A 72,089-nucleotide genomic window follows, 5' to 3' on the forward strand; every position below is an offset into this window, starting at 1 on the left:
TGTCTTGAATCTGAATGTGTGTGCTGAATATCTGTTGTAGATTATTGTTTATGACTTAATGAGTATCTGGAGCTGGATTATTGGTTATTGACCAGTATGTTGTCTTGAATGGATATTATGGTTTGAGAGAACTGAGTAATGCCTTGTGGTTATTGGATTATGCTCTGTGAACTGTCGAGCTACTATAACTGTTATGTTATGATATTATGTTTTCTTCCTGGGCTTCGGCTCACGGGTGCTACATGGTGCAGGTAAAGCAAGTTGGCCATGGGTTGGAGAGCTCTGGGGGCAAGATGTACATTGTCAGCTGCTCGGCCACCACGGTCAAGGATTTGTACAAGAACGGGAACCTAAAATGTATATTTTTCCATTAGAGTGGCTTGGTCAATTATTTGTAATTAAGAATTTTGTATTTACGTTATTTAAACCCTGATTTGGGATCCCATATAATAAACGTCTGTTTTCAATAAAGTTTAACCGTTTATAATCAAATTCTATTTAACCTAATCCCTTGTGCCAATAGATACACGATTCAAACTAAATGACTTGATTAGCAAGTCTTGCACTATTTCAAACACACAGTGTAACGGTCTTGGTTATCCAGGGCGTTACATTAACCTACTATCTACGACTCCCATGGGCCAAGCCCAGTGTTTAACCCACTGACTCTGGCTCGCCTAGGCCAAGCTTAGTGATTATTTAATTAACCTCAGCCACCAGTGGCCGAGCCGCGTCCTTGTGCGCCAATATTAATTCTGACACTCTTAGGCCATTTATTTTATACTCACATGGCATAATACCATCATATAACATTGCATACAAGTATGGGGAACTCTTAGTCCCAACTTATCCACATAAAAAGGTGCAGTTTTCTTACCTTTGATTCTAAGTAGAGAAGGTGAATTGGTTCCGAGCATGATCCTTAGCCTCGAGCCTTGGGGATAAACCTAGTCACATGGGCCATTGGTATCCATCAACTTCCAATCAGAAATAAAATACTTAGGGAACAAAACTAGCCTCCAGGATCTCAACTTCTATTAAACCTGGTTGTAGAAATTGTCCCGAGCACCTAGGTTCGAACCCTTCCCAGCCAAGAACACCAAGAACTAACCAGCATTTTCCTTCAAAAACCTCCCCTAATTCAATCACCAATAAGCTATGAACTCAAGAGTTAATCACCTATTTTAGACGCCAAAACTCATAAATTATACATCCATGTTTATCCCAATACATCAGTTACAACTACTTAAATCAGAACTAATTAATCCTCCATAATTCTTCTTATATCTAACTAGAAACTCAAAGACAAAGATTCATAATTTTACCTTAATTAGGCCTAAATCCCCCACCATCTTTTAATCTAACAATCTTGAGCTTAAATCCTCCAACACCTACACTGAATTTTCTAGTTAAATAGCTTCAATTACTCAAGCTCAAGCTCCATCAATTCCTTCAAGTCTTCAAGCTTCTAAACCCCCTCAACAGCCCCAAAAATCAAAACCAAGGGAGAGAGAGAGTGAGGAGAAATCGTGAGGGATGAGAGAGAGAGAGTTGAGAACCTTTTCCCTCTTTCTTTCCTTGGACTATTCTGTACTCTTCTATTTTGTTCTAACCAAAATGTTGAGACTATCACTATTATGAAAAGTCCATTTTGACCTCCCTTATAATACTAACCACTTAATTGCTTTTAGTGTAAAATGCTCATTTTGCCCCCGGTTCCCGCTAATTCCTCCAGTGTTCCTAATATTTAACATTTAATCTCATCATCAAATTAATTACCAAGTATTTACCCACTATCTAATAATCCCTGATATATTTTCTAAATCCCCAGAAATACCCCTAGGCTCCCCCAAGTCGAGTATAAATCCTCGCTGTGACTATTTCGCCAATCCGCCCACTAGGACCATCTCGAGCCATATACTGCGAGTATATCCACATAATAATGTGGTCTCAGCAATTAACACATATAATCACATTCATGCCCTCAACGGGCCAAAATTAAAGACATGCCCTTAAAAGCTGCACAAGGCCCACATGCATATTTAATACTCATAAACATGCATTTAACCATTTTCTCATAATCATAAAATCTGGCATGCCACATAATCATGCATTTTATCATTAATTAACATAAGTAGCAATAATGCCTCCCGACACACTAATCAAGGCCCTTAAGCCTTATTAGCAAATTTTGGGTCGTTACATATGTAATGAAGTCAATGTCCATCTATAGAGCACTCAACATGCCTCATCAACAATCATTAGCATAATTATAATCTTGCACATTCAAACATCTAGATATAAGACAGTCAACATGCTTAACTAATAATCATATGCATAATCATAATCATGCACAATTACACAGACTCAAGCTCTGATCAATTCCATATTCAACATTTATGCCTTTCATAACCACATCTATCATATGCATCACATACTGGATGCAATTTTCTTACCTTAGACTTGAGCGTAAAATAAATGAAGAATGACCCCTTGAGAACGATCTTGTCCTTAGGCTCTGAAAGCTTATGTATTATACGTTCTTTTAAGAAATAAATAAATAAATTGAATTTGTTATGCATATATTTTATGGACTATATTATTCTATGATAATATTAAGTAAATATCAGAAAAATTCCTAAGTTCATACATGTGATCTCAACCACGTATTGTTACGGGAGGATTGTGTTTGAGATAAATGAACTTGAATAGTTTGTAGTAAAATAAAGTTATGGAATCTTTAGATTAATTACTACAAGTACGGTCCACTAGTATTATGAATACATGTGATCTAGATCCGGATCACTAGTGTAGTAGGACACTTTAGTGGATGTACTTTATATATTAGAGAATATATAGTACTGAACCAGATATATTTATTAATACTTAGTTAAATATTGTTTCAAAGTATTAATTAAATATATCAACTGATGATCATATACAAATAGATCTTAATCCTGAAGTTACTATGAACTCATGTTTATGTTATACGAGTTATTTGATTCACTCGTTAGGGTCTGTCAGAATGATCAGGCTAGAAACTTTTGTTTTGGGATCTCATTAATGTAAATTGCTGGGGACATAACATATAGATATAGAATCTATACCTTCTCGTAAGAGATTGAATAATGGTTCTCTTAAGGGTTGACTTTTGGGACTAAAAGGTTATTGAGCTCAAATTCATAATTTAGTTATGAATTAACCTTCACTAGTAAAATCAATGCTACTTAAGAAAATAAGATATAATTAAAAAGGTAAAACGGTAATTTTATTCCCTGTTAATTATGAACCATTATTAGAAGGTTAATTCGTATGTAATGATTATATCAATGGACGCTTTATTATTTTAAAGTACTCAGTAAATGAAATGTCTATAATTAGAAGAGTGCAGTTGTAATATCCTAAATTCCCTAATTTGGCTTAGTGCGTTGATTGGGGGGCCGGGAGGCAATAATTGTTTTAAATTTCTCATTTTAGTGAACGTTTGTTATATTACTGGATTTTCTAAAAACCTAATTTCTGTTTCTTTGTTGCATGAACAAGGTTTTAAAATTTCTTTTAATAATTATTTGATTGTTATTTCGAGATATGGTTTTAAGATATGTTCTCCAAAATCCATTTATGGGCTTTATAAACTGCAAGCTAAAGAGAAATTTGCTTATAATTCAAAATTATTTAAAACATCTAATCTTAGATCTATTAAACGACAAAAGACTGATTCCGATAGTGAAACATATATGTGACACTTCAGATTGGGAGACAGAATTAATAGGCTTGTAAAGGATGGTCCTATAAGAGAACTATCTATTGGATCTCTTCCTATTTGTGAATCTTGTCTAGAATGCAAGATGACCAAGAGACCTTTCTCTGCTAAAGGTTCAAGAGCTACAAAACAACTTCAGCTAGTACATACGAATGTTTGCGGTCCACTTAATGTACAAGAAAGAGGAGGTTATGAATACTTTGTCACTTTTGTTGACGATTATTCACGATATGGTTACCTATACTTAATGCAAAGAAAATCTGAAACACTTGGAAAGTTCAAAGAATTTCAAGCAGAGGCTGAAAAACAATTAAGTAAATCACTAAAAGTTCTTCGATCTGATCGAGGAGGAGAGTACTTGGATTTTCAATTCGAGGATCATCTGCGTGAGCATGGTATTCAATCCCAACTCACAGCACTTGGAACACCACATCAAAATGGTGTTTCAGAAAGACGGAATAGAACGTTACTAGATATGGTTAGATCAATGATGAGTTTCTTATCATTACCACTGTCATTCTGGGGCTATGAAATTCAATGTGCTCTATACATATTGAATGTTGTTCAATCTAAGTCTATCCAAAAAACACCCATTGAATTATTGAATGGTTGTAAACCGAGTTTACACCATTTTCGAATTTGGGGGTGTCCTATACACGTGCTAAAAGGAAAGACCGGGAAGTTGGAATCATGCTAAGAAGTGTGCATGTTTGTGGGATATTCCAAAGAGACAAGAGGTGGAATTTTCTATAGTCCAAAAGAAAACAAAACATTTGTATCGACAAATGAAACTTTTCTTGAACATGACTATGTTAATAACCACAAACCTCGCAGTAAGGTTGTACTGGAGGAGATGGTCTCAAATGAAGTTGCAAAGTCACCAGCAACAACCAATGAAAAATGGCAAGAGGAAACTTCTAGTTCTAGTCAGAATAGTAGAGAACCTCATCATAATGGGAGGGTTAGGAGTGTAATGCCCCAAATTTCCTAATAAGGTTCAGGACCTTGATTAGGAGGCCAGGAGGGCCATAATTAATTTATTATGGTATTTAATGATTATATGCATGTTTATGTGAATTATATTATTATATGATGGTGAATGCATGCATATGGGTTCATATTTTAATTGCAAGGGCATTTTGGTAATTTGGCCGTTAGGGGCGTGATTGTGTAATTTCATGCATATGGGTGAATTATAATTTTACCACATTATATGTGGATTAGTTCGAGCCATTCGACATGAGACGATCATGGGAATGCAAGTTTTCGGTCTAGTCATAACGGGATTAAGTTCGGGGCTTGGGGTGAGTCTCGAGGTAATTTGATGATTAGAACATTACCGGGAATTAAAGGGTAATGGGATATGATTTATTGGCATTTGAGAATATTGAGAATAGCGGGAATTGGAGAGCGTTAATTATAATTAACGGTACAGGTTGGAAAGGATAATTTTGCCCTTGGGGTGGCTTTAGAAACCTTAAGTGACCTAGGGGCATTTAGGTCATTTGGAAAAGGATATGTATCATTTAGATGGCTGTAGAAAACAGAAGAAACAGAGCATCATCACCCTCATCCTTCTCTCTCTGTCGTACACCATTTCCCTTCTTTCTCCCATTAGAATTTTGAGAGCCAATTTGAGGTAACAAGCTAGGAAATCAAGGTTTGGGCTTAGGGACTTGATTCAGCTATTGAAGGGGATTGAAAACCAAGCTTAAGGTAAGGAAACTCAGCCATGAAAGTCTGGTTATACTCTGTTTTCTTTTATGTTTCAGCTTGTGATTTCTTGGTGGTTAGTTAGAATTAATGGAAGTATAATTGATGTTTAACTTTGGTTTTGATGAGGGTGAGTTGTAGATAATGTTTAGTGGTTGAATTGGGTGTTGGGTTGAGGTTTGGGACTTGTTTGAAGGTTTGGTTTTGAGGGAAATGCAGGGGAAGAAAATCTGACTGTTGCTGGTTTGCGTAATGTGCCGCAGCCTGAATGTGCTTCTGGGCAAGTTTTTGCCTCTGTCTGAGGGTGAGCCGCGGGATGGCTATGGTGAGCTGCGGCCCATCAGGGCAGATTTGGCCAAAACTAGCTTTTTGACTTGGGGATGCTAGCTTAAGGCCTCGGGGTCGGTCCTACTACCCAGTTAAGTGTGGATTGATGTCTCGGAGGCTAGATATTGGTTTGGAAACCTTTGTTTTCATTTTCATTGATGGTATCCTATATTTTTGGTTATGACTAGGTGACCGTTCAAGGACCAAAGGACTGATCGTTTTCAAAGGTCGTTTCTTTTGTTAATTCTTGCTCGAACCCAAGGTAGGAAAACTGCACCCCATATGTGACATGCATGGCTGTGATTGATGCATGTTGGATGTTGAATGTGAACATTGATAGCATAGTGTATGCTTGGCAAATTTTCCCATTCGCATATGGTTATTATTGAGGCATGCTGGATGACTAAGTGTGATGCATGTGATGCACGAGAAACATGTGATTAGGGCATGCCATGAACGATGAATGTGAGATTGGTCAGAGCTTGAGTCTCTGTGTTTGTGCATGATCGTAATTATGCTAGCAACTATTTAGTAAGCATGCTGAATGCCCTATTCTTGGATAATTGGCATATGATACACATTGATCGCATTTCTTACTTGTGCATGGTTCTGACTAACTAGTCAGAATTTGCAAAGGTGTCAGTATCAACTGTGAAGCTGTGACTCACTAGTCAGGTTCGGCAGTGGTACTGGGCACTGGTCACATTGTGCTGACTCACTAGTCAGGACAGCCTTAGCGTGTATCACGCAAGCCATGTCGATTAGACCTAATCGACCTTCTGCATTGAATGACTCAAAGAGCATTAATGCAGGACCGACCTCAAGTTCGATGAATACAAACAAGCGCTTATCTAGCCAAAGTCTAGTCATTTAGAGCCAGGGCCAGCGAGCCCCGTGACTGTTAGGTCACATGGCTATGGGCACTGGCCCTTAGTGACATGCTTGTCAGTCACTCATTTGATAAGAGCCATTGCAGGAAAGCCTAGGTAACGATGTCGTTACACGACTATGGGCACTGGGCCCCTAGTGACTTGTTTGCTGGTCACTCAGTATGGTTTAACAGGACCCCAAAGTGATATTCACTCATTTGATCAGAGCTATGAGCTCTGTATGATCATTTTGATCATCATATGCATGGCTTTGGGCACTGAGGCCCTAGTGACTTGCTTGTTGGTCACTCAGTATGGTTTACCAGAACCTCTTGAACGCTAGAGGCTTACCCAACAGCCACCCTTCCATTTGAATTAGTGACTTGCTTGTCGGTCACTCAGCATGGTTTATCGGAACCTCAAGTGTTGCGACACTCATCTGATTAGGATTGACTTGATAGTCCTCCAATCAGAAGGCCAGGATTTCTTATTCTAGATACCCCAACATTTATTGAAATTCATTTGAATAGAGCTATGATTGCTAAGCAAGACAGATATGATTTGATATCATGATATGACTGTTTATGAGCATATGAGTTTTCTTGCTGAGCTTTGGCTCACGGGTGCTTTGTGGTGCAGGTAAAGGCAAAAGGAAGCTGGACCATCCTTGAGTTGGAGAGCTTAGGTGATGACGTGTACATATGCAGCTGCTCGACCAATACTTGGGCGAGGTTTGAAAGTGGAACTAGGGTTGAACCCCATTTTCCCGCTTAGAACGGCCTGTTGTAAACATTTTCTTGTAACAGACTCTGAAATTATATTTTTGGGATCCCAATGTATACAGTAAACGTTCTAGTGAAACGTTATATCTTAACCAAAGTTTTAACCCCTAAACCGCTAATCATATTTAGTTACACGTTTATGGCCAAACGACTCGATTAGCGAGTTTAGCATTGTTTGCAATGTGCACTGTAGTGGTCCCTGGAGTTGGGGCGTTACAGTAAGCAACCCATACACTATGAACACGAAGTTTAAATGCTTGTGTTTGACACAAACAAGGATGATCCATTGACATTTAAAGATGCAATGAATGATTCTGACAAGGACAAATGGCAAGACGCCATGCACCAAGAAAGGGAATCGATGTATTCCAATTCTGTCTGGGTCCTTGAAGATCCACCTGAGAATATCAAACCCATTGGTTGCAAGTGGATATTCAAGAAGAAAAGAGGAGCAGATGGGAAAGTAGAGACTTTCAAAGCAAGGCTTGTAGCCAAATGTTACATACATAAAGAAGGGGTTGATTATGAAGAACATTTTTCTCTTGTAGCCATGCTAAAATCCATTCCTATACTCTTATCCATTGTTGTGTGCATGGATTATGAAAATTTGGCAAATGGATGTCAAAACAAATTTTCTGAATGGCTACCTTGATGAAACAATTTACATGTCTCAACCAGAAGGGTTTGAAGTAAAAGGTCAAGAGCAAAAAGTTTGCAAGCTTCTTAGGTCCATCTATGGACTCAAACAAGCTTCTAGATCTTGGAAGCTTAGATTTGATGACACTATTTAAACATTTGGTTTTGAACAAAACGTTAACGAACCATGTATCTATAAACAAATCAAAGATGGTGTAGTAGTATTCCTCGTTCTTTACGTTGATGATATATTACTGATTGGCAATGACATAACATCATTATCAAAGGTAAGGAATAGGTTAGTTGAAAAATTCCAAATGAAAGATTTGGAAGAAGCAAAGTATGTTCTAGGCATTAAATTATAAGAGATAGAAAGAACAAGACTTTGACACTGTCTCAAGCAACTTATATTGATAAGGTGGTAGAACGCTTTAATATGCAAAACTCCAAAAAGGGTGATATGCCTACCCGTTCTGGAGTAGTCTTTTCCAAGGAGCAGTGTCCCAAAACACCTTAGGAAGAGGAAGATATGAGACAGTATCCCTATGCCTCGGTAGTAGGCAGTCTTTTGTATGCCATGTTGTGTACAAGACCTAACATTTGTTATGCAGTAGGGATAGTTAGCCGTTATCAATCCAATCCTGGATTGAGTCATTGCATTGTAGTGAAGAATATTCTCAAGTATCTAAGAAATACTAGATATTATAGGCTTGTATATTCAGATGGAGACCTGAACCCCACTGGTTACACTGATTCTGATTTTCAATCAGACACAGACAGTCAAAAATCGACTTCTGGATCAGTGTTTACTCTTGGAGATAGAGCAGTGGTCCGGCGAAATATTAAATAAACCATCATTGTAGACTCCACCATGGAAGTCGAGTATATAGAAGCTTGTGAAGCAACTAAGGAGGCTGTCTTGCTCAAGAAGTTCTATTCCAATCTGGAAGTAGTGCCATATGTAAATAAGCCACTAGTCCTATACTGTGATAATAGTGGGGAAGTAGCTAACTCAAAGGAACCACGGAGTCACAAGAAGGGAAAGCACATCGAAAGGAAGTATCACTTGGTAAGAGAGATAGTTCATCGAGGAGATGTTGCAGTTATGCAGATAGCTTCAGAGCATAAATTTCCAGATCCATTCACAAAGACTTTATCCATAAAATATGTAAGGAGCATGTGAGAAACATGGGAATGAGAGAGATGCCTCATTTGCTTTAGGGCAAGTGGGAGATTGTTGGGAATTGTGCCCTGAAAGCATATGTATTTGAGATTTATTTAAGAAATAAATAAATATATTTTAAGTAAATATCCAAAAAATTCCTAAGTTCATATATGTGATCTCAACCACGAATTGGTACGGGAGGATTGTGTTTGAGATAAATGAACTTGAATAGTTCGTAGTAAAATAAAGTTATGGAATCTTTAAATTAATTACTGCAAGTACGGTCCACTAGTATTATTAATACATGTGATCTAGATTCGGATCACTAGTGTAGTAGGACACTTTAGTGGATGTACTTTATATATTAGAGAATATATAGAACTAGACCAGATATATTTATTAATACTTAGTTAAATATTGTTTCGAAGTATTAATTAAATATATCAACTGATGATCGTATACAAATAAATCTTAATCCTGAAGTTACTATGAACTCATGTTTATGTTATATGAATTCTTTGATTCACTCATTACGGTTTGTCAGAATGATCAGGCTAGAAACTTTTGTTTCAGGAACTCATTAATGTAAATGGTTGGTGACATAGTAAAAAAATATTGAATCTATACCTTCTCGTAAGAGATTGAATAATGGTTCTCTTAAGGGTTGACTTTTGGGACTGAAAGGTTATTGAGCTCAAATTCATAATTTAGTTATGAATTAACCTTCACTAGTATAGTCAATGGTACTTAAGGAAATAAGATACAATTAAAAGGATAAAATGGTAATTTTATTCCCTGTTAATTATGAACCATTATTAGTATGTAATGATTATATCAATGGACACTTTATTATTATAATGTACTCTGTAAATGAAATGTCTATAATTACAAGAGTGCAGTCTCATATTTATAGTGGAGTAATCATGAGATTAATAAATTAAGATTATTTAATTAAAAAGTTTTATTAATAATCTCAAATTTATTGGAGCGTGGAATTATACGTTCATAGGTTCCCATAGCGGCTCTATCAACACTATTCAAGGAAAGAGTTGATATAAATGGAAAAATGGTTAAAATACATATTTAAGAAGAAATTTGGTCTTCAGGCCAAATGTGCAATTATATGATAATAGTGATTAATTAATTATTTACAAATTAGTATTAATTAAAATTAATTTTAATTAATTGGTAGAATTAATTAAATATCTTTATTTGAGTGGGAGATAATAATCTGATAAGTTCAAATTGAATTTGAGTTGAAAAGATTCATATTTATTCAAATAATTAATTATATTTGATAATTAGTTAAAAATTTAATTAATTAAAATTTGAATTAATTATCAAGTTATTGGCTTTTATCTGATAAGGTAGTTTGAATAAATAATTAAATAATTGTGGAAAAATCAAATATCCCTAAATTATAGGGTGCTACACGACACACACAGTCCCTGGATTGTGTGTGGCATGAGCAATATAAAAAATCAAGGATAGATTTTTAACTTTTATTTATTTAATTAATTAATTAATAGAAAACTCAAAAGTTAGTTTTTGATATTTTCATTAATAAGATAATTAATTAATTAAAAGATAAATTTTAAATTGGTTACATATTTATTTCTAAAATTTGAATATTTTCTATTTAAGTTAGACTTATCAGAAAATAAAAATATTCAAAAGAATATAGAATTTTATTCGCTCTAAAGAAAAGAACGATACTTTTCTATCTCTCCCTGAAAAAGATACAGAATCAATCTCAAGCTTATTCTCTTGATCTTATGTGTTGAGTACATCAAGTAGAATTAGAAATAAACCATCCATTATTCTCTAAGTGCCCACACACTTCTTGAGGTGTAGAGAACGTTGTAGAAGATCTTAGTGTGAGTACCTGGGAGTAGCTTGGATAGGAAGTTCGTTTATATTACGAAAAGATAGCAATGATACTTGATAGGCATGAAGAGGTATGTTCTTTAATATTTTCTTATTTATGATTAATCTATGTATATTAATGGATCCGCATATTTAAAGGTAGTTTAAATATGTTACAAATTTTTTGTTGTACACTGGGCCAACCCATCACTATTCCGCTGCGTATTAGGAAACCCGTTCCTAACATCAACGTCAGTGGTGAATGGTATAAAGATGAATTGTTCATACTAGCTACCCAAGCGAAACATGTATTCTACATCTATGATCCTGTCAGAGGACGAGATTGGAAAGTTTTCCAAGAAGTGAATCGTCGGTAAGTTTGGGACTTTCGAGACACTTCAGATATGATTACTCATGTTGATGTTGTACATGACACCAACTCATCAAATTTTGTTTTGAGTATGGAACTCGGAGAGTTGGTTGTTCAGCAATCTGATGCACCAGCGACCCAAGTCAACACTCGCCATCAACCTTTTTCAGTTGTTCAGAATGATGATGGATTTATTAACGACGATGAAAATGATATTGCAAACAACGTAGAAGAAGGAGAAGATGAGGATGAATTCCTTGTCGACCTTAGTTATTATAATACTGATGATGTGTGCCTGATAAATGCTGATGTAATTAGTGATGATAGTGACTATTCTACTTCGTTTGTATCTCTATAAAAGTATTATACATATTGTGAAAGAAATGGTTTGTTTCAAAATAGCATGTTTCAAAGTACCTAATCAATTAAAATAATACTCACTAAAATTAATTATAAATAAGAATTAAATAATCAAATAGATAGGTTAAATTACTGTCATGTTAGCAGATGTCAGCAGATGTGGCTAGAGCCCACGATGGAGATGCTAGCGGCGATCCTCCACCGGATCCCGACTTAGTGCGAGTTAGGTAACTTTTTTTCTTTTATTCACTCAAATATGTTTATCCTCTATATACTAATTTTCTTTGTATTGTTAATAAAATAATACAGGAACCCCAACTAAGAGAAATGGTGGTGGCATAGCTATTGGAAAAAGATCTAGATGAGAGGCAGCATAAAAATGGAAAACCACTAGAAGTAACATTTTTCCTGCAAACGTACAAGGTTGTTGGGGGCGAGCACGCTTTTTTTGTTTGCCTCATGGGCACCTAAATTAAAACGAAAGTTCCCGGATATTTTGATTCTTAGGAATTAGTGCCTAAATAAACACAAGGACCAAGTCCTTGGCATGATCCAGGAAACAAATTAATAAATAATTTTTTAAAATGTGGCTTTAATATGGAATATATATTATTAATATGTTTATTTTTAAATTTAGTGGTATTATCAAATAGAGGGTCGCGAGGATTTCTTAAAGTATATAGATGATATCGATCGAGAGATGAAAGACCGATACCATCATAGGAAAACAGTATGACACGAAAACTTTGAGAAATATTACAAAGGACCAGAGGATTGGGACAAGGTTCTAGACAACTCAACCAAGGATGTTAACAAGGAGGAGTGGAAGTAGATCTGTCAATTATTTACAAGTGTTAAATTTATTGCGCACTTCCTAATGAACAAGGAAAAGTGGATGAAATAGAAGTATTCTACAATGTAGGGTACAAAATCGATGGTGACCATCCGTCACGAAAGAGTAAGTAAAAGTTAAAATGTTATCAAAATTATGTTCTTTTAAATTATATGTTCTCTAACATTTGAGTTACAGTTTTTTAGGCAACCCCAATCCTTATTAAGTTATGGAAGGAATACAACTGGAAGAAAACAACAAATGATTTTGTGAACGATGATGCTTGCCAAGATTATGTAAGTTTGAATTATGTTTTTTAATATTCAGGGAGTTATATTTATTGTTAGTGTCTAAAGTTTTATGAATACAGGTGCCGCTTCCAAACTCAGCAAACATTCAGTGCTGCTTCCAATGATGATGGTTCGACAACAATTGATCAGGTGGAGGCGCTACAAAAAGTACTAGGCCAAAGGCATGGATACTAGCGAGGAGTGGGCCGCAAATTGAAGGGGTTGAGGTCATCATCTACCCAGCGATCTCACTTCAGCTAGTCTCAAGCTCCTCCTCAACATTCATCAGAACAGATACAAAATTTGGGGAATAAGCTAAAGAATTCGACTGACCAAGTCAATTCTTGTATCAATTTCATCCACCTTCGTTTCCACTACCAAACATTCAGATGTCACCTATGCCTGATAGTAACAATATTTATGGAGCTTTGTCTTCTCAACCTCCAGCTCTAGCCTATCCTTCTATGTATGGGATAGCGCCGTCTCAACCTATGGCACCTCCATACATGTACGGAGCAACACCATCACCTTATATGTTGTCGATTCCACTGTCGTCGCAGCTGTCATATCCCTTCATGTATGGAGCACGATCTTCTACATTACTTCCCCAATATTCATGGCCGATGCTGCTACCACAGCCACCACAACCGCAACAAGAAGACAATATGGAGGACGAGGCAGCTGATTTAGAAGACTAGGTTTATATTATTGTTAGTTATTGTTATATTATATTAACAATATTGATATTTTTTTATCTTAATGAACTAATTTGAATATTTAATATAATATTTTTGTTTTTAATATATCTGTTTTCAATGATTTAAAATTTAATTAATAATTGAAATTTTCATCAATGATTTAAATTTTAATTAATAATTTAAATTTTAATTATTTTTTATAAATAAAAAGGTATTATGGGCGAATAATCAAGTATCAAGGGCGACTTGTGAGGTATCAGGGGTGACACATCGACCAAAAGTTATGCCACATGTGAAAAAATTTAGGGCGACATCTCAACTTTTAGGGGTGATGTAGTCGCCCCTCACATTGCAATATTAGGGGCGACCCATTTGTAACGCTCTGGTTACCCCAGAACAGTTATGGTGAACGGTGAACTGGATATTTGACCAGCTACTCGAGTCCTTTGGTTAAAAACGTGCTCTAAGTGTGATTAACAGGCTAAGGTGGAAAACAACAAAAAGGACAAAATCCAAAACCATCAAAACCCGAGGCTCAATCTAACAAAAAACTAAACGATTGACAAAATCCAATTCAAAGCTTAGAAACTCTAAAAACTCAAAACTTTAAACTTAGATTACCTTCGATTGAGTTATTTTCCGTCAAATCCTTCGGTTAAGAAGCTTCTAATCTTTTTTAGGATTGCTATGCCTCGATCCTCTCTTGATTCTGAATCCTAGAACTCGAGATTTCTTCGAAAAGGCTTCGAACGGTAAAATAAGTTAACTAAGGAGAGAACGAGAGGTTTTTCTAACGTACGTTCTATCTGATAAGCTACTTCAAGCTTAAGTAACGTCAAATAAAACCTAGTGCTCGGGGTCCCGAAAACACTCCCGGGGACATTATAGTCAAAAGTTCTAGAATTCCATCCTGATCTCAATAACTCTCAATTTAACATCAAATAAACATTCTTACTACCCAATAATTGATCCCGTTATGACAAACCGCTAATCCATGATGTAAGACAATCTCATGTCGAATAGCTCGAATATATCTCCATAATAATGGAATCTCTTTAACAAATCCCAATATGCACCCAAATTCACAAATACACCTTTAACGGGCCAAATTATCAAAATATCATAATACTCAAATGTGGACTCACATGTATGCAAATAACATCATATCATAATATAATTCACATATACATGCATACACTACACCAAACACCCATTACCATAACACATCATTATAATAGTATTTAAAAAGAGTTATTATATATGAGAAAAGTTTCAGGCGGCAAGGTAAAATAAAATAGTGCATGTTTTTTCTACAGTAACTCCCATTTCCCCTATACCCATCTCTTCAATCTTTCTCCATCGGCAGTTTGACCCATTTCCCCCTCTCCCGATAATGTGCGAGGACTCTCTTCATCTTCGGTGACGACCTTCCACTTTATTCCATCGACATCTTTCATCTCGACAGTCGTTCACCCTGTTCCAGCCCTCCATCGACAACTTTCTTCTCAACCCCACTTTCTAACTCAAGGACACGGGATGAGTCTCACAGTTCACTGAAACCGTAAGGTAAATGTCTTAAATTGTTTAGTTTATATTTTGAAATAATTTTGATTGTCAAATTATATGCATTTCTGGTTTTTATTTCGTAAAGAATCTGTATAATATCATGTTATTAGCTTGTTGAGGTTTTTATTTCAATCTTAGTATAACGTTTGTGGTGTTGTTAATAGCTTCAGTGTCGTTGCTTTCGACAGGTGTTTTAGCTGCCCAACCGAACAATACCCATCATCAAAAGAAGCTCAGATTTGGGTCCAATGGTGAGTTTAAGATACAACAAGTGGACTTTCTGTGGTGGAAATTTACATTGAACAATACCCATCAACCGACTTATTTACAGTGAAAAGCACAGGTGGAAATTTAGAAGACTCTGACTTGGGGATAAGCAAAAGGGGTCTAAAACAGCTGCATGAGATGTTTAATTCAGAAGGAGCAATGCAGTGCCTAAGTTGAGATGTTTAGTCCAACAACTTGAAATCAAAGAGCATGGATATCCTAGGATCGTCTCCTTTTGATAAGCCATCCACATATTCTGAAAGTTTAGGTCGACTTTCAAAGCTTGACTCCCATAGCAATTCATATGCATTTGAATCTTCAATGAGTTCAGTTTCTGATAGTATCGTGAGTGACCTGCCAAAACCATCTGTATATGAAAATGGCATGGAGAGGAAACATGATTTTTACTTACCTAAGCATAATGAAGACTTTACAGCTCTGGAACAGGTACCCCTGCTTTGTTATTTCTAAATAATTTAGTGTTCATTGGTTCTCCACCTGGGAGAACTAGTGGCTAGGTGTTTGTTGTTTTCTGTCCTCGGTTGTTGTTTAATTCTTGGTATTGAAAAAGTATAGTTACAGTCAGTTTTTTCTTCCCCATAAGAAGCTCTGGTTTAAGTTCTTAGTGCTTTTCTTTTTTGGTTGTCTTTTTTGCTCATATCTTGTTTTGATTTACACAGCATATTGAGGATTTGACACAAGAAAAATTCTCCTTGCAACGTGCACTTGAGGCCTCTCGCGCTTTAGCAGAGTCATTGGCTTCTGAAAATTCTTCTCTTACAGACACATATAACCAACAGGTCAGCTTGCAAATCATGATTCTGCAACATTGCAGTTATAATCTTTTGCATCAAATTGTTCGGGGTTGAAAGGATTTATGACGCAGTTGCTTTATAATGTTACTTGTTTGTGTAAATTTATCATTTTTAAAGTCATGTATAAATACTCCAATTTAATTGTCCTGTTTTTCATTTTTATAATAATTGTAAAATCTGATTTTCTGGAAAATTCAACTACTTTTAAAGTTGTTCCTTGAGTTTAACGGAAAGCTCTGTGATCAAATTTTAGAAACAAGTATTTTGTGGCAGACGAATTGTTGTGCACTCTTTCAAATTATAAATTATAATACTGCATTCTATCTAAATACTATCATGTCTTTTTTCTCTCCAGCGGGGTGTTGTTGATCAACTAAAATCTGACATGGAAAAGTTACAGGAGGAAATCAAGGCCCAATTGGTTTGTACTAATTCTCTCCTTAATGCCTCTGAGGCTTAGTATTTAGTAATTGTTTCTTAACATTTTCATGTTAGAATTCCTGATGACTATGGAAGGATGAAATCTTTATGAAATTTTTGTGCGGTTGCAATATTTGGATTATTTCATTAGAGTGATGAGGAGAATTTTTTAGGATAGTTGGAGATTTTTTTTTAATATTTTATTTTTTTAAATGTAATAGATTTAAAGATTGGTGATTCCTATGAATTTCTTCTATTCAGGATTTTGGGGTTTTTTTTATAGGAGTAGGGATGTTATTTGACTTGTGGATCTATGTTCTGCCTTTTCTTTTTTGCCAACAGAGTACTGTTGATATTAGGGGGCATCTTGTCATGTTACCTTGAAATCTTTTATATTTTATTTTTAATAATGTCTCTTGTGTCATTTACTCAAAATATATGATTAAGTAAACAACGAACTTGGGGAAGATTTTGGAATTCACGTTTTAATGGGTATACTGAAGAGGTAGCTTCAAATGGCTATTGTTGTTTTGTCGAAATGGCTATTGTTGTTTTGTCAAAAACTTTGTGAATTCAACAAATGTTAAATCTTTCCCATAATTGTAAGGGAAGGAATCATTGTGTACCACAACTGTGAAATAAGTTAAACAAATAAGTGATTGACTTCAGATTTCTGTAGAGCACATAACAATGAGGTTAATAGATAAGGGTTGGTGGCTCAGACAAATTTTAGGTGTATGCTGTACATATCATATTTGATGATCATGATTCCCTAGATATGTGTCAAAGCCTGTTGTGAAAATAGGATTTCTCATTCCACATGGCTTTCCCACCTTCTTTGAGTAATGCAAGTGCCATTATATACTTTCAATTACTTAACCTCCTATTTTGACTATGCTCTATTACTTGTTCTATCATTGGGTCGTATGCATTTTGACTTTATTTTCACATATAGATGGAACTTGAGGCTGTTAAAAATTAATATGCAAATGCACATCTAGAATGTAATGCCACTGACGAACGCTCTAAGTTATTGGCTTCAGAAGTAATCAGTTTAGAGGAGAAGGTATGGTGCTCCACTTTTCTCTTTTTTTTTCTTAGAAAAGTGAATTTTATCCGGTATGGATTGCTGTGAAGGAATTTGTTTTGTACCTGATGAAATGTAGTTGGTTGGAAATTTGTGGCAATTATATTATTATTTATAAACACATTGTGTTTTGATTTCTATTTCTCTGCATAGTTTATGCTCTGTACTTTTCGATATTTTAATTACATTTTATAACTATGAGGCTATGACTATGTGTGAGTGGTTGTTGAAGTATATCTATGACGCTGAAAGTTTTCATGCTTAATGTTTTTTAACATGATTTTGTTCTCAATTGTTTGTGTAGGCACTTAGACTGAGATCTAGTGAGCTAAAGCTTGAGAGGCAATTGGAGAACTCACAAGCTGAAATCTCTTCATATGAGTGTGCTATAAATATTTTTTTTTAGTTGTGGATGAGATTTTGTGATTTGTGACTTGCTTGTTTATGTTTTTTATTTTGTCAGTTCTTTGGCAAGATACATACATCTTTGTGCTGAATAACCTTTCTAATGTTACTTATTTTTATATAATACAATTCTTTCATGAAGTAACTGTTGAATATAAATTGTTACAGAAAGAAATTGTCTAGCATAGAGAGGGATCGTATGGACTTGCGGTCAACTATTGATGCTCTTCAAGAAGGTTAGTGTTATAATATCATGAATTAAGGTATCACTTTTGTCACTTTATATGTTAGGTTGTGCTACTAATTTATGCCAGAATGAGAGTAGAAAAAGTAGGGGTTGATGGCTGCAGTGTGAACCAAATTAAAGTTTATTGAAACTGCTTTACAAATTCGTATTTGTGTTAAGGACAGTCAAATCTGGTGTAAAGATGGCAAAAGGGAACAAATTATCTGGAATTAGGAAAGTGTTTATTTAATTACTTGAAATTTAACCAAAACTTAGTCTGAAAATATTCTGATTGTTCTTCTATTATGTGAATTTACACCGACACTGTTCATGTTATTAATACTTATTCCTCTTTTGTTGTTATTTGGGCAGAGAAAAAGCTGTTGCAGTCCAAGTTACGCAAAGCTTCCACTGGTGGAAAATCCGTTGATGTTACCCAGAGTAGTACACATAAGAAAGATGAATCTACTTCTACCGAAGATTTAGGTAATAATTCTTACTTGGGACTCTTATTTTTACTCTGAGAAGTCTCTCTGGGATATTTCTTGTGATTAAAACTTGATTAATATGCAAAAATCAGTTTTGCTAATTCGTGCCTGTGGTATTTATGCTAGTCAAGAACTGGTCTTGATTGTTAAGGCTAAACAGCAGTTCGTTGTCCACTTGATTTGTACATCTAACCTTTTATTGTAGGGTCAGGTGGGAAGTCTAGTTAATTTTTTTTTTTTATCTATCATACTATGCTATATTGTCATTAAGAATAATTGTATATTACTGGTTCATATTTATCTTTTACCTTTCCCTCATTCGGGTTTAAGCTTACTAGTTTGAATCTATTTGAATCCACACAGAAAATGAAGATACCATTACCAATACCTCGAATCAGGAAGTGCAGGATACATCTTTTATTGGAATTGATGCCTCCAATTTTTCAATGTTGCCTGACAATGGCTATTCAAATATACCTCCTGATCAGATGAGAATGATTCAAAACATTAATGCATTAATTGTAGAGGTACCATCTATCTAAACATTTCTTGCATGATTTGTTATTTTTCTGCTCAAAAGATTTACTATTTCGAGCAAAACTAGTACATCAGATGATGTTTGTTTATATCATTATTTTGCTAATGAAACAACTACTGTACATTTTTTTCTTGCAGTTGGCTATGGAGAAGGAAGAGTTGGTTCAAACTTTGGCGTCTGAGTCATCTCATTGTTCTCAGTTGAAGGTAATGCAGATGTGATTTTTATTGTTTCTTTGTTAAATTGCAGTAAGCTAATTTTCTTTTACGTTGTTGGTATTCAATTCATGTTGTATCTGGAGACATGGTTAAGCAAGCACACGCTTGGACTAACATATCTGCTTATGCTTGTTCAATGAATGAAGGAGTTGAACTATGAGTTGACCCGAAAACTTGAAGCTCAGACTCAGAGATTAGAGTTTTTGACTGCTCGAAGTATGGCTAATGAGAATATCTCTGCAAGACAACCTGAGGATGTCCGTGAGAGCATTCAATATGCTGATGAAGGTGACGAGGTACGTATCTTTTTCATCTTTCTTAATAACTATGGTAAACAAATAGAAGGAAAACTTAAATGGGCATTGTGGAAAAACTGTTTTGATTTTGATATTTTCACTTTAATTGTAAACGTGTTTAATTTATTAAGTATGTTTGACAGTGGTTATTGTAAAATAAGTTGCATCAAACTGGTGGATTGTGTAAATGTGCATCTTTCGGTTCGAAAATGGTTTTATGGTGCCCTTCAAACCATAATTTTGTTGGTTTGTTATGTTAATATTTGTCTTAACAAAGATTTAGTTAACTTGTTATTGTGTTAATAACAGCACTAAAATCTAATAGATTTAAAAAAAGTATTATGTTTGGTAAGTATTAGAATGCTTTAGGGAGTTTAGTTGATACAAGAGGAATTATCACTTTAAGCATATTTCTTTTGGCACAATAGGTCCTGTTTCGATCTTGAACTAACTCACTCTACTTAATAGGCCGAAGTCTATTTGGTAATGTTTTTTAATAGCCAGTAGCATCTTAAGTTTACATGGACAAATAATAGTCTATAATAGGACTTAATTGCTAGGATCTTAAGTTTACCTTTTTCAGAGTTGTAGGTGTATATTGGATTGGAGTACTAGGAATTTTTAAAACCGTTATGACATAGGTAAGGCAAGTTTAGCTTTTGAAAATTGACTCAATGATAAGAGTGGCCAGTGTAATTTCCTCTTAATTATGATTCATTTTCTTCTGAATGTAATAAACTTGGGATAAGTTTCTATAATAAGTTACTTTATGTGTGTCTTTTTCTTAGAATGAACCTAATTGTGAGAGAGTACATGGAGCTCTTTGTGTTTGTTTATATTGTTTACTTTGACATAATTTACATTAGTTTGAAGGGCCTATGCAAATTCTTTTATGTCTCAAGACATGTTACATGTTATTAGTTTTGTACTCCAGATTAGATTTGTATTCAAAATAATTTAGCCTTGTAATAATTTCTTTCTTGGATACAGTATGGAAGAGGCAAAAAGAAAATTTATGCTTGTAGCACAACAACTTGCACAGGCTTTCAAGCTGTAATGACCGAAGAAGAGTCAGAGAAGTTTAATGGTAGTTTAATGTGACACAAAAGTTTAATGAAACATCAATTGATCTTATTAATTTAAGTATTACTAGTAAATAGTTGTTTAAATTTGATTTCAATTTGGCTGGTGCCTTGTTACTTAATGAAATTCTTTGATGATATTTCTTATGAAGAGTCTAAACATGTGCTCTAACTATCTTTGATAGACAATGCTCTATTGAGGTTAGGTTTCTTCATTCATGTTTTGTCTAGTGCAACTTAAGCGGTTTATTCATTTTAGGCTTGTTGTTCAGAAACTTTAACCCAAGGATCCTGCACTAGCAATTAAAATCATTGAAGAGAAACCATTCGTTTAAGCAGCTTTTATTTACACTTTAATTGTAAACATGTTTAATTTATTAAGTATGTTTGACAGTGGTTATTGTAATCCTAGTGATGACTAAGTGATTATAATGCATTTATATAGTAAATACAAGAGGTGCACAAGAAAGCAAGGTAATTCTAGTGATGACTAAGCTTCGACTCTGTTGTATGAACTTACTTATGTCAATATGATCTTCTGCTTTAGTGGCAGCTATGATTATGGTAGTGAAAACATTTGATAACTACTGAATTTAAATTGGATTTTTTTTTTTGTCGATAATAGATACTTGTGACAGATTTTGAATTCTTTAGTTTGGACTATTAGGAACTGATGTAGTGCTATGAATGTATGGCCTGGTTGAGACAAGCAATGCTTTCAGGGCTTTATACAAGGCATTCTAACATCATCTGAACAGGTGGGCTTTTTATTTCCCTTGTGCACACTATAAATGATTAATGGAAAGATTGTAGTACTTTTATTACTACAAATTTTATCTGTTAAGTGGTAGCTGCTAGATCTGTTATGATTTTCTATGAATCTGTTAGTCTTACTCTAATTTTTAGCTCATTATAAGTGATGTATTCTCTTTTTCTATTTAACATTTCAATAAAGTTCAGTTCATTCATTCTCTATCCTCTCTAATTTTCTCATTCACTTTCATTTCTGAATTTAACTGTTTGTTTTGTGGGAAATTCATATGCTTAGATTTTTCTTTCTTAATAAGCTCATATGACCATGTTAGAAGACGAACTACCAACAAAAAGATGACTTTCATCAACCCTTGTCAAGGTATAAAGAAGAAAGTCTTCTGTTGTGCTTTAGAATTATGCACGAACTACCAACAAAAAGATGACTTTCATCAGCCCTTGTCAAGGTATAAAGAAGAAAGTCTTCTGTTGTGCTTTAGAATTATGTTGCTGAATGTTTCTTTCATTTTCATTAAGTTTTAGGTATTGATAGAGTACTCTGTTTGGCAGTGGAATTTTTTCTTCGTTCATCTCTTAGCTTATTGTTTTAAGTTGCATGTTTTGTTGCTTCAGTCGTTTTGCATGGTAGTACATCTTGCTATACCCTGTTGTTTCGTCAAGTTTTGGAGTTATTACAAATTTAATTTAAACTTTATATGCTTAGAGGTGGAAACTAGCTTAAGTCTTATGTTCTTAATAATAAAAGGACTTTTTTTTTTTACAATGTGCAGGTATATTGAGATGATTTCTTTGAAGCAATTCTTGACAACATTTGTAGTTGAGGTCTTTAGAATGGAAAAATGTATTTCACTAATTTTTGTATACATTTCTTGTTTTGTATTTAGTGATAAAGGAATTTGAATTGGGCATAAATTATGTTGTAATATGATTTCTTAAGCGTAGACTAGTAGACTAAATATTGTAATTACATTTGAGTAATTAATAAAAATCTATTTATGTTACCTTATTTGACTTCAACTTTCATATTTGTTTTCCTAGTTTTGTATAAGTAAAAAAAGATTATGTTTCTCTAAGCTAATATAACACGTGTTATACTAAAGTGTAGTGTAACACAAAAAAAGTGTTATACTAAAGTGTAGTGTAACACAAAAAAGTGTTATATAATCGACTATAAATAACATAATTCAACACTTATCTATATATTAAAATAACACAAAAATTGTGTTATCGTTGACAGTACAATAATACATCTGTATAACACTGATAAAGTGTTAAGTAAAGTACCCTGACCTATGATAACATAGTCGGTCTTAACACATCAGAAAGTGTTATCGTATGTTTTGATAACACATTTTCGGTGTTATTAAAAACATTTTTTCTTGTAGTGATATTATCAATTAGTGGCATAATTAAGCAAGTATGGCCCTCCCAGCCTTCTAATCCCGCCATTAAACCACATCGGAGAATTTGGAACATTACACCATTAGTCGTCCCTAATGTACACCATTAGGCACATTTTATTAGGGACGACACATCAGAGGCGACATGTCGCCTCTGATTTTTATCAGGGGAACTTTTATGGTTATTAGGGGCGACATTTGTTGCCCCTAAAAGAGAATTTTGTTGTACTGAATACCGCAAAACGAGTCTGACTGAGTATCAACCCTTAGACATCTTTAGTAAGAAGAATATTTAGCACAATGAAGTCGTTCATTTCCTTTGATCAAGGTAATAACTTACTTATATTGCATGTCCTAAAACATATCTCGAGTTTCACATATTTATGGCACGTTTATTAAAATGTAATTGAAAACAACATAAATCAATGGTTGAAATGAATGGATATAATATATAGAAGATTTGGAAACATTATTATTCTATTAATTTATTCATTAAAATTGACTAGAAGGGGAATGAGAATCATTTTATATTGTTTGCATAATCAAGAAAGGGAATTGGAATGCTTAAATTGACTAAATTGTCTTGTAAAAAGAACATATATTTTTTATTTATTAAATTTTTTTTTAAAAAAATGAATAAAAAATATTTATAAATTTCTATAGAATGGGTAGTATGTATATATTTATATTTAAAAATGCTATAATTACAATATGTTGCACATAAATAAAATATATTTAACCTAATCAATATCAAATTTTAGACTTACAAAGTTTGACTCTTTAGAAGATAATGGAAAACATTTCCCATTCTTTTCTTTTAATTAATATATGTGGATTCCACTATTCTCTTATTTTTAAAATTTAGTGTATAAGTAAATATGAATCATTAACATGAAAGTCATTTAGGATAGTATTGGAGAGACCTCTAAAACAAGAATGGATGTACTGTTACTTCTCTTTTCAAAGAGAGTATTGGAGAGACCTCTAAAATTTTATAAATAGTTCCTTCAAGTAAAATCATAAATATTTATAACAATATTAATCTCTTTTCCATTATATTTACCAATAAAAAATCTAGCTATAGTGATATTTTTTTTATAAATGTCGTTATCTTCCAAACCCTTTTGTTTTCTTGTCACGTTATCGTTTTCTTTCATCTGTCCCACATTAGTCAGCAAGTTGACAAAAATCTCATTATATATATAGTCTTTTCCAAAGTAGCTGGACTTCTTTTTCTTTATGAAAATATAGCCACATATTTATAATCCATTTTATATTTGCATGGTGTTTTATTTAAGATATACTGTCTGTTAATTAACTTTTAAATAGAAAATAACAAGGGAATTTTTTAGTAACTCATTAGATTGGTTCTTTTTCAATTTGCAGTTTAACCTAATCTGTTATTGTCTTCAATCATTTTAAGGCAACTAAAAACAAATCTATTTTTTATTTTATCAATATTATGCCACCCAAAGTCATATTTTAAAATGTAACTACTAAATATCTTAGAGTTATAAAATAACTGAAAGGTAACTTCCATATATTTTATTTAATTATTTTTACAAATGTAGGTATTTGTATAATTATTTTAATTTTGACCGTATTTTTTTTTCGTGATTATTGTTTCTTACATGGTAGCTAGAAGCAAAAACATTACCACTACTAACTGATCAATCCCTCTATTCTTAAGTAATCATCCCACTTTTACTTACATTAATGGATATAAATTAAACACACAATAGTAACATGCGATATCATCCGTAGTACTAGATAGCTAGTACGTACAGCAGAACGTTGGTTCATAGTTTAAATGGCAGCGGGGTACGAACAGGCAATGGCAGCATTGGGTACTTCGAATAACAAGATCTTTTATAGGCCTTAGTCCAACTCTACCATTCTCTGCATGCACCAAATTAATTCAAGAAAACACATGTTTATTCAAACACTACAAGAAAATAGGGGTTTTATGACTTTATTTGCGAGACATTGAAAGTCTACAATGTCACCCAATTGGGAAGACGTTGTAGGCGGAATCATGGTAGGTATAGGTCTACATCTCCCATTAGGAGAAGTAGGAGACTTCCCACGTCTCTCAGTGGGAGAGGTTGAAAGTCAAACGTTGACTTCCACCATTCCGTGGCCTCTCCCAAATAGAGGCGCCAGCCACAAGCTCCTGCACCCAATGCCCCGACATTGCCTCCCAAGCGTTGTGGCATTGCCTCCCAGCAGCCAAAAACCCCTGTTTTCTCCCATCGAAACCTCGTTTTCCCCCCTTTCAATCCTTCCAAAAACTTACTCAAACATCTCCAAATCCAAAACCAAGTATTACCACAACACAATCAACATACCACCAACAAAACCCAAACAAATTTTCTCAAAATCCTCCATGAATTCCCAACTAACCACATCAAAATCTCTTGACTAACAACCTTAAGAAAAATAGAGTATAGCTTAAATTCATGGGTGAATTCTTACCTCAAGCTGGGTTTGTGTCCTCTTCAATGGATGAACTAAGTTTATAAACTCCAATCCTTGATTTCCTAGCTTGTTCTTCAAATTGAGGTCAAGAATTCCAAAGAAAAATGAAAGAGAAGGGATGTACGGGATAAGGGAAGAACTTGCTCTGTTTTGGTAAGCTTCTACAATCTATAAAGCTGATATATATCTTAGGGGTGAAATGACTATTTTGCCCCTAGGTCATTTAAAGGTTTCTAAGGACTCCCAAGGGTAAAACCGTCCTTTTCTACCTATTTCATTAATCATAATTAACACCCTTCAATTCCCGCTATTTTCGATATTCTCAAATGCCAATAATTCATATCTCATTACCCTTTAATTCTCGGTAACGCTCTAATCACCAAAACACCTCAAGACTCACCCCGAGTCCCGAGCTTAAGCCTGTTATGACCAAGCCGATAGTTTATAATCCAAGATCGTCTCATGCCAAATAGCTCTAACAAATCCACATTATAATATGGCCTCAACAATTAATCACAAGCATGCACCAAAACATACAGATATACCCTCAACGGGCTAAATTACCAAAATGCCCTTACAATCAAATGTAGACCCACATGCATGCATTTAACATCATATTATAATATATTTCACATAGACATGCATATAATCATTTAATGGCACAATAAAACAATTATGGCCCTCCTGGACTACTAATCCAGCCATTAAACCATATTAGGGATTTTGGGGCATTACAACTATCCCTTCCTTACAGAGATTTCATCATCCAAATTTACCTGAACAACTCTGGATACTGACTCTGCATATCTGACTCCAGCTCCCAGGTCGCTTCCTTGACCTTGTTGTTCCTCCACAATACCTTAACCAAAGGTATCGTCTTATTCCTGAGGATCTTGTCCTTTCTGTCAAGTATCTGGACTGGTTGTTCCTCAAAGGAGAGATCTGCCCCAAGCTCCAGATCTTTATAGCTCAAAATATGATTCACTTCAGATACATACCTCCGAAGAGCTGAAACATGAAACACATTATGCACGACTGACAACACCGGTGGCAAGGCCAACTTGTAAGCCACCTGACCAATCCTTTCCAGGATCTCAAATGGACCTACAAACCTAGGGCTCAGCTTGCCCTTCTTCCCAAATCTCCTCACCCCTTTCCATGGTGAGACTCTAAGGAAGACATTGTCTCCCACTTGGAACTCCATGTTCCTACGCTTGGGATCTGCATAGCTCTTCTGTCTACTCTGAGAAGCGAGCATCCGAGCTCTAATCTTGTCAATGGCCTCACTGGTCCTCTGAACTGCCTCAGGACCTGAGTATCTCCTTTCACCTATCTCATCCCAATGAATGGGAGATTTGCACTTCCTACCATACAACATCTCATAAGGTACAACTTCAATGGTAGACATATAACTGTTATTGTAGGAAAATTCTATCAAAGGCAGATACTTAATCCAAGATCCACCAAAGTCCAGCACACATGCTCATAACATGTCTTCCAATATCTGGATCGTCCTCTCAATTGCCCATCTGTCTGTGGATGGTAATCAGTATTGAACTTTAACTGCGTTCCCATGGCCTTCTGTAAACTTCCCCAGAACTTGGAAGTAAAAGTGGGGTCTCGATCTGACACGATCGACCTCGGCGCTCCATGGAGGCGCATGATCTCTCTCACATTGAGATATGCGTACTGGTCAACTATATATGTAGTCTTCACTGGCAAGAAGTGAACTGACTTGGTTTAGCGATCCACTATAACCCAAATAGAGTCATGCTAAACAACAGTCCTGGGTAATCCCACCACGAAATCCATCGTGATGTCCTCCTATTTCCACTTTGGGATATCTAGAGGCTGCAATAACCCTGCCGGTCTCTGATGCGCAGCCTTGACCTATTGACATGTCAAGCACTTAGCCACATACTCTACTACATCCCTCTTCATCCCCGGCCACCAATACAACGATCTCACATCCTGATACATCTTCATGGTGCCTGGATGCAAAGAGTAAGGTGTAGAGTGAGATTCATCCAGAATCTCCCGCCTCATAGCAGTGTCTAACGGAACACATATCTACCCCATTATACCGCAGCAAGCCTAAATCAGACATTGTATAATCTCTGGATGCTCCAGCCAAAACATCCTCTCTGATCTTGATCAGCTGTGGATCACCCAACTGACCCTCCTTGATTCTCTCCAACAGCGTAGACTGTAGCGTAATATTGGTCAATTGGCCCACCAGCAACTCTATACCAGCTCTGGTCATATCATCTTCTAACTCTCTGGCTATCAGCCTTGCACCATAAATCTGCCCCGGACCCTTCCGGCTTAAAGCATCAGCTACCACGTTGGCTTTTCCTGGATGATACAAAATCTCACAATCATAATCTTTTACTAACTCCAGCCAACGCCTTTGTCTCATATTCAAATCTTTCTGCGTAAAGAAGTATTTCAGGCTCTTATGGTCTGTATAGATCTCACAATTCCCCCCATAAAGATAATGCCTCCATATCTTTAAAGCAAAGACTACAACCGCCAATTCCAAATCATGAGTAGGATATCTCTTTTCATACTCCTTCAACTGACGTGAAGCATAAGCAATTACCTTCTTTGACTGCATCATAACACAACCCAAACCCTGATGAGAAGCATCGTAGTAAATCACAAACTTCTCCTGATCTGTCGGAAGACTCAGAATCGGAGCTATAACCAATCTCTGCTTCAGTTCCTAGAAGTTGTTCTCACATTTTTCTGACCACACAAACTTCTGATTCTTGCGGGTCAGCTCAGTCAATGCAATAACAATCTTTCAGAACCCTTCCACGAAACGCCTATAGTAACCTGCCAATCCAAGAAAACTTCTAACCTCAGAAGTATTCTTTGGCCTTGGACAATCTCTGACTGCCTCATTCTTCGCTGGATCTACCTTAATCCCCTCCATACTGTCAATATGCCAAAGAAAAGATACATGAGATAACCATAATTCACATTTCTTGAATTTTTCAAACAGTCTATGTTCCCTCAGTCATTGTAGAACCAACCTCAGATGTTGCTCATACTCTAACTCAGACTGAGAATATACTAGAATATCATCAATGTAGATGATCACAAACTGGTCCAGATAATCCTTGAACACTCTGGTCATCAAATCCATAAAAGCACCAGGGGCATTAGTCAATCCAAAAGACATAACTAAGAACTCATAATGCTCATACCTAGTTAGAAAAGCAGTCTTCGGTATATCTCCCTCCTTGTCCCTCAACTGATGATAACCAGAACGAAGGTCAAATCTTTGAGAAAACCTTCTTACCTTGCTACTGATCGAACAGATCATCTATCCTTGGCAAAGGATACTTGTTCTTGATTGTTAACTTATTTAGTTCTCTGTAATCAATACACATCCTCAGAGAACCATCTTTCTTTTTCACAAACAGAACTGGCGCTCCTCAAGGTGAGAAACTAGGTCTGATAAAACCTAAATCCAACAGTTCTTGCAACTGTACCTTTAATTCTTTCAACTCAGCCGGGGCCATTTTGTAAGGTGCTCTAGACACTGGCTCCATCCCTGGTGCCAGTTCTATCCCGAACTCAATCTCTCTGTGTGGTGGCAACCTTGGAAAATCTTCTGGAAACACATCCAGGAATTCACAAACTAATCTGGTCTCTTCTGGTCTCACTAGCACGACTTGAGTGGTGTCAACCACACTGGCCAAGAATCCAATACAACCTCCTTCCAATAGATCCCTAGCCCTCAAAAAAAAAATCATAGGTATGCGAGGTCCATTCACAGTACCAACAAACACAAAAGGATCCTCACCTTCAGGGTCAAAGGTGACCATCTTCCTCCTGCAATCAATGGTTGCCCCATATTTCACCAACCAGTCCATACCCAATATCATATCAAAGTCAATCATAACCAACTCTATTAAATCCACTGATAACTCTCTGCCCTCCACTGTCACTGGCAAAGATCTGACCCATCTCCTGGATACCACTATTTCCACAGTGGGTAATAAGGTTCCAAACCCCACAGCATAAAAATCACAAGGTCTACACGGTCTATCAATAATACTACTAGCAACAAAAGAATGTGTAGCACCAGAATCAATCAAAACATTATAAAGGGTTCTAACACTAAGAATCTGACCTGTAACAACTGAGGGAGAAGCCTCAGCTTCTGCTTGTGTCAATGCGAACACTCGAGCTAGGGCCGAGCTGTCCGCTTTCCTGGGTTCTTCTTTTCCTTCCTTAGGGCAATCCTTCTTAAAATGACCTACTGCTCCACACAAGTAGCAGGCCTTTGCACTACACTCTCCCAAATGACGCCTCTTACATCTAGGGAATTCAGGACAAGTCTTCCAGGCTTCACTACCACCTTGACGACCCATTGAAATACCACGAGGCCGCCTATCAGGACCTGGAACTGGGAAGGTATCAGGAGCCTTCCTCTTCTGATCACTGAGCCTCCACCCCTACTTGAACCCACAAAAGGAGAACTTGTTCTCCTAAATTCCTTTCTGGCTGCACTGTCTCGCCAGATCTTGTTCTCTGCACTCTTAGCTGTAGTAACCCCTGCCACAGTGGTAATATGAACATCACAGGCTAATCTAGGCTGTAGCCCCTGGAGAAACCTCTCCCTTCTGGTCCCATCAGTGGGCACCAGCTCCATGGAAAACTTTTCCAATCAATCAAACTTCAGGGCATACTCAGTCACTGACAAACTCCCCTGAAGTAACCTAATAAACTCCTCAGATTTTGTAGCCCTGATGGCATCGTTGTAGTACTTCTCATTGAATAGAATCTGAAACTCGTCCCAACTTAGGGCATTGATGTTTCTGGTTTGGGATATAACTTCCTACCAAATTCGGGCATCCTCCTGAAACATATATGTGGCACAGGCCACCCTTTCATTACCAATCACCCTCATGAAGTCCAGGATGGTGGTAATCATGCTCATCCATTGCTCAGCTTTAGCATGGTCTGCACTACCTTAAAAAACTGGAGGTTGCTGCTTCCTGAACCTTTCATAGAGAGGCTCTCATTTATTACCAACCTCAGGCAGCTGCTGGCACCACTACATGAGGTGCCTCAAATACACTGGCCACTGTAGGAGCTTGTTGTTGTCTCAGGAGGCAGAGTTCTTCTCCCTACCTCAACACTGTAGCCTGCAGAACGTTAAATAACTACTGCCAGTTTGCAGGAGCTGGCTATGGAATCTATCCCTGGGCATTCTCTTGACCCTGCTTATTATTATTCTGGCCAGTTGATGTATCTGTCTGTCCTGGATTCATTCTTATCAACTTATACCTTGCTGAAACAATAGTCAGTATGGCTAGTCAGGTAGTGATAACTAAACCTCTTGCCGCCTTACGGTCCAAGAACAAACAGACAATTATCATATTCCACAGTCATACAAATATACAAACAGATACATGATAATAACATTTAGCACTTAACATGTATCAAATAATAGTTCAATATCAACAATACTAATAAGTATGTTCCAACAATTTCAGTACTATTTAGCACACGGTTGCTGAAGATGCAGTATTCAGGGCACAGTCTTAGCATGGTGACTCATGTAAACAGGTAAAACATTTATACTATATTTAAGTAGTTATACATATAACTACATAAATAGTTACCAAACCATGAGTCGAGCTTGTCTTCAGTGGTGAGTGTACATGCCCACCCAGTTTACAAGAACCTTAACTTTGGCACGCTCTGATACCAAGTTGTAACGCCCTGATTACCCCAAGACCATTACGGTGAACTTTGAACCGTGAATTTAACTCGCTAATCGAGTTCTTTGGTTAAAAACATGCTTCTAGGTGCTATTAATAGGTTAAGATGGAGAACCAACCAAAAAGAGAGGATATATTTTATTTATAACATAAAACTGTTCATGGGCCCATAAAAACATTTACAAGTTATTTACAATGCAAAATGGTCATTACAGTTTGAAATTTACAACTTGCCGATCTAAGCGGCAAAATAGGGTAAACCCCTAGTTCCTCTGAGAAATCCTTTGCCGTGGTGGTCAAGCGGCCGCATATGTACACAACACCACCTAAGCTTTCGACTCACGGTTGGGTGAGCTTTTCTTTCCCTTTACCTGCACCACATAGCACCCATGAGCCAAAGCCCAGCAAGAAAACACAATAATGCAAGTATATAATATCAAATGATGATCATGACAATCATACAGAGCTTATAGCTCTAAATAGATGAGTGATTTAACACTTGAGGTTCTGGTAAACCATAATGAGTGACTTACGAAAAAGTCATTAGCTTCAATAGACGAGTGACTGATGGGTAAGTCACTAGCTTAAACAGATGAGTGACTGATGAGTAAGTCACTAGCTTAAATAAATGAGTGACTGATAGGTAAGTCACTAGCTTAAACAGATGAGTGACTGATGGGTAAGTCACACGGGGCTCGACATCCACAGCCATGTGACTAAATAGTCACTGTGGCTCTAAGTAACTAGCCTTTGGCTAGACAAGCGCTTATAGTATTCATCGAACATGAGGTCGGTCCGGCATTAACGCTCTTCTGAGTCATTTAATTCAGATGTCGATTAGATCTAATCTTTATTGGCTTGCTTTGAACACGTTGAGGCCGTTCCTAACTTATGAGTCAGCACTGTGTGACCAGTGCCCAGTACCACTGCCGAACTTGACTAATGAGTCACAGCTTCACAGTTGATACTGACACCTTTGCCAATTCTGACTATTCAGTCAGCGCCATACACAAGTGAGGCCATGAAAAAAAACACATTTTTGGCCAAAAAAGCACTTAAGGGCCGCGACCCTACTTCCACCATGCCACGACCCGCCTCCCAAACAGAGGCGACAGCCTCAAGCTCCTGCACCCAATGCCATGGCATTGCCTCCCAAGCGCCGCGACATTGCCTCCCAGCAGCCAAAAATCCTTGTTTTCTCCCATCAAAACCTCATTTTCCCCCTTTTAATCCTTCCAAAAACTTACTCAAACATCTCCAAATCCAAAACCAAGTTTTACCACAACACAATCAACATACCAACAACAAAACCCAAGCAAATTTTCTCAAAAACCTCCATGAATTCCCAACTAACCACATCAAAATCTCTTGACTAAAAACCATAAGAAAAGCAGAGTATTGCTTAAATTCATGGGTGAATTCTTACCTAAAGCTGGGTTTGTGTCCTCTTCAATGGATGAACTAAGTTTATAAACTCCAATCCTTGATTTCCTAGCTTGTTCTTCAAATTGAGGTCAAGAATTCCAAAGGAAAATGAAAGAGAAGGGATGTATAGGAGAAGGGAAGAACTTGCTCTGTTTTTGTAAGCTTCTACAATCTATAAAGCTGAGATATATCTAAGGGGTGAAATGATTATTTTGCCCCTAGGTCATTTAAAGGTTTCTAAGGACTCCCAAGGGTAAAACCGTCATTTACCACCTATTTCATTATTCATAATTAACACCGTCCAATTCCCGCTATTCTCGATATTCTCAAATACCAATAATTCATATCCTGTTACCCTTTAATTCCCGGTAATGCTCTAATCACCAAAACACCCCGAGACTCACCCCGATCCCTGAGTTTAAGCCTGTTATGACCAAACCGATAGTTTATAATCAAAGATCGTCTCTTGCCAAATAGCTCGAACAAATCCACACTATAATGTGACCTCAACAATTAATCACAAGCATGCACCAAAACATACATATATACCCTCAACGAGCCAAATTACAAAAATGCCCTTACAATAAAATGTGGACCCATATGCATGCATTTAACATCATATTATAATATATTTCACATAGACATGCATATAATCATTTAATGGCACAATAAAACAATTATAGCCCTCCCGGCCTACTAATCCAGCCATTAAACCACATTAGGGAGTTTGGAGCATTACAATAATGCATAGAAATTCTAGCTAACTTCCTTAGTCTAAGTAAAATAAAGTGTGGGGAACTTCTCAACGAGCCTAGAATCACAATTAAACATTCGTCTTAAAATCATGTAATATTTCACATGCCCAAAATACATACCCCACGTGTGCATGGGTCATGCACACGTGACACCAGTTGCACCACAACTCTATTCATGCAACAATGTCACATAGAATCATCAAAGAATAATGTCAATTCTACTAAGAAATTCTCAATGATTTTAAATTAGAAAACATGTATTTAATTAAATAACATATATTTCAGCATAAAAGTGAACTTGCATGTAACATGCATACGTGGAACGGTACTTAAAACTAGCGTTGAAGTTTGAATTATTTGTTCATTTATTTTCTTGTCAATTTCACAAAAATTCAGGAACATAAAATAATAGCCAATTGTTTATCACCACTTTATTCATTTAAATATACATTTGATATCCATAAATTTTATTACAAAAATTTAATTTATGAAGAAAAAAATTCGTTAGTCCTAATTGTATAAAATAATAATCTCATTTACTATTTTTAATAATAAATAGTAAAGTGACAAAATTTTGTAATTAATTGTAAAATAATTAATTTGACATGGTTAATTTATTTCACAAAAGTCCTTTTGTTCTTGGCAATTAAAATAAATATTAAAATGTGACATATCAATTTCTAAAAAAAAATAACATTTCTAGAATCACAAAATTGTACATTTAATTCATCAATATATAAAAGTTGAAAAATTCAACTATATTCCCATTTATTAAATATATCCGTTGGTCACCCTTTAAAAATAATGTTACTTAATTGTTTTGTAAATAAAAAAAATTGCATAAAAATATATGAGAAAACACCCATTAAAGTATGAAAAAAATCACATTTTTCATGTACATAGGCTAAGGTTTAATTTACTTGAGCATATGCTTTACTTATTTTATTTAAAAGACATTTTCTTTTAATAAACCGAAAATTCCAGCAACCATTTTTATTACATTAATTTCCTCTTTAACAATAAAAATGTCTAGGTTCCATCAGAACTTAAAAAAAAACCGCATGCACTTGATTAATGAAAATACTTAATTAACATATGAAAACCACTCTTTTGTTGTCTTGGTTTTAAAATATGCATTTTAAGTTATAGCTTGCTTTCATACCAATTCACTCACAAATTACATATTTAGAGTTGACAAAATTCAGCAAACATAAGTCCACCTACAATACTAGCAAATACTTAACATTCTATACAACAATTTAACAAATTAACTTAGCATGGTTTTACACTTTATGCATATTAATATTACAATTTAGAATGCAAATTAATCAATACAAAAATCAAACCACTCTAAACCCTACCATACTCATAAGGCTGAAACCCACATAGTCTTATCTTTAAAAATGTTACAAATAGACATATCATAGTAAATGGCTTTTAAAATAACATCAAGGAGGAACCAAAATTTTATTTATTCATTTTAAAACACTAAGGCTGAAACTCTATATCACAAACAATTGATAGAACAAATCAATTAAAATAAACATTAAGAATCAAGCACAACTTGTGACCCTAAATAAACATCGTATAACCTTCCCAAACCATAAACAAACATACTTACCATGTTTCTAAAAAGAAAGCATCAAACTACAGATACAATTTTCGTTATTCAAAATAAAATCTCTAATCTACAACAAAGCAACGACCCATCCAAAACTAAGATCCATCATGCATATATCTTGTCAAAACACCAACCAATATAACAAAACCACATAAAAGGAATCAAACCATTAAAGAAAATCATAGATAAGAGGAAACCCATTACCTTCCTTTACTGTTGTTCAAGAACACAAGAGTAAAAGAACACTAGAGCACAAACCACATTGGATACGCTAGTGAGATTTCATAACACACCACAACAAAGAGAAAAGAAAACGATCTTAGGATTGAGGAGAAGAAACTTAGACTTTTGGGATCAAACAAAACCAAAGATCAAAATCAAGAACCATACCTAGTACAATTTTGAACCCCTTCACTTTCTTCTCCTCCATCTTCCCTTTTCTTTCTCTCTGTACCTCACACACTCTCCTTCTCCCTTCTCTCAATACACGGCAGCTAGCCCCTTACAAATAGCCTCTTCAACATTCTCTTTTTCTTGTAAAAATCCTAAGAACTATTACCAATAATAGGAAAGGAAGAAATGGTAATTACTCCCCATTTTAACTCCTCAATCATTTGCATTGATAACCAAAGATAGACTTGACAACCAAGACAACCTAAAATGGAAACTACAAGCTCTCCCTCTCTCCCTTTCACATCCACACACCTCTCACCATCTCTCTTTCTTTGGTCGACACACACACACACTCTCACATCTTTCCCAAATTGACTTAACCAAAATATCTAGAATACAACTAATGTCTATAATTCACATAATACTGCATTAAATAAAATAATGAAAGAAATCCGTTCCCATTTCCCTATCACTCCTCACGCCTATTCACTCTCAATTCTTTTCATTTTCCTTTTTTTTTTCTAAATTAATAATAAGAATAAATAAATAATAGAAAAATATACACTATGCATGGAAACTAATGCATGCTCACCATGCATACCATGCACAAACATACACACAAGCACTAGGGTGCATTTCTATTAATCATGCATCTTGGTGCACACAACCAAATCTCATGAGTTCACAATTTAAAACAATTAACAATTTTAATTTTACATAATTTCTACCAAACAATTGAAACAATTAAAAGTAAATTTCTAACACTTAACAATTAATAATAAAATAAAGCACAAAATAAAATAAATAAATAAATAAATAAATTGGTGCACTACACAAGCCTCGAGCCCCTAGTGCCCCAACTGTACTTTTTTTCTTTTCTTAATTCATATCAGTAATATTTATTGATTTATTATATATATTTATAAGAAACAAATTTTAAGTTATAGGAAAAATTGATTATTGTGATTTTTTTTTAAAATTAGATTTTCAATTTAATGTTTTATCTTTGGTATTAATTTTTTATGTTTAAAATGTGTATATTTGTGATTAATATGTTGTTGATGTTGTATTTTCTGATTTAAATATTTTGTTTGGATAATTTAATTTTTTTGGGTATTCTAATTTTTAAATGTTATGCCACCCACATTTTTATAAAATTAATGTTTATTTTCTTAGTATCAAAAATATTGTTTCTTATTATTGAGAGGAAAAGTAGTTATTTTAAAAAAAAGTATAAGCATAATTCAGATTTAGTAATATGTAATATGGCATAAAAAAATTAAATAACAATTAAAAAATAAAGTTAATCAAACTTCCCTTTAATAATGAAATACAAATAAAAAACAAAAGTTAAATTGGACTTAAAATTTAAAGTTAAGAAAATGTCCTGAATTGCAAAAAAATAATTAATTTGAACATTAATAAATTTTAATTGAAAATAATAATTATTAATTAAATAAATAAATATGTAAAATTTTAATTAGAATTAAAAAATAGTAAAAATGATAAAATAATTAATTAAGTAAATAAAGATAATTAATATTTCAATTATAATTATAAAATAAAATTAATAAATAATAAAATAAAATTAAATTAAAAATATATTTTAATTAATTAACAATTAATTAAATAATTAATATATTGAATCAAGAAATAAGTAAACTATATTGTTATACCCAGATTTCGAGCCATGTTAAATGTGAACTCGAAAGCTGGATTCGCAGCGAATGAACTCGTAAAGTCTGAAGTATATTTCAAGACTAGATATCGAGCCTGCAAAGCTGAGACGACTTCGAATATGATGGCCCTGAAATTCACACGATCTCGAGGGGTAGCACCCGAGATGGATCTATCCTCAGGGATGACCTCGGTTAGGGGTTCCGAGCCTGACGCGCATATGATCTTGAAAGCCATGTGACCTCGGGAGATGTCATTAGCTCGAAAATTGATGAGAGACCTGGGAGAATAAGGCCTTGTAGATATTTGATAATAACCTTGAACATCTACAAGTGTTGTCCACAAGAGACGTGGTCTACATTTATTACTGTAAATCCCCTAAAATCATGGGATATTATTTGATTAGTTATACGCCCCCTGGTCTTCAGGGGACGTTTCCTTTTATATCGGATTACAAGTATTTAAAGCCATTTCATTTATTTGCACAGAAAGGGTAACTGCCCAAAATATGTGGGATAGTATTCTGTATTCTTCTCTATAAATAGAGAGGTCATGCACCATTGTAAAGGACCGAATTCCTGATTCTGGAGAGAAAACTTTGAAGAATTCATACTTGAAGAATTTTCAGAGATCATCTTGAGCTTAATAAAAAAGTCTCGTGGACTAGGCAGGTTTAACTGTTGAACCACGTAAAAATCGTGTTTTGAATTATCATATTTTTATTAGCCATTACTAGTTATTGTTTACGTGCTCTTCTTTCACTGTTGACGAAAAACGGCGTCAACAGTTTGGTGCTTTCATTGAGAGCCTTAAGCATTTATTCCTGAAAAAGTCATGGCTACTAATAATCAGAACACACCTGAAGAAAATTACCCAAGACGTCCTGGAAAATAGCCAATGGAAAACCCGGATGTTGAAGAAAGAAGTGGATCTTCCGATTCCCGGGGACCACCTGCCCCACCAAGGGATGAGGATATGTATTACAATCCTGAGCGGTATGTCCCCATTGTGGAACTTGAAAAACGGCAATTGAAGAAGCAATTGGCAGAGGCCAACAAACAGAATGAGGAGTTGGCAAGGATAGCCGCAGAGGCGCAGGTGGCTCAGCCCCCGCCTCCGCGCGAAAACCAAGTCCCTTCTCCAAGGGACGTACATGTTCCTCCCCGTAGGCCTCGTGGGCGTCCACGAAAAGATGCTGCCACAAGGAGGCCGGCTCAACCTCCGGCACCAGCAGAGCCATCCGCTCCACCTAGGCCCCAGAGGAGTACTCGGGCTCGGGCTCGGGCCCCGGCTAACCCGCCTGTGGAAGTGCCTGCAGGAACTGAGAACAACCGAACCCCTGCAGAGGCTCGGCCTCAGATACCTGGGAGCGCACCAAATGCGACTGACCCAGAAGACAAGGAAACGGGGAGGCTTTCCAGGAGCGGAGAGGCGCCCCATTTGAAAAAAGTCAAACATCTCGGTCTTGCACAACGGAGACGAGGCGACATGGAAAGAATCCATCACGAAATAACCAGGCGACGAGTTTTACCAGTGATGAATCTGGAGATACCAGGTCGGTCAGCAAGCATGACCGAGGTCGTAAGAATATTGGAAACCGCAGAAATCGTCTCGACCTGCGAGAGCATCTAAACCAAAGTCGAGGTAATGATGACCCAATAAATCCGGACCTGAGGGATCGCTTGAATAGGCGTAGAGATCCCTTGCGGAGATGCGAGCCTGGGATTATGATTGATGATAGCCGATTCCAGACAGTGCCTCTTGTGGACCCAGTCCAAGAAAGAATCGACCAGCTTGGAAAGGCTTTTAGGCTTTTGAAAACCGAGCGAAGGAATGATCGATATGAAGACTCTGACGAGGAGCTCGAACGTTTTCTCCCCATATTTCCAATACTCCATTTCCTCAAGGGTTTCGAATCCCTCACGTCCCGTCGTTTGAAGGAAAGACCGACCCGTGTAGTCATCTGAGCACGTTCAACACCATAATGAGAGACAGTAACGTGGGTTACGAGCTCAGATGCATGTTGTTTCCAGCATCATTGACAGGACCTGCCAAAAGTTGGTTCGAAAAATATAAGAGACACTTAATAACTTCTTGGGAGCAGTTGTCTAAAGACTTTAAGAAGCAGTTCAGAGCAATGATGGGAGTCAGACCAGAGGCATCAACCATAACTAACGTTCGACAACAGCCGGGCGAAACACTAAAAAGTTACTTAACAAGGTTTAATCTGGAAGTCGCCCGAGCTCGGGACGTGGATGACAGTGGGCACCTAATGGCTGTCCGAGCTGGTGTAATGCCGGGAAGTGCCCTTTGGGACGACATGCAAAGAAAACCAGTAAGGTCCATAACCGAGTTTAACAGACGAGCACAGAGGTTGGTCAATGTAGAGGAAGCGAGGTCAACGCTCAATGCGACTTCCCAGCCCGAAACTACAACAATAAATGTCAACTCTGCCTCAACCTCAGTGGACCCAGCAGCTCCAAAGCCTGTCACGGAAAACCCCTCCAAGAGGAAAAAGAACGAAGGAAGTAACCCCGAAGTCGAAGGAGGAAAGAAAAAGAAAGGGGAGTTATATTTCTCCGTATACAGAGTATACACCGAGCTCAACAAGTCTTGGGAGAACATATACCTGGCTAATGAAAACTAGGTCCCCTTTAGGCGTCCGGACCCGATGAGGAATCAAAAATCTAAGAGGGACTCCAGTAAGTATTGCCGATTTCACAGAGACACCGGGCATACGACCGACGAATGTCGACAACTGAAGGATGAGATTGAAGGATTGATCTCGAGAGGTTACTTCCGGCAATATGTCAAAAACCAGAGTACTAGTCAGGCGGCCGCGAGCCAGAGAGTAGCCGCGCCTCCAACGACACAAAACAATAGTTCCTGAGCTCGGGAAGAAGACAAGCCCCCGCCGATAGATGGAGAGGATGTAATAACCATCTCAGGAGGGCCTCATCTCGCGGGAGTGGGCAGGAATGCCTAAAAGAGATATGTTAACGAGCTGAAGACTGGGGACGGGCCTCCTTATGAACCCGAACCTAGGGCTCCAAAAAGCCAGAAGATTGAAACACAACCAATAACCTTCACTGAGGAAGACGCGTCCCATGTCTAGTTTCCTCACCACGATCCGCTGGTCATTACTCTTCAGCTGGCCAATAAAAGGGTCCACCGAGTTCTCATAGATAATGGGAGCTTAGTCAACATTTTATATAAATCAACCCTCGAGAAGATGGGACTCTCCCTTCGCGACCTGAAAGCGTGTGCAACTACTTTGTACGGCTTTTCAGGAGAAGGAACCGCCTGCACGGGATCCATCAAGCTCCCCGTGACCTTGGGAGACTACCCAGTCTCGGCAACCGAGATGATGGAGTTCGTGGTAGTAGACTTACCATCAGCCTACAATGTGCTGCTCGGGAGACCCGCCCTGGTTGGGCTGGGGGCAGTTTCATCAGTAAGGCATCTGGCCCTTAAGTTTCCGACCCCTAGCGGGGTCGGAACATTGAAGGGAGACCAATTAGCAGGGAGGGAGTGCTACAACATCTCCTTGAGAGGAAAGAAACAGACGAGCGCACAAGCACTTGCCATCATTCAAAACAAAGACGGAACGATCTTAGAGGTTGACGAAGAGATTGATCCAAGGATTGAGGAGAAAGTTGACCTTGAACCTTTAGAGGAGCTCGAAGAGATTCAGCTCGAGGAATCCGATCCCTCGAAAAAGGTGAAGGTCGGAAAACACCTCCAAGATGAGACAAAATAGCAATTAATTTTCTTTTTGAAGAAAAACAAGGATGTCTTCGCATGGTCGCATTCGGACATGGTGGGGATAAGCCCGAATATAGCAAGCCACGCACTGAATATAGACAAAAGCTTCCCCCCGAAGCAACAAAAACGAAGACAGCTGGACGAAGACAGAAAGAAAGCACTAAAGGAGGAGGTTGACAGGTTAAAGGCGAATCGATTCATTAGAGATGCCTTTTAACCTGACTGGGTAGCCAATCCGGTGTTGGTCCCAAAGCCCAATGGGACGTGGCGAACCTATATTGACTACTCAGATCTAAACAAAGCTTGCCCGAAAGACTGTTTTCCGTTGCCAAGGATTGACCAGCTCGTTGATGCCACAGCGGGGCATGGCCTGATGTCCTTCATGGATACCTATTCTGAATACAACCAGATTCCCATGCATGCCCCCAACCAAGAACATACGAGCTTCATCACGGATAAGGGGCTATACTGCTATAATGTCATGCTATTCGGGCTCAAGAATGCTGGGGCCACATACCAGCGGCTCCTGAACATGATGTTTTTAGAACAAATAGGGAACAACATGGAGGTTTATGTTGATGACATGCTTGTCAAGTCTCAACTCAACAAGAACCATGTTGATGACCTCGAAGAGTGCTTCAGCGTGCTCTGAAAGTTTAACATGAAGCTAAATCCTTAGAAATGCACTTTTGGGGTATCTTCAGGAAAATTTCTGGGCTTTATTGTGAACTCTCGTGGAATCGAGGCTAACCCCGACAAGATCAAGGCCCTGATTGACATGCCCTCACCTCGAAGGCACAAAGATGTCCAAAGTTTGACTGGCAGGATGGCAGCCCTAAGCAGATTCATCTCAAAATCTACGGACCGTGGTCTTCCATTTTTCAACTTATTGAGAGGAGGTAAGAAATTTGAATGGACGGAGGAATGCGAGCTGGCCTTTCAGGAGCTCAAAAGGCACCTTGCAGAACCACCCATCCTGTCAAAACCTGAAACGGGAGAAATACTGTACCTATACCTTTCAACCACCGAACACGCAATAAGTGAAGTGCTCTTTCAAGAAGAAGAGAAGGTGCAAAGACCCGTTTATTACATCAGTAAAAGATTACTGTGGGCAGAGTCAAGATATCCATTAATGGAGAAACTCGCGCTCAGTTTGATTCATTCGTCTCGTAAACTCCGCCCCTACTTTCAGGTGCATCCCATCCATGTGCTGACTGATCAACCACTTAGGCAAGTCTTGTCTAAACCAGAAGCCTCAGGTCGACTTCTTAAATGGGCTGTTGAGCTCGGACAGTTCGAGATCACCTACCACCCGAGAACGACCATTAAGGCACAGGCGTTGGCGGACTTTGTAGTGGAATGTACTGGCATAGCCGACGACGAGGTAATAACCCCGACCCACGAGCTGTGGAAACTTTATGTTGACGGCTCGTCAAATGAAAATGGAGCGGGGGCAGGGGTCATTTTGGTTACCCCCGCAGGGAGCAGATTTCATTCTGCCTTAAGATTTGGCTTCAAAGCGTCGAATAATGAGGCCGAATATGAGGCTTTACTTGCGGGACTTCGTATAGCAAAGGAGCTCAAAGCCAGAGCTGTACATTGCTACAGTGATTCCCAGCTCGTAGTAAATCAAATCTTGGGAGAATACCAGGCTCGCGGCACAAGAATGGCAGCTTATTTGGAGAAGGAAAAATCCGCATTAGAGTGTTTCGAATTTTATACAATCGAACAGGTTCCCCGCGAGCGGAACTCAAATGCAGATGCCTTAGCTCAGCTTGCCACATCCGCTGAAAATGAAGAACTGAACGTCATGCCCGTAGAACACCTTGCGGCACCTAGCATTAATGATCCAGAAGAGGAAGATGTGTGTATGGTCGAAACAGAACCTACCTGGATGACCCCAATAGTTGCATATCTTGAGAACGGAATCCTTCCAAAAGACCAGAACCAGGCTCGAAAGTTGATGTATCAACTTTCCCGCTACACCATTTTGGACGGGAAACTGTACAGGAGGGGATATTCCATGCCATTACTTAGATGCGTAACCCCTCCCGAAGCTAAGAAGATCATTGAAGAAATTCATGAAGGGTTCTGCGGAGATCACACCGGAGGGGCATAGCCTGTCCAAGAAGATCATACGCCAGGGATATTTCTGGCCAGCCATCAAAGCGGATTCTTTTGAGTACGTGAAGAGATGCGACAAATGCCAGAGATTCGCTACGATACCTCGAGCTCCACCATTCGAGCTGACTATGTTGACTTCCCCATGACCTTTCGCGGTATGGGGCATCGACCTCATAGGCTCTCTCCCGATTGGCAAAGGCGGAGTAAAATATGCTGTAGTCGCCGTGGATTACTTCACGAAATGGACGGAGGCTGAACCATTGGCAACTATAACTTCAAAAAAGATCCTTGATTTTGTAGTAAAAAGCGTCGTGTACCGATATGGGGTACCGAGGAAGATCGTATCCGACAACGGAACCCAGTTCGATTGTGACTTGTTCACCAGCTTTTGTGAAAAGAACGACATAATAAAGAGTTTTTCATCAATAGCTCACCCTCAAGCGAATGGCTAGGTCGCAGCTGTGAATAAAACTCTCAAAAGTTCTCTAAAGATAAAGTTGAAGGAGGCGAAGGGACGGTGGCCCGAAGAATTGCCCCAAGTCCTATGGGGATATAGGACCACAACTCGAATGTCAACATGACATACCCCGTTCTTTCTAGCGCACGGTTGCGAGGCAATGTTGCCCATTGAGGTCGAAATTCCAACGATCCAAACGCAGATTTACGATCAAAGTTCAAACCACACTCAGCTCAAGGAAACCTTAGACTTGATTGAAGAAAAGAGGGAAGAGGCTCAGCTGAGAAACGCTGCTTACCAGCAACGAACTACCAGGTATTTCAACAAGAGGGTTCGAGATCGAAAGTTTCGAATGGGAGATCTGGTGTTGAGACGCGTATTTTTGGCAACTCGAGATCCAGCAGCTGGAGTACTTGGGCCGAATTGGGAAGGACCGTACCAGATAGAATCAGTCATCCGTCCCGGTGTGTACAAACTTGCGAGATTAGACGGGAGCTTGGTACCGCGAGCATGGAATGGCGAACACCTTAGACCTTACTATTAGTAGTGTAGGAAAAGTGTTGCCTGTAACCATGACTTTCTATCTGTATTAGTTTGTTTGCTTTTGAATTCCATCAAATAAAGATCTATTTCGTTCAATATATTAACCCTTTTTATTTTTGCAATCTCTCTTAATTTAATAACCTATGGTCACACTCATAGGATATTAAGGGGGCATCATCGGTATATATACCATCGATTTAAAAACAAAAAATATAAGTATTTGGATTTAACCAGATACGCGAGCTTAGATGGTTTGGACATAACCAAATTATCAAAAAATATAAGTATTTGGATGTAACCAGATACGCGAGCTTAGATAATTTGGACATAACCAAATTATCAAAACATATAAGTATCTGGATTTAACCAAATACACGAGCTTAGATAGTTTGGACATAACCAAATTATCAAAATAATTTGAGTATTTGGATTTAACCAGATATGCGAGCTTAGATAGTTTGGACACAACCAAACTATCAAAAGATAATAACGTTTGGATTTAACAAGATATGCAAACTTAATAGGTTTGGAGCAAACCAGCCAAAAAACTAATCGACGATAAGTAGGAACCTAAACCTACTTCGAGATAAGTCAAGATCGAGGCTAGAATATCTTAAAGAAAAATAGTTTCGAACTGATAACCTTGGAGTAAAAACCGAGGACGAGAAAAAGTAACTAAGCAAAAAGATATAACTAAACAATTCACATTACATACCATATAAGTACTTTCGGGTTCGTGGTTAAAGTAATATCCGACCTTGATAAATAACGAGATTGGAAGCGGATGATTCGAGCAAACGATGCATGAATGCATCGAGTCTCGAGCCTAAATCCACACTATGTATGAATAAATAAACATGAATGATTCATCAATATAAAATGTGCAAAATATTTCGAGCTGAGAAATGTAAAGCATATATAGGTCAATAATAAAATAAATTGTACCAGCCCTATGGGCATAAATTAAAATAAAAGTAATTACAAGAAATAAGGGGATGCAGCCCCAATATAAGATTTCCCCGAGATCAGATTCAAGAAGGAGGAGCCTCCTTGGCCTTCTCAGTATCAGCAGGACCGGACTCCTCAGGACGAATAGCATGACTATCCTTCTGGGCTCCCTCGGAGGCGGCCTCCCGAGTAGCCTCTTCCTTCTCAAGCTGAGCATTCCACTTGTCAAGAACCTTCGCTTCGAGAGAGCCTAAGAAGCTGGTATCAAGGTCTTCGTTGTTGGCCCACATTCTGTACATGGCTAAATCAACCGTTTGGTCCTTCTTCTCCTTATACTCAGCAAGGAGACGAGCCTTTTCACCCTCAATAATATCGAAGGTGGCGGCCTTATCTTCTTCGAGCTTTTTGTTGGCCTTCTCAAGCTCCTTGACCCTAGCTTTTAGCTTCCCAAGCTCGGATGTCTTGGCCTCAAGCTCCTTAGCTCCTGCCTCAAGCTTTGCATTTGCTGCCTTCAGAACATCACTCACTTTGAGGTGGAGATCCTTCGCCTCCTAAGCATAAGACTTCCTCGAATGGATCTCATTGTTCAACTCATAGTTGAGCTGGGCAGTGAAGGCAAGAGACTGACAAAAGGAGAAACGTCATTAGTAATAGGACTGTGTGATTATATTTACGAAGTAGAAGAAAACTTACCGCAGCAGCGTGCTCGATACTCTTCTCGTAGAGGGCAGTGCAGTCTCGGGTATTGTTCAAGTATTGCCACTGAGGAGCTTCGAGACTGCTAAAGCTCTGTCCGATTCGGGACATAACATCCGAGCCCAGCGTAGACCCATGGGACCCAGCTGCATTGTCAATTACATACTCCTCCATGTGAGTAGAAACTGACAGCTTTTGAGTTCGAGAAGCAGAAGGCTTTCTAGGAAGTGGACCGAGTATGGGCCGAACCACGAGAGGAAGTTGGGGCCTGGTCGTGATAGAGGCATCGACCTGCGAAGTGTGTGCCACGGTTGAGGCATCGACCTGCGAAGACGGCGCCGTGATGGAACCGGAAACAGGCGGAGCTGGGGGGGGGGGGAGGTGTCTTCTCGATCCTCTTGGGAACTTTAGTAGGCCGGTCCGCCTTTCGCGACCCTGCCCGGGGATGCTTGCTCCTTTTGGCGCCACCACTCTCGATGATATTGTCGAGGTCGGAGTCCATGGCACCTGCACAGTTCCAATCGGAATTAGACATAATGATAATAAGCTTAAAAAAGAAAAAAAGAAAAAACCAAGTAAAGAAAAGACCTAACTGGAACTCTCCCCCGAACTAGAGCTCGGAGACCATGAAATTCCCCCATCTTCAGAGGAAGCGGGGGGAGTACCTTCCCTATAGGTGGATGTCAACCTCGAAAGATCCCTATAATCGTTGGTCCCATATTGGACAGCTATCCCGTTCCACACCTCGTCTGAAGTATACATGGTGTCATACTTCCCGAGCCAACTATCAAACCTATGAACACTATTGTCTACCCAACTCCAAATGTAGAAGTGATATCTATCATGCGGACATGAAACTAACCTATCGGGCTTATGCTTTAGTAAGGTGGGGGACCACATTCTCGAGGTAAGGAGGGCTTTACCTTCATCCGAGTCTGAACTCGAGGCTTCGTCATTAGCCTCATTCCCCGATGGCGGACTCCTTCTGCGAACTGGAAGTGGGGGACTCACCTCTCTCCTCGGAGGGAGGACGCCTGTGGGAAAGGCACCTGCTCCCAATGTTCATACTTTTTATTGGACCAGTCAGAGGTGGACTGGCCCTCTCCCAAAATTCCGCATTTACGGAGCTTATCCTCATGTAAAAGGTACAAGAGGGACCTCCTGCCATGAGGGAGTTGGAGCAAGGCCTCTCTATGCCCCTTCATCGCCTCGTCAGGAGTAGGACGCTGAAAATTGGCTGGACAGCAAGACACATTTCAACTAAGTATGGGTCTTACAGACTAAAATTCCGAGAAAAGAGATTAAGAAAACTAGAATACTTACGAATCTGCCTGAACAAGTAGTGTCGAGACGGGGACAGGCCATCTGTCCAGAAGAAGGCTTTTTTGAAATCAGGAGGATGGTTAAGGAGGTCTTCAAAAACCTTCTTCTCTTTGGGATAGCTCGAAAGGTAGTAAAAGCCATCTCCTCCCCAAGCTCGGGAGGGGTTGCTTTTCATACAAAAGAGATATAAAATCTCCTGAGGTGAAGGCCCTTCCTACTCCAGCTCGTGGTATAGCGACCTCAGGGCAGACAGAACCCTGTAAGAATTGGTGTTGAGCTGGAACGGAGCCAACCCAACAAAATCCGTGAAGTCCTTGAAAAAAGACTTCAAGGGCAACAACGCCCCCTCTTTCATGTGTTCCTGGCTCCATGCCGCGTATCTCAGCCTGTTGTCACGATCCCCGGGGGCGTAACAGCTTCGTTCGTGAGCGGTCGGAGCTCAACACTTCAAAGAACCGGACAACGTGAGGCCATGAAGGGCCAGAATGTCAGTTATCTGACTTGTCGAGGTAACCGAGTTCCAATAATGCTCGGCCTCGAAGATTTTTTTCCTTGGCTGCGAAGAAGAAGGCTCCCCCATCAATGAAAATTGAAGTTCTCCTGGACTATACACGACAGTGACCTTTAATGCGGGGTCGAGGGGAATCGGCCTAGGCCCTGAGTTGGACTCTGGATAAAGGGCCTCCCGAAGAGTTCTCCTTTTCTTCTCTATGACCTCGTCTATTTGGTGGCGATAATGAGCTCGAATATCCTCTTGCTCGCGTGCAAGCTCGTACTCACGGATTCGACGTTCATTCCGAGCAAACAACGATTCCGGGCTCGGGGTTTTTGGCGAGTAAGGGATTGCCAGCAACGACCCCCATCGTTCTTCCAGATTCTGTGACATCAAGCGAGAAAGAAAAAATGGTGACGACCATGCATGCAAGAATTACGAGCTCGATAGGACGAGCTCGGAGTTTAGGAACAAAACAAGCTCGACACTAAGACCTTTATTAAAGAGTCAGAACGTGCGTTCCACGGGAAAAGGAGGAGAGTAGACAATTTTTTTTTGAGAATCCCAAAAATCAAGGGAAAAAGAGTGGCAGATAACTAGAAAAGGTAACCTTGGGTATCGTGCACTTGTCAAAACCAAGATTTTATACCCGATATCTTGGTGTACAAGAAAAGTCTTTTAAAAATTTTAAAACCCAGAAAACAGGAATCTTGCTCAAACATCAAAACTGGGTATGAACCAGCGATGTAAACCCAGTATGGAAACTTAGAACATTAAAGCCCATCAGACAAAAATTCCCTAACGTTTTGTACTAAGGAAATAAACTAGTACATTCAAAGACATAGCAAGAACAATATGAACTGAAACTGGGATAAGGGAAAACAAAGATTGGACACTTACACAATAATGGCGATTGCAGAGAAATTGTTGACTGAAGGAGGGGCTGCAAATATGAGCTCACGGACTCGAACAAACCAGAGGTCCCTTGTTTTTTCGGCTGAGAGAACATGCACGAGAAAGAGGTTCTCTGGGATGGCCTCTGGTTTCGTGCCTTCCTTTTTTGTTTTGTTTTGGTATCTGATGCGTGTAAAATAAGAAGAAGAAGACCTTAAATATATAAATGGAGGAAAGTGATAAAAAGGATTAATCTGGGCCATTGGCCAGGATCCTCATGAAATCCAACGGTCAGGGGTCAATGACATGATGGTACCGAAAAGGCGGCAGACGAATGATCATGGGCAGGTTTCCAAGGCACTCAAGTACCATAAATGAGCAATACCCAAATGACGCGTGTTCATTTTCAAGAATATGACGGTACGGTTCCTGAAGAAAGTAGTTTAAAAGTTTCCTTCTCTTAGGATTCGAACAAATACTTTTGATGGGGGAAGATGTTATACCCAGATTTCGAGCCATGTTAAATGTGACCTCGAAAGCTGGATTCGCAGCGAATGAACTCGTAAAGTCTGAAGTATATTTCAAGACTAGACATCGAGCCTGCAAAGCTGAGACGACTTCGAATATGATGGCCTCGAAATTCACACGATCTCGAGGGGTAGCACCCGAGATGGATCTATCCTCAGGGATGACCTCGGATAGGGGTTTCGAGCCTGACGCGCGTATGATCTCGAAAGCCATGTGACCTTGGGAGATGTCATTAGCTCGAAAATTGATGAGTGACCTGGGAGAATAAGGCCTTGCAGATATTTGATAATAACCTTGAACATCTACAAGTGTTGTCCACAAGAGACGTGGTCTACATTTATTACTGTAAATCCCCTAAAATCATGGGATATTATTTGATTAGTTATACACCCCCTGGTCTTCAGGGGATGTTTCCTTTTATATCAGATTACAAGTATTTAAAGCCATTTTATTTATTTGCACAGAAAGGGTAACTACCCAAAATATGTGGGGTAGTATTCTGCATTCTTCTCTATAAATAGAGAGGTCATGCACCATTGTAAAGGACCGAATTCCTGATTCTGGAGAGAGAACTCTAAAGAATTCATACTTGAAGAATTTTCAGAGATCATCTTGAGCTTAATAAAAAAGTCTCGTGGACTAGGCAGATTTAACTGTTGAACCACGTAAAAATCGTGTTTTGAATTATCATATTTTTATTAGCCATTACTAGTTATTGTTTACGTGCTCTTCTTTCACTGTTGACGAAAAACGGCGTCAACATATATTAAAAATAATATTTCAATTAATTAATAAATAACATAATAATTAATTAAAAGCTTAATTGTAACATAAAATTACTAATTTACTCATAAGCCAAAAAATATTGCATAAAAAAAGTAAAATGATTTCTTGCATAAGAGATCATAATTAACTACATTTCTTTGGTAATTATAAATATTTATCTTTGCCACATATAGGATATTATTATCACATAGTGCTAATTAGGGAGACAGAGAGTCATGGAATTATGACTGTCATTTCTCTCATTTAAATACAATTATTAATATTTTCTTAATTATTTTGGCTGAAAATGTTGAGTGATAGAAGCTCGCTGACTTAGTTGGCAAAATTTCAGATGCATTTGTTGTTGATAATGAAGTTGAATTTGAGGATGACACGTTGGTCGAGTATGAAGACCATGAGGATGACGACAATATACTAGTCGATAGTGATAGTGATAGTGGTGTCTGTAATGATGTTGTAGTAAGTGATGATGAGGATGGTGATATGTAATTTGAACGAATATTTGTAACTTTTTATTTAATTCAATCAATTACTCTATTTATCATCATTTATTAAGGATAGTATTTGGCTTTACAAATTATCATAAAAAATCATAAAACGACATAATAACAAAAATCCATAGACATACATTAGTAATCCGAGTCAATGTATACATGTAGTATTCCTCAATTTTTCAAGATATTCTTCAAATATCTTGAAAAAATGAGGAGTAATAGATGTCTACCTTTTGTCTCCAAGGGATCCACTAGGTCGCAATATGGTAGGTTGGAGTTGGACCAATATCTTGGGAAAAGCTATAAATAATAAAATAATTTCTAAATTATTAAATAATAATAATTAGGGTAGGTAACTATTTGGTACACTGTATTTTTGTAAAGTATCATTTTAGTACCCTGTATTTACAATAATATTCATTTGATACCCTGTATTTTGAAATTGTACATATTTAATACCATATATTTTAAAATCGTAAATATTTGGTACCCTAAACTAAAATTTAATTTATAAAATATTTACCAATTTAATCAAACTGCTCTTAATTTTACGAGTTATAAATTCAAATTTAATTACTTAATTACATATAACTGATGACAGTTTGATCATATTCACAAAATTTCATTTATCAAATATGAGTCTAGGGTACAAAATATGTATGATTTTTACATACAGGGTACTATATGAGCATTATCGAAAAATAGGGTACCAAAATGATACTTTGCAAAAACAGAGGGTACCAAATGAGTAAATTCCCTAATAATTATAATATAAAATAATTGCATCATTTTAGTTAATATATATTCGCAAAAATAATATTATAATACTAAAATTAATTTTGATTAATGAATATTTTAATTTAGCATGGTCGAACCAAGTAATGACACAAATGGTTGCTCCAAGATGGGTCAGTGAGCTTATTATGGTACCAATATTGAGAAGGAGCTCGGTGCCAAAGACATTAGCCACCTCAAAGTAGAGTTTGATGAAAAAACTAGAAACGTCATTCATACGTACGACAAGTGGCTCAACAATGCCGTGGCTTGTTATCTCTGTGACAACGTACCCCCAACTACACTAGCTTGGGAATAAGTAACAACACCTGATCGAGAAGTTTTTCAATAGAGGTTATATGTAAGTGTCTTTCTAAATATTGAAGAAATTATAATTAATTATGTTTCCCATCACTATATTATTTTAACGAATTTAAAATTTGTGATTTTAGGACAAATTCATTTATCCACAAGACAATATTGTAATAAATATTGCCATGGTAAGGCAGATGCAAAAGCATCTGAGTGACTGGTGCCATACCATGAAGAACCACTAGACACAAGTTGGGGGAGAGGTTGACAACGAGGGAGCGAAGGCGAAACCTGATAACGGTGTTAGTTCTTATGATTTGGCGATTCTAAGCGATTATTTGAATTCTGATTCTGACTAGGTATAGTTTAGTTTTTAAATTAATGTTTCATTATAATTTGACAATCTAAATTAATGAGTAATATTTTCTGTTTGAAGTGTATATCAAAGAAAAATATTGAGGCTTGTGACAAAATGACCATATCAGGAAGACACGGTTCCAAATCCATCGTTCCATGTGTTTATGATCACGTAAGTTATAATAACTGAATATTTTATGATACGAAAATATTATAGGGATTATAGTGTTCTAATAATTTGTTTTTCTTAGATTGACCCGTCTACTGGCCAGTTTCCGAGCATGATCGAAACATTTAAGCAGCTCAACAGGAAGAATGATAAGTAGATTAGTGCTGAAGTGGCAGAGAAATATGTAAGTTGTCTAACCTTAGCAAATTTAAAGTGTGTATTAATATAAAAATTTGCTATCTTTGAACTTAAAGTTTAGTTAAATAAAATAAAAAGTTTTTTTAAATAATTAATAAATAGTAATTACTAATTTGTTGGTGTTAGTTAGTAATTACTTATTACTTATTAATTAAATTTATCACAATTAAAAATTTATGATCGATGTGCCAATATCTTTATGATTAATGATTACGGACCAAGATAGAAAAAAAAAACATAACTAATGTTGTCCTCGTATCTAGGAGCTTATGGGCTAAGTTAATTTGGTTGTGGAAATCCATATCTCAACCAAATATTTGAAGATATTGCATTTCACCAAATTAGCTTAGCTCATTTGCTCTCATATATGGAAACACAATTACTTACATACTTTTCCAATTAGTGTTTTGCAATCATTAATGATGGGATGTTGGCAAATAGATAATAAAGTTCTACTTCGAAACTAAATAATCGATAACTTTGATTTAGAAATGTTCATATTGTTTAGTAATTTTCTTCCTAAGTTAGGTTTTCATTTAATGTTATATTGAAATCTAATATATGTGTTTTTTCTTGTGCGAACTCAACTGACCGAGCGACCGAGCATCGCAGAGTACGGTGGTAGCATCATCTGCTGCTTCCTGTGTCTTCGATAATGTCGATGGTCCTACCTGATATGGACATTGTTAATGATGTCCTTGGGCACCGCTTCCGCTATATGAAAGGGTTTGGGGCGTTGCCTAGGCTAAATGCAATTGGCGGGAAAAGGGCAGGACTTTCATCATCATCTTCTCAAATCTTCGAGCAAGTGCCATTGTACTGTCTCAAACTTGCTAATAAGGCTTAGGGCGTTGATTAGCGTGCCTGAAGGGCAATAAGTGATTTATTATGTTAATTTGTGAATTTGGTGAGTATCTGATTAGAAATGCATGTTTAGGTGAATTAAATATGCATGTGGGCCCCATTTGGTTATTAGGGGCATGTTTGTAATTTTAGCCCGTTGAGGGCCATAAATGTAATATTTGTGTGTATTGTGATTGTTCCCACGTGTGGGTGGTGATATATATGTGATGCAAGATTCGAGACAGTCTTAGGGAGCAGTTTAGCTTGGAAGTCACAACGTGGTCGAATACCCAGCTCGGGAGGAACCTATGGGTATTTTGGGTATATATATTATGTGTTTGGAATTTATTGAGTAATAAGTAGTAGTTTTGTAGTTATTGGACATATCAAAATATTCGAGGATTTAACGGGATTTGGGTAAATAACTACATTGCCATTGGGGTTACTTGAGAATTTAAGATAAGCTTAGGGGCAGATTGGTCTTTTTAGTAAATGGGATATACACTTAGAGGCTTAGGAAATTGCTGGAACTCAGAAGAAGATAAAGCATAAAAACTCTAAAGACTCTCTCTCCTTCGGTTCTCCTTCCTCTTCTTGGTGTTTGAAGGCTTTGGATTAGTTGGAAAATTTTGAGTGAGTTCTTTGAGGATTGGGAAGCTTAAAGCTCAGGGAATTAGTTCAGTAACTGACTTAAGTGTAGAGGTAATTTTTTAAATTGAACTAAACTGTTGAATTCTGCTAGTTTTCTTGAGAACTCAAGCTTGTTTGAGGTTTGGTTTGGTTAGCTATGTTTGAACTTGATTTATGGTGTTGGTAAGGATTAGGGAGCTATTCTTAGGTGGATGCGATGCCTAGGATGTGTAAATGAAGAATCCAAGCTTAATTATGGGTTTAATTGATGTTTGAATATAGGAATTAAGGTTTAGGCTTGAGGAAAATGCAGGAAAAATGGAGGTTTTCTGGGTTTGGTGGTCGAGCCGCGGCCTAAGGCTAGGCATGCTACAGCCCATGTGTGCGTGAAGGCCTGGGGAGGCCTTTGTTCTTGAGGCGCGCTGTTGCCCTAGGAAGGGCATGCCGCGACCCGTGTCTTCCAGCGAGGCATTGTGCCTCTTTATTGGGGCGTGTCGTGGCCCTTAAGGGGTTGGGTCGCGACCCTAATTCAATGCATTGGCTATTTTGTAGGTTTTAGGCTTGGGAATCCAATGGTTAAGGTGACAGAATTTATCACCTGGATTGATATAATCCAAGGTACCGGAGACTAGAATTTCATTCCAAAGTTATTTAATGGATTATAGCTTGATGGATAGCTTTTGTCAATACATTGTGACTAGGTTATCAGTGAGGCTCAGACTAGAGGACTGTGCTCGGGATTTCGGTGCTCAGGAAGCTTGGGACACAGGTAAGAAAACTATTGTACCCGTAGAGCAGGGCGTGGCCCAATAGTTTGTATTGCAGGGCATGACCCTATGTGATTGAATTGCAGGGTATAGCCCTATTGTTTATGTTTTGTATTTGTTTAAGTATTTTTTGATTATATGCTATGTATTGCATATTTGTGAATGAACAGCAAAGGCCGGGAATGGCGAAGGTTGAGAATTGGAGAAAGTCGGGTACGACAAGGGGCCGGTAGTGACGTTAAGCATATGCAGTGGAAGATCGAGTACAGCAAGGGGCTGGGAACGACGTTGAGCACAGGGAGTGCAAGCCGATAGGGTGAGACCCTTCTCGGATGCTTCAGTCATCCTCACTGTGTAGACTGCGAACCCAGGGCCTGGTAAAGCGCCTGGGACGACATGGACGCTATGTGTTTAGCCTGTTGGTTGCTTTGTTATATGTTGATTGTTTGTGTTAAGTTTTCTTGCTGGGCTTCATCTCATGGGTGCTCTATGTTGCAGGTAAGGGCAAAGGAAAGGTTGACCAACCATGAGTACGGAGAGCGTGAAGCGACGTGTACATGTTCAGCCTGCCTGGCTACCACGCCCAGGTGCATTTTTGTGGAATGTTATGTATTAACCTGAATTTTGTCGGTTAGTCATCCTTAATTGTACTTTGAGTTGTAAATATTTCTAAATAATGTTTTGGGATCCCAACTGTAAAACTTTCTGACATTTTCAATGAGTATCCAAATATTTTGTATTTAATGACTGAGCACAGGTTTTTATCTCAACTTAGCTACACTTTTAACCTAAACCTCGATTAGCGAGTGATTATCACATTTTAAACTCACTTAGTAATGACTCTAAGGTAGTAGGGCATTACAACTTGGTATCAGAGCGAGCCAAGGTTTATGGTTCCTAGAGATTGACTGAACATGTACGCTTGCCGCCATTGAAAAGCTTGACTCAGGGTTGGTTGGTAATTGTTGAATTATATTCTTGAGTGCATGTTAAATGCCGTGTTTTCTTGGTTATGTTATATAGAGTATGAAGAATGTGTTAACATATGCATGATGCTAGGCATGGCCCCTTGATTGTTGTATGTTGTCTATGTGTTGTGGACTGATGTTTATGGTTGGTTGATGTGAATTGGGAGGTGGTTTTGGATGTTGTTATCATGCCTGATGAGCGACGTCGTTGATTGTAGGAACATTTTTTAGATGCCTCGATGATCAATCAGACTCCGCAAAAATAGGGTCAGGACCCTCCACCTGCCCCATAGAATTGGCAACAGTTGTTTGCCGAAATGGAAGCTAGACTTCACCGAACAGAAGAAGAGATTTGACAGTTGAGGCAACAGGCCCCTCCTGAGGGCATTGGGTTGCAAGTTCCACAGGCTATGGCGCCAGTGCCAGTTCAGCCTGTTATGGAGAATAGGTGGGAACCTTTGTATGAGAGGTTCAGGAAGCAACATCCTCCCACCTTCGAGGGTGGATCAGACCCATTGTGGGTAGAGCAGTGGATGAACATGATTTCTTCCATCCTGGACTTTATGAGGGTGGAAGGGAACGAGAGGGTAGCTTGTGCCAGCTACATGTTCAGAGAGGATGCCTGCGTCTGGTGGGATAAGGTAACTTAGAGAAGAAACATTGCAGCTATGATCTGGGAAGAGTTCAAAAACATGTTCAACGAGAAATATTACAGTGTCGTAATCCGAGCTGCAAAGGTTGACGAGTTTACCAACCTGGCTCAGAACCGGATGACAATTACTATGTATGCCTTGAGATTTGATCGATTGGCGAAGTTCGCGCCGGATTTGGTGCTGACTAATGTGGTAAGAAGAGATTGGTTTGTGCAGGGATTGAATGTTATGATCGCCCGTGACGTTAAGAAAACCATGGATCTGGGGACTACTACGTATGCTCAGGTAGTGGACAAGGCCCTTACAGCTGAGGGGTCGAGGATCAGATATGGAGAGAGAACGCTACTAGGCGCGAAGTTAGGAGGACGATGCCTCCTTTTACCGGGTCTAGTCGAGGTAGTGGCCCTAGTGAGCAGAAGAGAATGGCCCCATACTCTTTCATTCCTCCTAGCTTGGATAGGAGGGCACAGGGTGCTTTCAGGGGCCGTTAGGGGGGGTGACAACTAGAGGAGTTTCCTAGTGTGTCCTTGGTGCAAACGATGACATCAAGGAGAGTTCAGGATCAGGGCCTGCTTTATTTGTGGGAGTGTCAACCATTTGATGAAGGATTGCCCACAAGCCAGGAAAAAGGAGCTGAAGCAGAGCGATAGTCTCACTCCTGCTAAAGTATTCACCTTGACCTAGACTGAGGCTGAGGCTAGCCCCTCGATCGTGACAGGTCAGATTTCTAGTGTTGGTTCTTCTTTTACTGTATTGATTGATTCAGGGGATATTCATTCATTTTTTTCTACTAGAGTGATAGACCAAATGTATAGACCTAGTGATTTGTATGCTAGGGGATTTCAGACTTTGTTGGCGACTGGGGAACTGGTAGTCTCTAGGAGATGGGTTAGAGCATTGCCAGTAGAGACAGGCAGTAGAGAGTTTTCGGTTAATCTAATTGAGTTAGCGATGGATGACTTCGATATGATTCTAGGGATGGATTGGTTATCAAAGTATGGGGCGACGATTGCCTGCAAGCGCAGGATGGTGACTTTTGAACCAGAAGCGGAGGAACACTTTGTATTCGTGGGGACAGTGAGTGGACTGCAAGTACCTATGATTTCGGCAGTGAAGGCTAGAGACCTAATGTAGGAAGGTTGCATAGGATTCCTAGCTAGCATTGTGGATACCTCAAGAGTCGTGTTGATTGGACCGAGTGAGACTAGATTGGTATGTGAGTTTCCAGATTTGCTTCCCGCAGACTTGCAAGGGTTGCTGCCACAGCGAGAGATCGAGTCATTATAGAGTTGGTGCCAGGGGCAGAGCCAGTGTCTAGGACACCTTATAGAATGGCTCCGACAGAGTTGAAGGAATTGAAGATTCAATTATAGGAGTTACTGGATTTGGGGTTCATCAGACCGAGTTTCTCACCATGGGGTGCTCCAGTGTTCGTCAAGAAGAAGGATGGATCTTTAAGGATGTGTATTGACTACAGGGAGCTGAACAAGTTGACCATTAAGAACAAGTACCCATTACCTAGGATCAACGACTTGTTTGACTAGGTATAGGGGAAGACAGTGTTCTCTAAGATTGACCTCCAGTCAGGTTACCACCAGTTAAGGATTAAAGAGGAGGACATACCAAAGACCGCTTTCCACATGAGATATGGGCACTATGACTTTCTAGTTATGTCCTTTGGATTAACTAATGCTCCAGCAACCTTTATGGATTTGATGAATAGGGTCTTCAAGGACTATTTTGACAAGTGTGTGATTGTGTTTATTGATGACATACTGGGGTACTCCCAGTCAAAGACAGAGCACGAGCAGCATTTGCGCTTGGTATTACAGCGATTGAGAGAGCATAGGTTATATGCTAAGTTCATCAAGTGCGAGTTTTGGCTACCGCAAGTCACATTTCTGGGTCATATTGTCAGTAAGGAGGGGATTCTGGTTGACCCAAGCAAGATTGAGGAAGTGAGAGATTGGCCTAGACCGAGCAGTGTACCATAAGTTAGAAGCTTCTTAAGATTGGCATGGTACTATCGGCGGTTCGTCGAGGGGTTCTCCAGGATAGCAACACCGTTGACCGAATTGATGCGAAAGAAGACTAAGTATGTGTGGACAGATAGGTGTGAGAACAATTTCAAGGAATTGAAGCGGCGACTAATCATCGATCTAGTATTGAGTCTGCCGTCAGACAATGAGAAGTTTGTGGTTTACTGTGATGCTTCCAGATAGAGTTTAGGATGCGTATTGATGCAAACTGGAAAAGTGATAGCCTACGCATCGAGACAGATGAAGGAGTATGAGCAAAGATATCCCACGCATGATCTAGAGTTTGCAGCAGTGGTATTTGCACTTAAGGTTTGGATACATTATTTATATCGTGATAAGTGCGAAATATACACCAACCATAAGAGTTTCAAGTACTTATTTACTCAGAGGGATCTGAATATGCACCAAAGAAGGTGGCTGGAATTGGTAAAGGATTATGATTGTGATATCCTATACCATCTTGGGAAGACCAATGTAGTGGCCGATGCATTGAGTCGGAAGGGCCCAGGACAGTTATTCAGTTCGAAGTAGATATCCAATAAGTTAGCTGAGGAGATGACTAAAGAGAGTATAGAGTTGGTGGTTGGTCGGTTAGCCAACATCACTCTTCACTCTACCCTCCTTGAGAGGATCAAGGAGGCGCAGGGGGAGGAACCCCAGTTGAGAGGACATTAAGAGAGTGTCTTAGCCGGAGTGGCTAGAGATTTCTCTATTTCGAAGATGGGATAACTGAAGTACAAGGGTCGGATTTGTGTTATGATGGATTCTAATATATGGCGAGAGATCTTGGATGAATCTCATACCACTCCATATTCTTTACATCCAGGTACGATGAAGATGTACCAAGATTTGAGAACCTTGTATTGGTGGTCGGGAATGAAGAGGGACGTGGTGGACTATGTGGCCAAATGCTTAACTTGTCATTAGGTAAAGGCTGAACATCAGAGGCCAGCAGGGTTATTGAAGCCTCTAGGGATTTCAGAGTGGAAGTGGGAGGATATCACCATGGACTTCGTGGTTGGGTTGCCGAAGACCGTGTGACAACATGATTCAATGTGGGTGAATGTGGATAGGTATACCAAATCCACCCACTTCTAGCCTGTGAAGACGACTTATACTGTGGAGCAGTATACTAAGAGGTATGTGAAGGAAATTGTTCGACTTCATGGGGTTCTGAGCTCGATAGTATCTGATAGGGACCTGATTAGTGCTCAAAAATATCATTTTATTAATCTTAAAGTGTAAAATTAATTAAGTTTTAATTAATATTTTCATGGATTTATTGTCACATATTTTATATTTTAAAATATTAATTTAATTTGTGTTTAATTTTTAGGAAATAAAATATATATTTGACACAAAGAAAAAGAAAGGAGAAAGAAAGAATTAAAATTGAAGAAATCTTGAAGAAAATGGCATTTTTGAAGATGAAATGGCCCAAAACTAGGCCCAAAAAGGAGCCCAGCCGCCAGCCGCGCCTGCCACATTCTGACACCACGGTCTGACAGCCTGCCAACGCCACCTGACACGCTCTCCACGTGCTAAATAGCTGCCACCTGACGCGCCTGCCATGTTCCCCACGTGCCCGACAACTCCACCTGCAGACTGACGCGCCTGACACACGCACCTGACGAGCCAACTGAAGCTTGCCATGTCGCCGACATGTTCCCCACGTCGCCAGCCTTTGTCTCCCACGGCTCAACAATATTTTCCGCACTTTGTTCCAATTTTGCAGCCATTTCCCCCACTATTTTGTACACGATTCTACACGTTTTTGAGCCTTATTTACACTATAAATAGAGGACCAAATGGAGTAAAAAAAAGCATCAGATTGTGGAAGGAAGAGTATAGAGTATTGGAGAGAAAAACACTTATTTTTCCTATTTTTCTTTTACATTTTTGTGAGTGAAAACAATGCCTATTTTAGGCTAAATTCTCTTGTGGAAAGGCTAGAGTGAAGTTTATGTTTAACATTATATTTTTAATATATTGATTCTTTATTTTGTTCCTCATTTCTATATATTTGTTACAATTAAATTTATTTTCTTCTAATTTTTATTCTAAATTTATTAGTGTCTTTTACATAAGTCTAGTCATGCTCTTCTTATGTAATTTAGGCTTTTAATTTAATTTAGGATATTTGTTCTATTATATGCTTTTTACTGCATTCTGCCATTGGTATTTTGTCGCTCTAAGGTATATAATATGATAGGTTTTTAAAATTAGAAGTTAGTATAATTTAATTAAAGAACATATTTTAAGGTGAGCTTTATTATATATATTTTCCATCTATAATTAATGGTGTAGAATTATAGTTAAGTAGAATGAATCAATTTTATTAAAATATATATATGTTTGCATGAATGAAATTTATGCCTTCCATATTTTCTTTCTGATTCTAATTCCTCGATTTTATTCACTTAATGTTTATATTCATTTTCAAATTTACATTTTTTCAAAGTTTATTATTTTTAATTTACTAATCTTTCTTTTGATTTTGTATTTGACCTCTCTGTGGATACGACATAGTCTGATTACTACTGCGACCGCTTAGGAGTTTATTGGGCGATATCAATTTTTGGCGCCGTTGCCGGGGAGGTAATTCTACAATTAAAGGTTTGCATAGTAAATTAATTTTTTTTTCTTTTCTATTAAAAAAAATTCTATTAAAAAAAAAGTAGTGTAATTTTTAATTTCTCTTTTATTTTATTTTTCCTTAGTAATTTTTTTTATTTATTCATTTCTTTTTTTTAATTTTATTTTTAGGTTTATAATTTTATTTTCTAGATTTAGGTTTTTTTTCGAAAAAAGCATAAAATTAAAAAAAAAACAAAAAAAAAAATATTGAGAACATTTGTGTAATTGTGGAAATTAGTAAAAACCAAACTTGTTCTGTCTTAGAAAAATTGGTTCTTAAATAAGGTCTGTGTTAGGGTTACCCTCCAATCTTTTCTAAGAACCTCGAGGAGTTCTAGAAAAACTCTTGGGCCTAAAGTGGTACCTTGGCAGCCTTTCCAATTGGCCTGGGAACATTTTGGTGTATACTTATTACATTATTACACAATTGCGCTTATAATACTTACAAATTAAAAAAACATTTATGCCACGAAACAGAGACGAACTAGGGAGATTTGTGAGACAACAAGTAGAAACTTTAGAAAACTCTCCTAGTTCGTCGTTTTCTTCCATTCGTTCAAACACTCCCGATTCACCGAGACTTCCCGAACCACCCACGATGGCTCATCAAGATGAAGTCCAACCAGGAACGCTACAGGATTATTTACATCCTACGCGTACAGCCACACCTTCATGCATAATGTATCCCAACAATATGCCAAATTTCGATTTCAAACCCGGCATGATTAACCTCTTACCGACCTTCCATGGGTTGGAAAATGAGAGTCCATACGTGCATATACGAGAATTCAAAGAGGTGGTGGCTACATTCAACAACCGAGCTGATGTCACCAATATTGTGAGATTGAAATTTTTTCCTTTCTCTCTCAAAGACAAAGCAAAAAGCTGGTTGTATTCCTTAAGGCCTAGATTTATCGGAACATGGGACGAAATGACAAAAGCATTCTTTACCAAATATTTCCTTCCCCATAAGACTAGCAACCAAAAGAGGCAACTTTCTACCTTCATCCAGAAAGACCATGAAACTTTCCATCAGGTCTGGGAGAGGTTTAGAGATTTGATAAATCAATCCCCACATCATGGATACGAAAGCTGGCGTCTGATCAGCTATTTCTATGACGGTCTCACAATCGGACAAAGGAAATTCATACAAATGATGTGCAATGGCAAATTCCTTCAAAAAGATCCCGATGAAGCTTTTGAGTACCTCGACGATCTTGCTGAAAAGTCCTACACATGGAATGGACCGAGTCCTATGGACAAGCCACGATCAACGGGAATCTACCAATTAAGGGAAGATGACAACATCAAAAGCCAAATTGAATCATTGAGACAACAATTCGAGGCTTTCAAATCTCAAGAAGGTAGAGGAATCCACATGGCTGCAAAGGTAGAGACACGAGATCCATGCTTCATCTGTGGAGGGATGGAACATCAACCGCAAGAGGGCCCAACTCTTGGTGAGCTAAGAGGAGGAAATGAGGAACAATGCAATGCTTTAGGGGATTACAAGAAGCCTTATAACCCTTTCTCAAACACTTACAATCCTGGTTGGCACAACCATCCAAATTTCAGCTGGAAGGATTCAAACCAAGCATCTGAAAGCCAATGGAGGCCTGAGCAGCAACAACCACCAAAATCATACATTGCTCCTCAAAATATCATGTAGTCAAGTAATTCTCTTGAGAATACTTTGCAAATGCTTGCGCAAACTCAAATAGCCTCAACTCAAGAGCTTAAATCTTGTTTCACACAAATGGTAGAGGAAATGAAGGACATGAAAATCCAAATGACAAAGCTAAACACTACTTTGGCGATTCAAGAGCAAGGGAGACTTCCCGCGCAACCTCTAATCCATCAAAAAGGGCAACACATTTCAAAGAGGTTAATGCCATCACTACTCGAAGTGGTCAAAGTGCGGTTTCACCGTTAACTAAGACAACGAGTACGTCAAAGCCCGCTCCAGATGATGATGTGCCAATAAGCATTCCAGTAAAGGCACCCTTTCCTCAAGCTTTAAAATCCACTGGAAAGGTACTGGAAAATCATGGTGAAATCCTAGACCTTTTAACACAAGTGAAGATCAACTTGCCATTGTTGCATGTGATCAAACAAGTGCCAGCTTATGCCAAGGTTATCAAGGATTTGTGCACCGTTAAAAGAAAGCGCCATGTCAAGAAAACTGCATTCTTAGCAGAACAAGCTAGCGCGGTAATTGACTGCAAAACACCGCCTAAGTACAAAGATCCTGGTTGTCCCACCATCTCATGCCAAATAGGGGAACAAGAATTTGGTCAAGCACTTATAGACTTAGGAGCAAGTGTAAATCTCATGCCATATTCAATATACTTGCAATTAGGTCTAGGAGAACTCAAGCCCACATCTGTGGTGCTACAATTGGCTGATCGATCAGTTAAGAAACCTCGGGGAATAGTAGAAGACGTTCTGATTCAAATTGAAAAATTCTATTACCTTGTTGATTTTCTCATCTTGGACACTCAATTTGAAGTGAGTATAGAGTCCAAAATTCCCATCATTCTCGGTAGACCTTTCCTCACAATAGCAAATGCACTCATTAACTATAGGAATGGTCTCATGAAAATCTCTTTCGGGAACATGACTCTAGTCATTTTCCGCATCGGCAAACAACCACCTGACAACGATGAGTATTTCCAATCCTATTTGATTGATACACTTATTTCGGAAGAGGTCGAATCGAAATACACATCTAATCATTTTAATCACCTTTTCCAAATTTCAGAAAGTTCTGAGCCCAATGAGTCTACCATCAACCCTGAAATCGTCAAACACTCACAGGCTAAAAGAACCATGTTTTGGAATCCAATCTTTGAGGAACTCCCTCAAGATCGAGAAACACCAAAACCATCTATTGAACAAGCTCCTCAACCAAAGTTGGCACAACTTCCCGAGGGTCTTAAGCATGTTTTCCTAGGAGCTGACAACACTTTTCCTGTCATAATATCCTCCAAGATCAATGCCACACAAGAACGCCAACTCATCAATGTGTTGCAAGAACAAAGAGATGCATTTGGATGGACGATAGCTGACATCAAAGGTATCAGTCCTTTAATTTTCTCCCATCAAATTCAATTGGAAGACGGGGCTATACCGCGCCGTGACCCTCAAAGAAGATTGAACCCAATGATGAAGGAAGTAGTTAAGACTGAAGTCTTGAAACTTCTTGATTCTGGCATAATCTATCCTGTTGCTGACAGTAAATGGGTCAGCCCAACTCAGGTTGTTCCGAGGAAATCTGGGGTAACAGTGGTACAAAATGAAAAAGGGGAACTTGTTCCTACCAAGGTCACAACTGGGTGGCGCATGTGCATAGAATATAGAAAATTAAATGCAGCCACCCGCAAAGACCATTTTCCACTTCCATTCATCGATCAAATATTGGAACGTGTGGCAGGTCATCCTTTCTATAGTTTTCTCGATGGTTATTTAGGGTATTACCAAATCGAGATTGCCTTAGAAGATCAGGATAAGACCACATTCACTTAGTATTCATTGGTGATTTGACAGTCTTTGGAGATTCCTTCGAATCAAGCCTTCTCAATTTAGCATTGGTGCTTAAACGTTGCAAAAAGAAGGGCTTGGTACTCAACTGGGAAAAATGTCACTTCATGGTGCCGTCAGGCATAGTCTTGGGACATGTCGTGTCAGAACGAGGAATTGAGGTCGATCAATCAAAGATTGAACTCATATCAAAGCTGCCCACCCCCAAGACTGTTAAAGACATTCTATCTTTTCTCGGGCATGCAGGATTCTATAGGAGGTCCATACAAAATTTCTCGACAATTGCTCGCCCTTTGTCAAACCTCCTAGCAAAAGATGTTGTGTTCAGTTGGACACCTGAGTGTGAGGAATCTTTCCAAACGCTCGTTGCAAAACTCACTTCCGCCCCTATCATTCAGCCACCAGATTGGAACTTACCGTTCGAAGTCATGTGTGATGCTAGCAATTATACTATAGGGGCCGTCTTAGGTCAAAGAAGGGAAGGGAAGCCCTTCGTTGTTTATTACGCAAGTAGAACTCTTAACAGTGCTCAAATGAACTATTCTACCACTGAAAAGGAGTTACTTGCTGTAGTATTTGTACTTGACAAGTTTCGCTCCTACCTGATTGGTTCACCTATCACAGTCTTTACAGACCATTCCGCCTTAAAATACCTCCTTTCCAAAAAGGATGCTAAGGCGCCTTTAATTAGGTGGATCCTTCTGTTACAGGAATTTGATCTGACCATAAAAGACAAGAAAGGAGTTGAAAACGTGGTAGCGGACCACTTATCTCGTCTTGAATTTTCTGAATCCGCTGATGGCCCACCCATTCAAGATGACTTCCCTGATGAACATCTCTTTGTGGTCACTAAGTTGCTATGGTACGCTCATATCGTCAATTACATAGTGACTGGCGAACTTCCAACTGCATGGAGTGCACAAGATAAACGTAAATTTCTGGTCGAGGCTCGTAACTTCAATTTGGACGACCGATATCTTTTCAAGTATTGCCCCTGCCAAATTATGAGACGTTGCATTCCAGATGATGAAATTTTTAGTGTTTTGAACTTTTGTCATAATGAAGCTTGTGGTGGTCATTTTTCTATGAAAAAGACTGCTGCAAAAATCTTACAGTGTGGTCTTTATTGGCCCACTTTGTTCAGAGACACTAACAATTTCTGCCAATCATGTGAAAGGTGTCAGAAATTAGGTGCCCTGTCCCGACGACATATGATGCCATTAAACCCAATTCTTGTAATAGAAATATTCGATTGTTGGGGGATAGACTTTATGGGACCCTTTCCACCTTCTTTTGGCTACCTTTACATTCTCCTCGCCATAGACTATGTCTCAAAATGGGTGAAATTTGTGCCTTGTCGAAATAATGATAACACAACTGTTGTGAAATTCTTAAAGGAAAATGTGTTATCTAGGTTTGGCACACCTCGCGCTATCATAAGTGATCAAGGCGCCCATTTTTGCAACTATTCGTTCAAGACCTTAATGCAAAAATATGGTGTAATTCATAAGGTTGCATTACCTTATCACCCATAGAAAAATGGCCAGGCTGAGTTAGCCAATCGAGAAATTAAGCAAATCTTAGAAAAGACGGTTAATCCTGACTGCAAAGATTGGTCCTCACGACTTCTCGATGCTCTCTCGGCGTACCGCACTATTTACAAAACTCAGCTCGGTATGTCTCCTTATAAGCTAGTCTATGGTAAAGCCTGCCACCTTCCTGTTGAGCTGGAACACAAAGCTTATTGGGCAGTTAAAAGTCTAAATTCTGATCTCAAGGCGGCAGGACTCAATCGTAAGCTTCAGTTGTCAGAAATGAAAGAGTTAAGGAACGATGCTTATGACAACTCTAGGATTTACAAGGATAAAATGAAAGCGACCCATGACAAGCAGATCCTAAGAAAAGAATTTGAGCTAAACCAACGAGTGCATCTTTATGACTCTCGTCTGCATATCCACCCTGACAAGCTGAGATCAAGGTGGACTGGCCCATATGTTGTGAAATCTGTCTTTTCCAACGGTGCTGTTGAGGTTATAGACCCAATTGATGGGAGAGAATTCAAAGTAAATGGCCAGGGACTAAAAAACTACATAGAGAGGGTGACCCCGCCTGAAGAAGTCACTCTCGTGGAACCGGTTTACCAAGTCTGAGTAGTGTTCCAAATTTTTTGTACATAAGTTTGTTTTCTGTTTATTTCCATTTTGTCATTTTATTTCAATATTCGCTCTATCACTCGACGCTCGCTATCCAGGTGTTCTCTTTCCCTGCTCTTTTACATTTATTATCTTTTGAGACATTGAGGACACTGTCAGATTTTGGTTGGGGGTGGTGAGCATATTCATGCACGTTCATGTTGATTTTTGTCATATTAATATTTTCACGTTCAAATTTTTTTAAAAAATAACTTATTTATTTTTTGCAAAATGTTACTTTTGAGTCAATTTTTGTTATCTGTATTACTAAGAGTTTCCCTAGAGTTACCTAATGCACATGCCAAAAGTTGTGGTAAGATGGTTGTTAGCACATTTTGCTTAGAAATTTTCCATGTTTAAGTTATTCATTCTTTTGTGTGAGAAGTGAGACTTGAGAAAACAACTTTTAAATTTTTATTGATTCTTAGAAATGGTTAAAATTATTTGGACAAGGTATTGTGGTATGAATGGATGATGTTTTAGGGATAATATTTTCTATGGACAAATCTTATTAGAGAGCCTTTTATTATGTTGTTCATGAAAAAGAAAATAAAAAAATAAAAAAAAAGAAGAAGAAGAAAAGAGAAAAGAAAAAAAAAAGAAAAAAAAAAGGAGAAAGACACAAGAGCAATATTTCTATTATTTTCAATTATGTTGTCTCTTGTGTCCAAGAAAAAAAAATGTGTGTTTATTAATTTCATGTTTTATTTTATGGCTCTTAGAATAAATGTAAAGATTGTCTATTTAACTTAAAATCCCGAAAAACTAGTTTTGTGGTACTCTTTATGGTGGTTGTCCAAATAGTTTATTTCCTATCTTCGTTTCAATAATTATTTAAGAGTGTGTCCGAAATATATACCAGTGCTTACTTCTTTTTCAACTCCATGAGTGAAACCCTTAAACTTTAAATATTTTCAATTACATGAGAGGTTAATTGAGTTGAGACTTTTACTTGGCATAATTTCAAATGCTTTATGTGCTATGGTTTGCGGTAAGAAGGTACAAGTTTGGTGCACACACTCACAACTCTAGATTTATTCAAAGTAATTTTGATAACTCTTGTTGACTTGTTACTAACATTTTGTGTTAATATTTAAGTTCTTTTTATAATTTTTGACCGGAAATATATCATGTTGACATTTATCATTTCGCTTGAATTGCTAGAGACTAGCAATAAGCTGGTTAGGGGTTGTGATTAGTGCTCAAAAATATCATTTTATTAATCTTAAAGTGTAAAATTAATTATGTTTTAATTAATATTTTCATGGATTTATTGTCATATATTTTATATTTGAAAATATTAATTTTAATTTAATTTGTGTTTAATTTTCAGGAAATAAAATATATTTTTGACACAAAGAAAAAGAAAGGAGAAAGAATTAACTAAAATTGAAGAAATCATGAAGAAAATGGCATTTTTGAAGATGAAATGGCCCAAAACTAGGCCCAAAAAGGAGCCCAGCTGCCAGCTGCCAGCCGCGCCTGCCACGTTCTAACACCATGGTCTGACAGCCTGCCAACACCACCTGACACGCTCCCCACGCGCTAGACAGCAGCCACCTGATGCGCCTGCCATGCTCCCCACGTGCCCGAAAACTCCACCTGCATACTAACGCGCCTGAAACACGCACCTGATGAGCCTTCCGAAGCCTGCCACGTCGCCCACATGTTCCCCACGTCGTCAGCCTTTGTCTCCCACGGCTCAACAATATTTTTCGCACTTTGTTCCAATTTTGCAGCCATTTCCCCCACTATTTTGTACATGATTCTACACGTTTTTGAGCCTTATTTACACTATAAATAGAGGACCAAATGGAGTAAAAAAAGCATCAGATTGTGGAAGGAAGAGGATAGAGTATTGGAGTGAAAAACACTTATTTTTCCTATTTTTCTTTTACATTTTTGTGAGTGAAAACAATGCCTATTTTAGGCTAAATTCTCTTGTGGAAAGGCTAGAGTGAAGTTTATGTTTAACATTATATTTTTAATATATTGATTCTTTATTTTGTTCTTCATTTCTATATATTTGTTACAATTAAATTTATTTTCTTCTAATTTTTATTCTAAATTTATTAGTGTCTTTCACATAAGTCTAGTCATGCTCTTCTTATGTAATTTAGGCTTTTAATTTAATTTAGGATATTTGTTATATTATATGCTTTTTACTGCATTCTGCCATTGGTATTTTGTCGCTCTAAGGTATATAATATGATAGGTTTTTAAAATTAGAAGTTAGTATAATTTAATTAAAGAACATATTTTAAGGTGAGCTTTATTATATATATTTTCCAACTATAGTTAATGGTGTAGAATTATAGTTGAGTAGAATGAATCAATTTTATTAAATTACATATATGTTTGCATGGATGAAACTTATGCCTTCCATAATTTCTTTCTGATTCTAATTCCTCGATTTTATTCATTTAATGTTTATATTCTTTTTCAAATTTTCATTTTTCCAAAGTTTATTATTTTTAATTTACTAATCTTTCTTTTAATTTTGTATTTTACCTCTCTGTGGATACGACATAGCCTGATTACTACTGCGACTGCATAGGAGTTTATTGGGCGATATCAGGACCCCACCTTCTCCTCCATGTTTTGGGAGAACCTGTAGAAGGCTATGGGCACTCAGTTGCGGTTTAGTACCGCTTATCAACCTTAGACAGATGGACAGTGTGAGAGGACGATTCAGATACTAGAAGATATGCTATGAGCCTGTGTACTAGATTTTGGGGGATCTTGGAGTAAGTATCTCCCTTTGATTGAGTTTTCATACAATAACAGTTACCAAGCGACCATCGGAGTGGCTCCGTATGAGATGTTATATGGGAGGTACTGCAAATCACCTATCCACTGGGATGAGATGGGTGAGAGGAGATACTTGGGTCCTGAGATAGTTCAGAGGACGAATGAGGCAATTGAAAAGATTAGAGCTTGAATGCTCACCTCCCAGAGTCGCCAGAAGAGTTACTTGGACTTGAAATGTAGAAGAGTAGAGTTTCAAGTCGGTGACCATGTGCTCCTCAGAGTTTCTCCCTTGAGACGAGTGAAACGGTTTGGTGTTCGGGGCAAGCTGAGCCCTAGGTTTGTTGGCCCCTTTGAGATTCTGGAACGGGTTGGAGAGGTACCTTATAGATTGGTGATACCTCCAGCTCTATCAGGGGTTCATGATGTATTTCACGTGTCCATGCTCTGGAAGTATGTATCAGATTCTATGCATAAACTGACTTATGAGAACTTGGAGCTGGACCAGGATTTGTCTTATGAGGAGAAGCCGATTCAGATTCTCGACAGGAAGGATAAAGTCGTGTGGAAGAAGACCATCCTCTTGGTGAAAGTGCTGTGGAGAAACAACAAGGTAGAAGAGGCAACGTGGGAGCTTGAGTCAAATATGCTGGATCGGTATCCTGATTTATTATGATAATTTCAGGGACAAAATTTTTGTGAGAAGATAGTTGTAGCGTCCCAAATTTGCTAATAAGGCTTAGGGCCTTGATTAGTGTGCCTGGAGGGCAATAAGTCATTTATTATGTTAATTTGTGAATTCGGTGAGTATGTGATTAGAAATGCATGTTTAGGTGAATTAAATATGCATGTGGGCCCCATTTGGTTGTTAGGTGCATGTTTGTAATTTTGGCCTGCTGAGGACCATAAATGCAATATTTGTGTGTATTGTGATTGTTGCCACGTGTGCGTGATGATATATATGTGATGCACGATTCAAGGCAGTCCTAGGGAGCAGTTTAGCTTGAAAGTCAGAATGGGGTCGAATACCCGGCTCGGGAGGAACCTAGGGGTAATTTTATATTATGTGTTTGGAATTTATTGAGTAACAAGTAGTAGTTTGGTAGATATTGGACATATCGGGATTAAATAAGGATTTATAGGAATATTCGAGGATTTAATGGGATTTCGATAAATGACTAAATTCCCTTAGGGTTACTTGGGGATTTAAGATAAGCTTAGGGGCAGATTGGTCTTTTTAGCAAATGGGATATACACATAGAGGCTTAGGAAATTGCTGGAACTCAGAAGAAGATAAAGCACAAAAACTCTCAAGACTCTCTCTTCTTCGGTTCTCCTTCCTCTTCTTGGTGTTTGTAGGCTTTGGATTAATTGGAAAATTTTGAGTGAGTTCTTTGAGGATTGGGAAGCTTAAAGCTCAGGGAATTAGTTCAGTAACTGACTTAAGTATAGAGGTAATTTTTTAAATTGAACTAAACTGTTGAATTCTGCTAGTTTTCTTGAGAACTCAAGCTTGTTTGAGGTTTGGTTTGGTTTGGTTTGGTTAGCTATGGTTGAGCTTGATTTATGGTGTTGGTAAGGATTAGGGATCTGTTCTTAGGTGGATGCGATGCCTAGGATGTGTAAATGAAGAATCTGAGCTTAATTATGGGTTCGATTGATGTTTGAATATGGGAATTAAGGTTTAAGCTTGAGGAAAATGCAAGAAAAATGGAGATTTTCTGGGTTCGGGGATCGAGCTGGGCCCAAGGCTAGGCATGCTGCGGCCCGTGTGTGCGTGAAGGCCTATGGAGGCCTCTATTCTTGAGGCACGTCACAGCCCTAGGAAGGGCATGCCACGGCCCATGTCTTCTAGCAAGGAGGTTGTGCCTTTTTTTTTGGGGTGCGCCGTGGCTCTTAAGGGGCTGGGTCGCGGCCCTAATTCAATGCATTGGCTGTTTTGTAGGTTTTAGGCTTGGGAATCCAATTGTTATGGTTCAGGATGGAATTTATCACCCAGATTGATATAATCCAAGGTCCCGGAGACTAGAATTACATTCCAAAGTTATTTAATGGATTATAGCTTGATGGAAAGGTTTTGTCAATGCGTTGTGACTAGGTTTTCAGCGAGGCTCGGACTAGAGTGCTCAAGAAGCTCGGGACACAAGTAAGAAAACTGTTGTACCCATAGAGCAGGGCGTGGCCCAATAGTTTGTATTGCAGGGCACGACCCTATGTGATTGAATTGCAGAGCATAGCCCTATTGTTTATGTTTTGTATTTGTTTAAGTATTTGTTGATTATATGCTATGTAGTGCATATTTGTGAATGAACGGTGAAGGCCGAGAACGGCGAAGGTCAAGAACAGCATAAATCCAAGTACGGCAAGGGGCCGGTAATGATGTTAAGCACATGGAGTGCAAGACCGAGTACAGCAAGGGGCTAGGAGTGGCGTTGAGCATGGGGAGTTCAAGCCGATAGGGTGAGACCCTTCTTGGATGCTTGAGTCATCCTCACGGTATAGACTGCGAACCCAGGGCCTGGTAAAGCGCCTGGGACGGCATGGCTGCTATGTGTTTAGCGTGTTGGCTGTTTTGTCTTATGTTGATTGTTTGTGTTAAGTGTTCTTGCTGGGCTTCGACTCACGAGTGCTCTATGGTGTAGGTAAGGGCAAAGGAAATGTCGACGAACCATGAGTACGGAGAACGTGAACTGACGTGTACATGTTCAGCTTGCCTGGCTGCCACGGCTAGGGGTATTTTTGGGGAATGTTATGTATTAACCTCAATTTTGTCGTTTAGTCGTCCTTAATTGTATTTTGAGTTGTAAATATTTCTAAACAGTGTTTTTATGTTAACTTAGCTACACTTTTAACCTAAACCTTGATTAGCGA

The 72,089-nt window shown here is 38.1% G+C and overlaps 1 protein-coding gene, 1 long non-coding RNA gene and 1 other non-coding gene across 4 annotated transcripts; 1 reads left to right on the top strand and 2 right to left on the bottom strand.

Moving 5' to 3' along the window:
* The first annotated feature begins 14,950 nt into the window (after positions 1–14,950).
* LOC133817765 (protein BLISTER-like) lies at positions 14,951–22,851 on the top strand. 2 transcript variants are annotated; one of them, XM_062250365.1, is made up of 13 exons: positions 14,951–15,237; positions 15,426–15,951; positions 16,185–16,304; positions 16,675–16,740; positions 18,131–18,207; positions 18,400–18,467; positions 18,830–18,943; positions 19,309–19,472; positions 19,621–19,689; positions 19,848–19,997; positions 20,988–21,084; positions 21,747–22,296; positions 22,621–22,851. In XM_062250365.1, exons 2-12 carry the CDS (start codon positions 15,715–15,717, stop codon positions 21,764–21,766), a joined length of 1,182 nt encoding a protein of 393 aa, XP_062106349.1. In that variant the 5' UTR covers positions 14,951–15,237; positions 15,426–15,714; the 3' UTR covers positions 21,767–22,296; positions 22,621–22,851. The 2 variants fall into 2 exon arrangements, with proteins under 2 accessions (XP_062106349.1, XP_062106350.1); XM_062250366.1 differs by lacking the exon at positions 16,675–16,740.
* An 8,732-nt stretch (positions 22,852–31,583) lies between these two features.
* On the bottom strand, positions 31,584–35,808 carry LOC133816014 (uncharacterized). The gene is made up of 2 exons (XR_009884957.1): positions 35,661–35,808; positions 31,584–31,840 (listed from the first exon to the last, which is right to left on the bottom strand). It is a non-coding gene; the product is annotated as an uncharacterized LOC133816014 (long non-coding RNA).
* Positions 35,809–61,717: 25,909 nt separating this feature from the next.
* LOC133820089 (small nucleolar RNA R71) lies at positions 61,718–61,823 on the bottom strand. Its single transcript, XR_009886523.1, has one exon. It is a non-coding gene; the product is annotated as a small nucleolar RNA R71 (small nucleolar RNA).
* Between the last annotated feature and the right edge of the window lie 10,266 nt (positions 61,824–72,089).

This window comes from Humulus lupulus, chromosome 2 (genome assembly GCF_963169125.1).
Source record: "Humulus lupulus chromosome 2, drHumLupu1.1, whole genome shotgun sequence".
Taxonomy (NCBI): Eukaryota; Viridiplantae; Streptophyta; class Magnoliopsida; order Rosales; family Cannabaceae; genus Humulus; species Humulus lupulus.

Bases quoted from the DNA above. Each gene is read 5' to 3' on its own strand.
- LOC133817765 (XM_062250365.1), top strand. From the start codon at position 15,715: ATGGATATCCTAGGATCGTCTCCTTTTGATAAGCCATCCACATATTCT. The intron at 15,952-16,184 runs GTACCCCTGCTT...TGATTTACACAG, and splicing joins ACTTTACAGCTCTGGAACAG to CATATTGAGGATTTGACACA. The intron at 18,208-18,399 runs GTGTGCTATAAA...AAATTGTTACAG, and splicing joins GCTGAAATCTCTTCATATGA to AAAGAAATTGTCTAGCATAG.